Below are 63,002 nucleotides of genomic sequence, written 5' to 3' on the forward strand. Positions count from 1 at the left end.
GGCTTCATTCCTGGTTGGAGAGTGGTTTAAGACATTAAACTAGCAGTTTAACAACATTTTACAGTAGGTTAGTGGTAGTTCAACTAAATTCAAATTTGGATAGTGCTTTAGTGGTTTATTACTTTTTGTCATTTTGAGGAACTACTGCAAAGAGAGGCGAATGACGAAAAGTTTTGGATGGGTGTGGGAAAAAGATGCCTCAGATATGTGAGTTTTAGGAAAACAATTTAGTCCAATTGTTGTGTTTCCTGCTGTACCGCCAAGGAAACAACAAGTGAAAGTATAGCGTCTTCTCACACAGTTTAAAGAACCAATAAATGGAAAGGTAAGAGCAGCCTTTGTTGTGCCTGAAGTTAATATTGTCAAGAAAGTCAAGAAGAGGTTAGCAGATAATAAAATGAAATGGCAAAATGAATGGGATAAAGAAGTGAGAGGTCAACATGTACAATATCCAAAAGGAAGTGGGAAAAACAAGAAGTTTGCAGAAAAGGGGAATCACTAATTTCGAGGATGAGAATGGGTCACACAGGATTAAATAACATGTTTATTGTAAAGAACCACCCAAATGGGATGTATGATTATTGCCATCAAACAGAAACAGCTGAGCACGTTTTGCTGGGGTATTCTTATTACAGAGAAGAGAGAATAAGGACATTTTTAAGCAAAAAGGTATGCAAATCTTTCAAGATTTTTTAAAGAAATGTTTGGATGATCATTAGGAGACAGGATTTGAGGGCTTTCCTCCCCCTTTGTGAGAATTGAGATGTTTGTTGGTTCATACTCCTGTCCGATTGGTGGCGGTAATGCACCAAAAGTTGTTTGCCAACCGCCGTAAAATTCTAAAGAAGAAGAACGTCAACTATTTGTTTCCGGTTTGTCGTTGTCGATTCTGACCCCCGGCGTGAGGGGAATTGTGCCTCTTTTTTTAAGGACAAATCTTTGGTGTAGTTTCTAAAACGTAAGTTGCCCCCTATTTCTTGGCAGTTTGGACTTGTGTTTTCACTTCTACCATATCCCCCGCTCTTTGTTGTGAGTATGTGTTGCTAACGAAGCCGGCTAAATGTAAGGTCAGTGCTTGCCGAGCCTAGACGCTAGTTAGCATGCTAGGCTAACAAGCTAGTCAAGTGATTTTTGACTTTCCATTGAGCCAGCCATTTTCTAAAGACAGTTGACCCTTGGTAGTTTATTTCAGCCTTGTGCAGCTTTTCGGTTGTTATGTATTGGCCGTGGTTACAGACATGTCGAGGCAAAACAGGGAGCCAGTGAGCCGCGGCGTTTGTTCAAGCTGTCAAATTTTGCTTGATTGCTAACGGTAGCTGCACTGTCAACGAGCTGAAACTGTCCTGGTGATGATGTTGTTTTGCTAGAGGTGTTATCATTTGTCCCATGCTATTATCTCAGCGTGAGTGTAACCAAACAGATCAAATGGGACTGGGAGAGGTCGCTGGCTATCTAGTATATGGACGTCATGCACTTGAATCAAGATTTAAACAATTTAAACTTCCATTTCGTCTTTGAAGCTGAATTAGTGAATGGAATATCGATAATATCCCTTATGGATAAAACGAGGGGTTACTTTTGGGCTCCACAACAGAATATACATTTATTAAATCGTGAATCCCGGCCAGAGACATCACTAACTAAGAGTGTAAGTCAAATAGACGGTCTGTTGTTGGTGCCTGCTCTTTGCATAGCTTCTGATTGCAAAGCAGAAACTGTGTTGATAGTTTATCTCTTCAACACCAAAGCATTGTTCTCTGTGTCCACCCATGCCTTCTCTCTCTGTCTGTTCATCCACTCATGCATCCAGCTCCTACCAGTTACAGACTTTTTACTCCAAATGGGCACACTAATCCCTTAAACAGGATTCCCACGGGCATTGAAAATCCTTGAAAGTCTATAGATTTGAGAAAAGTAAAGTAAGGCCTCAAGATTTTGAAAATGAATGGGATAGCCTTGAAAGTATTGCCTCAGCAAATTGCCTCTCTGTCCTAGGATCAGCACTTCACATCATAAGGAAAACCCTGTGATGGAGATTTGTGTTGATACAGCAGCAGTTTTAAAATGAATGATTTCACCAGGATTTCTTGACAGGATCATGAGTAAAAAATGAGGGCTCTATGATGTATTTTTCTGACCAATGTCATGTCTTACCCCAAAACATGCCAAGTTTTAGTCCTTGAATTTCACCCACAAAGTCATTGAATTTGTTGTCTGAGTGAATGTGGTGTCCTTGTTCAAAGGCTGGTCCCCATGTCCGCGTATGAGTTGTTCACTTCTACAAATCTTGATGCAGTCTAGTGATCTGTAGACGTCGGTTCCTTCTACCCCTAACCTCTGCTCTCCTCTACCCAGGTGCCAGGGTGTCCCCCCCTCCCCATGCGTGGGTCCCTGATGGGCGGCTGGTCTCGCAGTGCGGTACTGGAGCTGTACCGAGCGCTGCTCCGTGCAGGGCGCCACCTTCAGTACACCGACCGCAACTACTACCGCCGTGCCGTGGCCCGCGAGTTCCGCCGCTGCCAGGCCCTGACAGCGCCCGGAGACAAGGAGGACGCGCTGAAGCGGGGCCAGTTCTTCCTCAGCAGCCGACTGGGCGGGCTGATGTAGCGGGTGAAGGGGTTAAAGATCATCTGGAGCAGGACGTAAAGACCGGTATCTCTCAGGTGGGTCTAAGGAAATACTCGGAGTATGTCAACTGCAAATTTCTAGAACTGTCTTGTTCTGTTTGGGTGGATGGTGGTTGATGTAGTTTGGTAGGACAGGGCAAAGCTCAAGGGTCTCTTGTAACAACATGCTGATGAAGAGATTGTGTGTGATGTGTGTGCATTATGGGTGTACTAAAGAGTCCGGTTACCTGAAGTATGTCCTAACCTCTGAGTTCTGTTAAGTAACTGAGCAATTGTCCCCTGTAGAAAAATCTCTTCTTCTCAATTTCCTCTTTCTCAACCTGTCTCCATCCTCTCTTTGTCCATATCCTTCCCTGTCTCACCCTCCCTATTTATCTCCTCTGTCTTCAGAGAAAGGATGGCAGGGGTGAATGGAGATCGTAAGGGGAAGAAGGATGACAATGGCATCGGCACAGCCATTGACTTCATGCTTTCCAATGCCAAGCTCGTGCTTGGGGTGGGAGGAGCGGCCATGCTTGGCATTGCAACACTAGCGGTCAAAAGAGTAAGCGAGAAGAGATTTCTCTTACCTGCATATCTCTGGGTGTATCTTTCCAACGCAACCACAGTCACCATTCTACTGTTAACCAGTACAAGGTAGAAGGTGAAGGTGAAGGTGAACGAGGTGTTACAACAGGCTTGTGCGCACGTTTCTTTGTTGCACAGATGTACGACCGGGCCATAAGTGCTCCCACCAGCCCCACCAAGATGGAGCAGGCGGGGAAGAGGAGCTGGGAGGAGCCTAGCTGGATGGGCTCGTCACCGCGGGTGCTGAACCATGACATGAAGTCCACAGTTAGCAGGTCACTACAGTCTCTGCCCACGTCTTCGCACTCCTTCGAACCAGGTGAGCAGAACAGTTTGCCCTACAATGCAATACAAGCCTGTCTAGTCTTATCCTCAATTGTAATCGCACATTCGCAATTTCATACTGTTTGCCTGCTGTTGTTTTTAACTCTTTGTTTTTTTGTTCTTATGTAAATCTGTTGACAGACAACCTATTTCAAGGATTATTGTTCTTCCTCTACAGTGGGTGTTGACTCTCTTCTAGAGTTGTAGTTAGTCATAGATGTTTCGTTCAGACCCCCAAAATAGTGTTTGATTTCAGGTAGTTGAAACTGTGCACGCGGGTCGTTGTCTTGTTGTTTTGAATCATATTTGAACCTCAAAACATTGTAGAACCCCCTTAAATGAGTGTTTCTAGACTGACCCTCCTCCCCATCTCTTTGCAACCTTAGCCCTTGCCTCCTCTGCAGAAGCCATTAGCTGAAATGGTGGAAGATCACAGGAAGATCACAAAATATGTTTCTAGAAGGATGCAAAGACTGTCCATGTAACACTTGATTAATCTATTTCTCATGTGGCTCCTCTCAACTCTTAATCGCTTCCCTCTCCTCAGACTGTATGCGGCGGGCGGTGGGTCGAGCCGGCCTGGGAGGCAGTGGCGCCACTCAAACAGACCTGCTGCGGGCCCGGATGCGTCTGTCCCTGCAGGAGCACCTGTGGGAGTTCTACCAGGAGAACGTGAACATCCCCGCCGAGGAGCAGGCCACGGCCAGGAGGGCGGCCCTGGACATCTGCGCAGAGCTCAGGATCTTCCTGCACGCCAAACTGCCCGACATGCCGCTCAGAGAGATGTACCTGAGTGGCAGTCTGTACGACGACCTGCAGGTAATGGAAAACGTGGAAACTGGAGCATGGAGTGTTTTGATATCAAACAATTGTGTTTTGGATCGTTGAGTTTAAAACATGAAAACAGTAGATGGAGACTTTAATCCCCCTGTACTGTCAATCAAATGTTCTTTGTCTCCTCCTTTCTCATTTTTCCTCTCCACCTCACTGTCTCACTGTTGGTTTTTTTGTTGTTTCTTTCCTCTGATCCTCCTAGGTGGTGACTGCAGACCACGCCCAGCTGATGGTGCCTATGATCTTGGAGAAGAACCTGTGGTCGTCCATCCCCGGGGAGGACACTATCATGAACGTCCCGGGTTTCTGGCTCGTCCGCCGGGAGAACCTAGAATATTTCCCCCGGAGCAGCAGCTACTGGGACCGCTGCATGGTGGGAGGTTACCTCTCCCCCAAGTCGGTCCTGGAGGTCTTCGATAAGCTCGTGGCCGGTTCTATCAACTGGCCGGCTATAGGGAGCGTCCTCGACTACGTCATCCGTCCGGTGGTCCCCTCGGAAACGCTGACCCTCGAGGTGCAGTACGAGAAGGACCGCAAGCTGTACGTGGACTTCCTGCCGTTGCTCGTGATGGAGGACGGAACCTCGCTGATCGCCAAACCTCATCGGCTCGCCGCGGAGCGCCACGAGAACCTTTGGCGGCAGAGCTTCCGCGTGGCGGAGACGGCGCGGCTCCGGGCCCTGGACCAGGAGGACGGGGGCTGCCGGTGCGCTTGCCTGAAGGTGGCCAAGGCCGTGTGCAAGCTCAACCCCGCCCTCAACCGGCTCAACGCCAGCCAGCTCACCAACGCCATCTTGCTGCTGAGCGAAAAAGAAGGCGACTGGACCCAGGAGGCGCTGGCCGACCGCTTCCTTCAGCTGCTGCGAGGACTAGTTGGACACCTAGAGGCCGGGAGGCTGCCCTGCGCCCTCAGCCCCAAAGTCAATCTGTTCTGCGAGCTGACGGAACAGGAGGTGGATGAGCTTGGTTACACCCTCTACTGTGCGCTCTCAGATCCCGAGGGGCTGCTTAGAACTGCCGTGGCAGAGGAACCGCAACCCTGACAGCCCCCGTCTGAGAACTCATGACGGACAGGTACCCCAGGCTGTGCGTGACCAAACTCCATACTGCAAGAGCAGACAAGTCACCACACAATAGCGTCACTCAAAATGGCCGCCACTGTTGTCGTGGGCAATGGTGACGCAGAGTCATCGCGAGGTTCCTGCGAAAACCACAGCTGCATGGAATCATCTTCTCGTTTCCTGGATCAACAAGCTCTCTTTTTACTTTTCTATTCACACATGTCTGTGAGGAAGTGTAATACACACAGTAGCAGTTGCTTAGTTTCCAGCAGAACAACATCTTTTCATTCTTGAAATGCAAGCCATATGTGCTAGGTCTGATCATCCAAATGCCATTTTAACCTCAGATGAAATTAAAGGTCCATTGCAGCTCTCACAAAAGCCATTGTGTTAATGGAGCAACAGCAGGCATACTGTTCATAGGGCCTATTGCACTGGAATGGATGGATTGAATTCTATGTTGGTTGATATATGAACAGGGAAGGGGATATGGAATTAAAGTTAAGATATATAATGCTAAATTATGCTTGAATGGAATTTGGGATCTATTTTAAATTGAAGGTCCTTGGCAATCTTAGGCTTATTGCTTGGAGCATTTCAGCTGGCCAGACTGATGTCTGATGCAGTATAAGGGTATTGTGGTTATGGTGTTTACCCTATATTGAGATAGGATTGGTTCTTCTGCTGAGTGCTTATCTCTCCCACTGCATCAAGGGGTAGAATGTATTGCCGACTGTGTGTGTATGCCAACCCAAAAGCTAATAAATTGTTGATCAGCCTGAAGGACTCGACATTCTTGAGTTGAAGAGAAAAGTCTAACTCCGTATATGCCCCATTCGTTATCATATTTAATAATAAAAACAATTTTTTTTTTTTTTCAGAAATCTTCATGAAAATAATCACTGTGTTCAAGATTTGTGCTTTACATGTTTCCAGGACAATGGAACAAAAACTGTTAGGCTTACTTGATAAATAAGAGACTGAGGCTGGAAAATTATTATTATTTTTAGAATGTTTGCAGCTTGCATGAGTCATCTACCTAACCTAGAAAAATAAACAGGTGAATATACACTGGAGTTGTATGCAAAGTTGATGTCTGTTGCTATATTTTTTTTCATAGAATTATGGTTGGTGTGAACTGAAAATGCGTCCTTGTGATTGTTTGGGTGTTAAGCTGCAAAATCAGTCCAATACACAATACAGAGCTGCTCTTTGTTCACTGTTAGGAAAAACAAATTCCCTCTCCAGTCTCACATGTGTTGGTTTGGCATGCAGGTCTGATATGGTTTCAGAGAGCTACTTTATTTTGCAGTGCAGTGTTCTGTAGCTTTGCAACAAAGTTGGTGATCGCCATGGTCTACTGGCGTATGGCTGTTACTGGTGATCAGACATGATAAAACCAGTCATGTGCCGTCTTGGCATGAGGTAGCAGAAACAATAGAATGTTTTGTTGTCCAAAATATAAGATGAATTCCAATTCAGATCCTCTATTTTAGCTGCTAAACCAATGTTTTTTTAACCATATTCCTGACTACCTTCATATCTACTGTTCTATAAATGGGTTTGCTTACAGTCACATGGGGTGGGTCAGGATCTCTGTAACAAGAGAGGATCTTTGGCTGGAGGAAAAGTAAACATTATGTCTCAGCTACTTTCCCCCCTGCATTATTTATCAGAAATCCATTACCATCACACTGTTGTAAACATGGCAGGTGCTCCTCTGGGGGAGTTGGTTTGATGTTTTGATTTGTCAGTTGGCTCAATAGTGTCAGTATTAACTCAGCAATCAGCTTCTGGCCTGATTTCAGTTAGCTTGTAGCCTGATAGCTCTGTAGTGTTTGTGTGTGTGTACGCACCTGTACACGTTTTTAAAGCAAGTCCATGGTCAACTCTCATTGAGTTAGAGGTGCTAATCTGGTCCAGTCTGTCTTGGTAGGGAGCCAGACAGGGATTAGAGCCGTACCAGGTTATGCCACGCAGGCCAGAAGGGTACTGTGGGTCAGTACTGGCGCTATACATGGATTATACTGTACTAATACATGTCAGGTCTCAATTCATAGATTAGGGTACTGATCTCTTGTTTTAGGTCATGATCTGATTGAGGGAGATCTGATCAGTGGTCCTCAATTATCTCCATAACAGCAGCTTTGATAGCAGTGGTTCAGCACTGCTACTCTGTGAGGCTTGATAAAATAGTGACCCATATCCCAGTTTAGCTGGACACGGTCAGATTGAGTTCAGATGTCTGGCTTCATCTATCCACATTCACAGTCATGTCAGTTCACTGTCGTTGCATTCCAAGTGACAGTAGGTGGAGTAGATTCAGCAGTAGCTGCCAGACTGTCGAGAGCCTAGAGTTCATCACCGCTCGGTGCAGATTTATTACTCAATAAATGCTTTCCAAAATAATCACTTGGTTCCTTTTTGGTGTCACATAATAGCCTTAGAACAGGGAAGTGTAGAGATATGGAGGTTGTTGTTGTTTTTTTATTATTTTGTTTTCCACTTCACTGTGTGTGTGTACAATATGCAGGGTTTTGGGTTGTCCATGGTTCAGTTGTGCAGTTAAAAAATAATCAGCATCCAAAAAATATGGAGAAACAGGTTAGTTATTTTTGTATTTATTGTACATTTGTAACCAAAAAAAGAACAGAGTATTTATGTTTGCAGCGACTCAATACGACATGTAAAATACCACTTGGTGTGCTTGGTTAAGTGCTTTGTTCTGGATGTACTGATACTAAGTATTGATGTATCTCAGCTCAATCTGCAGTGGGTCTTAATAGAGCTAGAGGTTGTTTCTGTGCATATTAAGTGTCTTCCTTTGCTTGCAGACCTGGCTTATGCTACAAATTATCCTGTGCTGTAGTGAAGGGAGGGTCACTGTGCCACTTTGTAATAAGTCCATTATTCTAAAGACAAAAAAAAGCCCAAAGTAGATCACTACCTCTACCTTGTGGAGTTCAGCCTAGCCATGTGCTTACTTGCATGCTGTGTATGTGCTTTTTTTTTTTTAATTATTTTTTTAGATCGTATGTTGATTTTTTTTTTTTTTAGTTCAGCTCTGGAACTGAATGGTACACACAGCACTTTGTATACTCCAATAAATGTTACAGCTGACATTCTCTATGGTCATCTCTTCCGATTTCTCATGAATACACCCAAGAAAAATACATAGATGTCATTAGGGAACAGTTTAAGAGAGCTGAATGAACAATATATGATTCATTCATGCTACAAAACAGAAGAAATATCATTAAGTAAGAAAAAAAAAAAATCTTCAGTCACTTCAGAAAACACCACACTGTTTGACAATCAAAGGTTTATTTAATGTACTCTTAAATTTTATTCCATTGTCCATCAGAGTCTAGTTAATTAAATTCACGCTGGCATGTTAAAAAAAAAATCAACCTGAGATAACTTCAGTGTCCAAAAGCAGCTGTAGTGACAGGATGTTTTGAAATCTGGTTATTGTTACAAACTGGAAGTGTGGTTCTGTTGCCAGGAATGCAAGTGAAATATCACAATCAAAATGGAATAAAAAAAAAAAAAAAAAAGCAAAGTAAAAACTTCTAAATTACTCAAAACCTAAAATTAAATAGCACAAATACATCAAAAATGCAACGATTTTATTCAATACTACCACTGTAATGTGAAAGCTCAAAATCAAAAAGCAGCTAAAGAGACAAGCGCAAGGAACTGAGTGAAGTTGTCCCTTTAAAATTTGTTCTTTGGTGAAATGTATCTATATTCTATTCAGTCTGTGAGAATGTGCATCCAAGTAGCTTTCCTTCCCTGCTTCCACATTGGAAACCAATTACCCATGTAAGAGTGCGCACCCAATTATCACGTGTCATTTTGAGACATGCTGTTAGGCAGCAACTAGGCCTTACAGCACTCCAAAGAAAATGTGCATCAAGAAATGCTTTTTGACTGCAGGAAATACAATGACGCAAGGCTGCAAGTTGAATTTAGCTTTGCTTTCAGCTCATATTGCCACATGAGAAGGGAAGCAACTTTGTATGAATGAAATGTTTAGTAACTCAACGCTTCCGTCTTTACTTGGCGGGGGCAAACCCCACGCGATCAGCGTCCCTGTCGAACACGGTGTAGTACCTCCCGATGAACACGTCTCCCAGGATCCACAGGGGGCCGGCGGGAGGAGGTATATCCATGGCCATGAAGCCTGACAGACAGATTGATACGCCCATCTGAGACTCCTGCAGGAGAGGAGGAGGAATGGGGTTAAATCTAACAGTCAGGCTTCAGTTTCAGCAAAAGCAAATACTTTCAGCCTTGCAAAGACACTGGAAATCAACTACTTGGTCTGTACATCAGGATATAATAAATCATACAATTCATAGTTTGTGAAAAATGTGGGATCCAAGGACCTTCATTTGTACATGCGATAATCCTTAAGCAAAAATCCACCCTAAATAACACTTTATACACTGTTGAAAAAACAGCTATTGGCTATTTTTTTGATAGTGTATTTTTATTATTGGTGTTAAGTGAAAAATCGCTTGCAGTTACTATGCTATCACCATCATTAGTGCTCTCTCCACCTACATTGAATACAAGTTCTGGCATGTTGGGAAATGTAGGAAATCACTAACTGAAGCAGGTTGAGGGAAAGTGGGTACACCAAAATGTAAATTACAACACATCACAAAATAATGCATTGAACATCACAAATTGATGATACCCAACAGTGCAAGAGAATCAAGGGTGGATTTTTCCTTTAATGCTCTGCAATGAGCAAATTAAAGTGAATGTCATCTGCCTGAAAGCTCTATTTTCTTGACCCCAAGTGTATCTACCTTCATGACATAGTCCTCTCCAGTCAGGTTAAACATCTTCCCTCCTATGTTGAAGGAGACAACGGGGAGAGTTGGAATCTTCTTGCAGTCGATCATGTACTAGGAAGGAGAAAGGAATAAAGCTGAAATTATCTCTCAAAGACAAAACCAAACTGTATATTGTTATTCTGCGTTACATTTACTACAACAGTAGTTGGGCAGCTGTTGAAGATGGTGCAATATTAGAGTAAGTCTATGCATAACATAAGCCATTTAGAGGATGCTTTTATCCAAAACGCTTAACATTACAATGACCATAAAAGTTGTCATAAGTCACATCTACAACACAGACAGATTGAAGCATCACCTCCATATCTTCTCCTTAAGAAGAAGCAACTCTCAAGTGGCTTTGACAGATCTCTAGTGATTTGCTACTCTACAGTTGCGGCGTGCATCAGCGTGACTCTACCTCTCCCATGAGCAGCGGCAGAGCTCCGATGGCTTTGTGCAGCGCTCGGATTTCCTCCACTGGACCTGTGATGAGGGACGTTCCCGTGTCAACAATCGCCTGGCAACCGGCTTTGCACAGAGTCAGCTGGTTGCCCACCTCAACTCTGAGGAGGAAGGGAGAGAGAGAGAGAAATAGAAGAGGCATCGGTTAATTTCCATCACAGGGCAATGTGGCAGGCAGGTGGCTAATGCTAAGAGAGATGCATCTTATGTTGAGTTCATACTGCAAGCAACTTGGCTGATGAGTCTTTGTAGTGCATCTACTGTATGTAGTGCTCTGGTGCAGCTACAAAGTTTCAAACAGGAAAATCATGTATTTATTTGCTTAATCACAAATGAAGAGAAAGAGCTCAATAACATTATTTTTTACACTTTATCTTCCATTTCGCACTTGCCAAACTGAACTATTGTTCATGAAACTAAATCGCAAGTCTAACTGTGGACAACCTCTCTCAGCCAACAAGCTTGTTGACTGTCCACACATCAGCCAAGCCTAGTCGTTCAGCTCAGCTCCATAGGGAATAAATGGACTTTCAGTGATTTGTTAATCGTGTTGCTCATAGTGTGAACACATGGTTAGAGTCATACTACAGTTGGGCAATAGGACAAATACATCAGGGATCGGTGATGAACTGAATCTATTGGCAGCATAAATTCCCTTGTCGGTTTTACTTACCTTGATCTTTGGTCATTTAAAAAAGTAGCCTAGTGCACAAAAGGACAAATTTATGCTCAAGTTGATGTAAAATGTATTTAGAGGCAGCTCATACGGTAGCCTAAACACAGGCGTCATTTCACACAGCCTTCCTCAGGGTGTGCTGGTTTTGACCCTGCTTGTGATTCCCCATTTTAGTGTCTTGTGCTATTGCAGATCGGAAAGGCACCATATGACCCAATATGTTTTTTTGACTGTGTGCTGATACTTCAGGTTTTCTCGACTGCAAGTAGGCTACTTATCCTAAATGTAAAATTCCTCTTTTTGCGCATTTAAAAGCTTCATTTCAATTGGAACCCTATACATACATATTTAATAAGCCACTTCCTATGGAAATAACCCGGAATAAAATAGATAGTTCTCACATCCATACCAAAAAAAAAAAGAATTCCCCATGACAAAAAGAATGAACTGAAAAGGACGTCATTAAGCCAGACTGCACTGTTCCACTTCCTCATAAGAGTGGAGCCGCACAAGATTCTGTCTCACCCGTTCATCTTAATCTGCCAGTAGGCCTTGCGCGTGACATTGACGTAGTGCAGGTCTCCGGTGTAGTACTGGGTGTCGGTCCCACCCAACACGAGCTCTCCTCCTACCGCTGCCTTTGGGTCTCTGAAAGACAGGAGAGAGAAGGACGGATGGAGAGAAGCATAATTCACTGTGCAAAAGAAAACTGAACTGACAAAGAATAGTGCCAACTCATGTCACAGCTGAGAAAACGGTTAAACCAAAGTTCAGCATCAAAGACCTCGCGAAGAGGAAGTCAACCATTGCAGATAATCATCCTCGGAACATTTTAGTTTGAGTTGGGTTTCCTTTGGCTAATGCAGTGGTTTGTACAACAACCCTTTAAAAGAACATCAGAGCCTTTTCAAAACCTCTAGGCAACAGAAAGAAAACCGTTCTAACAAATGAAATGTGTAATATAAAGAGGTAAAGATAGAAATCATTCAACATGTTACATAAGTTACTTCAAGTCCAACAGGACAACGTAAAACACTTGGGCTGAAGAATGTAGTGATAGTAAATGGTGCTATTAATAACCATTCAGATTCAGAAGTCAGATGACAGTGGTTCTGTGTACCAGTGAAATAAACAAGGAAGCTAAGGCCAAGTTTGATAACACAAACCCCGAAGTGTTTGTGTGGAGTTTAAACATTCCAAAGACACCACAATTATTCAAAACATTTTCTGTTCTGGATATTATTCAGAGGTCGTGCATAGCCTTGTCATTTTCTTGACTGAATACAGATGCCGACCCTGCCGCGGCGCTGACCCACCTGCTTATGTAGAAAGAGAAGATGTTCTGGGGCAGGAGCTTGGCAGCCATGGCCGTGTCAAACACCGGGGTGACGTTGGCGACAGATATGGTGGGGTAGCCCATGCCCAAGACGCCGTCGAAGCGCGCCACCGCAAACGTGATGCCGGGCTGCTTCACCGCCTCGCCGAACTGCTGGCCGGGGATTGGCAGACCGGCCACCTGCACGCAGACGGGGGAGAAAGAGAGAACGGCAAAGATGAATAGACAATGAGCGTTTCAATGAAAGGTTAAGCACAAAGAAATGGTAGGAATGGCATGATGGTGGACGGTGTTACCCACCGTGATAAAGTAGCTACCAAATGCTGCCTATTTGCCCACCATAAGAGTGGAATGCAGCTGAACAAAGGGCCATGTGAGCGAGCGAATGAGAGTGAGTGAGTGTTTCTCAAACTCACAGAGACAGTGTCCCCACTGATGAAGCCAGACAGACTGCCTCTGCCATACTGGATGGAGAACTTGGTGCCGTTCTGCACATAGGTGCTGGACTTCTTTGAGTTGTAACGATGGTGAAGCCCTGAGCAGGGAAGTTACAGCAGAAGGCAAAGTGAAAATGTGTAGATTTCATGGGCTGAACTGCAAGCTAAACTGCACATTGACAATGCCTGAAAATGCCTATACACTACATATATACAGTTAAGCATTGGTTCCTTGAATGTCTTCCATATCTACAAACTACATGGCATGTGACTGCAGTGTGACAGCAATTACTTCTGGTGACACAGAAAAACTTAACCAGGGTTTGGCTTTTGTCTTGTACACAATATATAATTATTGCCGAGGAGGAGGAGGAGGTAGATAGGATACCTTAAAAAAAAAAAAAAAATCAAGGAAGTAAAAGCACACATTGGCCTTAATTGTACATAAAAGTTTCAGTGACACAAAACTATCCCTCCTTCTTCCTCTTTGTATTTGTCCATTGAACTTCTGTGTTACTAGACTACCAATTACAGTTTAGGAATCATGAAATGACGTGTGTGATGTTTTACTCAGTGATGTCAGTGGGTGTCTTCCAGGAAGGAGCTCTCTCGCACACAAAACACAAATGCTGAATGAGTCAGTTCTCCAAAATGCAAACTCACAGCAGGCGACGTCCAGGAAGGAGCAGTGGATGGAGGGGACCCAGAGGTTGGAGGAGCCGGTGTCAAACAGCACAGTGAAGTCCTGGGGAGGGGTGCCGATGCTGATCATCCCGTAGTACTGGGCCTGAGTCAACAGATTGATGAGCAGAAACCATTATGAGATATGCTACGAAGCCACCAGCAAGACTGCATCTGAATTATTTGATCATATTAAAATATTGTGACTGTGAGCCAACAATAAAACTTAAAGAATAGTTCACCCCAAAATGAAAATAGAGTCAACTACTAACTCTCCCCCATATCAGTCGAAACAGTGTTTTGTAGCCAAACGTTTGGGTCCATAAGTCCGTCCATAAGTATTTACCTCATTATCACCTCAGTATCATTATTATATTTTCCTCTCTGACAATGCTTTGGCTGCTCACCCTATAGCGCTCTGGCTGGAAGAGTCTGCTTCCTACTGTAGGGACTGTTGGCATGTTCAAACCTCCTTGGTTCAAGCACAAAGCGTTGACAGTGAGGACAATTAAGGAGATAATGAGGTAAATATTGGACTTACGGACCCACAGTGCAATCATTTGGCTACAAAACACTTCTGCTGTTTGGAGAAATCTGATGGACATTTTATGGAGCTGTAAACAGATGGCCCTGTTAACTTGAGATGGGACTACAGGGGCTAACTGGCTCTGTGTTTGCTCCTACAAACTTCAATGGCGTTTCAACTGACATGGGGGCGAGTAGAGACAATGCATGATGATCAGCAGGTACACCTACATCCATAAAGTTGGTCAGTCTCTCGACAGGCACTTTTGGAGATGTTATGGGGGAGGGAGCTGTGTCTGGTGCGCCGCTGGTCTTAGCAAAGGCCCGCAGCTGCTCCAGAGTCATCCCATTGTCGCTCATCAGGCGGCGTGCACTCCTCGTCTTGTGAAGGGGAACTCTGTGGGGGAAACACTGAATGAAGCCTGGAGAAGACTAGAGGCACAGGATAGCGGTCTTGCGGCACAAGCACGCGCTGCAACGGTGTGCAACAAGGCTGGGCGCTGCTTCCTGGTACACAATGTCCGCATCTATTTTCCATATTCAAACTTTCTAACTGTGCAAACCGTCGGGCTGTTTAAACAGAATATAAAGTACACCTGTAGCAACCGTTATTTCGCGGTGAACATATCAGCACATAAAGTGGAAGCACGTGCGGCTAATTATGAATCTTCCAGAGAGTGAAAGGACAAAATTTAAACAGAAGCAAACCTACATTACACACATTAAAGCGCCACAAGTAATGCCCATACCACCAAAACTGCTATATTGTCTGAAATGTAATGTTAGCTAACTCTAAGGTGCACAAAATCAGCTGTCAAACAAAATATATTTACCTTATGATAGCGGCGCTGTGTGTTACTAACAGCGCTGCAATCATATAAAATATCTCCAGTCGTGTCATTTTCTCCTCCTCGTACAGCCAATAATTATATACTGTCGTTTTCGTTCACTTGTTACTTAGTAATGGGCGTGCAGACCGCAGACCACAGACCACTATTTCAAACTGACGCACTAAGCTCCATTACATCCGAGACTGCTCTTCGGCAATTTCCGCATTTACTCGGTTTTCTCCGCTGTGGGGCTCCGTGATTGGAGGAAAAACACGAGCAAGATGCTCTTATTGGTCGAAGAGAGTGACCATCACCTCACGTTATAAACAAGTGCACCAGGTCTCTGAGGGGTCACGAGTTGTAATGGATGACTGCAGAGTGATACGACACATGCTAGCATTGTGCAAATGTTTGGAAACTGAGCTGATAAAGAGTTTTATACAATAGAAAGCAAACTTTAAATATTAGTTTGTTAAACACCTTTCCCCAGAGAATCAATTCTGACACACCCCAGGCACTTAGGATAGCTTTCTTTCACCATAGTGTTTTTCAGTAACCAGGCAGATGCTGTTATATTGTTCACCTTGACCTATAAAGCTGTTCAAAGTTTGCATTGTAATTGCAGAATTGCATGCATTTGGGACGCCTGATGAATGAATATGCAATGTCCCACTGCACATAACCTTGGAAAACAAAAGATTACACAACAATGAGCTGGAATGAGTTTCTCAAGCACTCAGCAGGCTATTATATGACAGTATGAAGATCTAAAATCAAAACCACATTAAGGAAGAATCCATCATGACTCATACAAACCACCATTCAACAAAAGTGTCTCTTCTTGAGAGTGGGGCCGATGATGAGGCGTGAACTGCATCTGAGACAAGATTGCAAAACGGAGGCTCACTTGACCTGTTGAACAGGCTGCAGATGAAATCCCCAAGACAGAGCAAAACAAACAGTCTGACATACAGAAAGACGTACACAAAAAAGACATACACCCTCCATCATCATCAATCAGACAGACACATAGAGTCCAGGAGAAAACCGAAAAGAAAATGTCAAGCTCTTTGTGTCAAGTTCAACATGATGATAAAATTACTTCACTTTACATGAAGGAAACAGTGTCGTGATGGGAAGAATAAATCCAAGGAGGGTGGAGAGGAACATATTTGTATAAAATAGCATATTCTCAATCATTTTAGCTAATGATTTGTTTTGTTATGTGTGTATGGGTGTGTATGGACGTTCACAAATCTGTCTGACTGCTTCCTTGCTCACCTGTTGACGTAAGTTGTGGAGAAAAAAAGGATCCACCCTCACATTTTTGAAGCAGGAAATCCCACACCTGTGTGTCCTCTTAAAGAGTGGATGACACACAGAGAGAGAGAGACAGACACACACACACACACACATCCACCTGGCATCTGTGCTCTAACAGGGACATGTGAACGCATGGGAGAAAAGTTGAGCTGCTTTTCTTAGTGGATCTACAATCAAAAACTGGAATAGTGAAATCGAGAGGATTGATCACAACTGCCTTTGGACTGGAACATGACGGTAAGGCCAAGAATCAGCTCTTTGCATTATGCATAAATAGTCAAATAAACATTTTAGAAGGAGTTAGGCCCTAAGGCTGCATGACTGAATAGAGAAGTCTATATTCACATAGTGTCAGCTTTATCCAATGTGTCCTATGTCCATCAGTCAATTGTAGAAATTCAGAAAAATGTTAGCATGGTACCTCAGATGTGACTTCTATGCATCAACAATTCATTGAACAGAACAATATGACCGCTTTGTCATCATGACATAAACAATAGTAGGTCTATTTTAAATCTGAACTTCTGTACAGTATGCAGTTACACACAATAAAGTTTGGACCTCCACAGGAAAGATCTGCTGCTTAACATCACCTTTTCTTTATCTCTGGAGAAATATAGCTCAATATTGTATTAATTTATGATCAATGATATCTGAATTCTTTCTCCTAAATTCCCCTTAAGGAGCAATAAAAAGATGCACATGAGAATATTCATCTAGAAGTGCTTGAGACAAAAGCATGCTATCTCATTTGTACATTCACATATTGCTGATAGATTTCTGAGATGTTTCTCCTTACTGACCCATTAGAGGAGAACGAGTGCATATGACAGCAGTGAGAAACAGCATGGTGTAGCAGAGTGAGGCAATCCAAGGCTTGTTTCTCAGGGGCAGCGAATGAGAAAACGATAAAGATCTCACACTGGCTTTAAATAAAACTCATTGACGTCTAGGAGAAGTAGATGAGAGGGAGAGGATTATTCAGGGTATTGCTTTCCTCTGAGCCATAACAGTGAAACCTGCAGCCGTGACGTACAGACTTGCACAATCAGAATAGTTGAGAGACAATGGAGGAGTCCAAAGAGAGACGGGCAACTGGCTAAACCAGTGACATGACCATGTGAGCACAGTAGCACATGGCATGCTTAAAATGCTGAAAATGCTGAAAATGTGTTGTCGTGATGGCACTGCGCAAACACTTGTCTATCTACTGTACCTATAAGTTTGTACTGTATGTAAATGGGTGAGACAGGCAGAAACCAGTTGTGATGAGCTGAGTATTATCTGTAAAAGTTATATTCATCACACTGCAGGGGGATTTACTGCTGCTGATTGTGTGTTTCCTGCACCGTTCCTGTCAGGAAGTCTCAAATAGCTTATGTGGGTGTTACTGACATCAACGGATGATTATTATATAAAAGTATGAAGTATAATCTTACATTTAATGATGGGCATTACAATTCCCAGGACGGCATACTGTATAAATTATGTTCTTGTTAATAATGTAACAATGAATGTTTAACATGTCTGTCAACAACTCATCAGAAGAACATGATTAACAATCTTGCTCAGGGAGTGTTGACATGCACGTGTTTACTTCCCTGAAAGATGGCTATCATTTATTGCAGTACATGTGGGGACCCGATTCTGAGCACGGCCAATAGTTTATACATTTAAATATGTTATTCTTTAATTTCACACTGCTCTGGTTTGAAAACAAATAAAACTTTCACAAAAATATGATACAGCAACTTTTGTGTGAGACAAACTGGAACAAGCAGAAATATTATTTGGCTAGGTTTATCCTGTGCAGATGAAAACAAAATTGTTCTCCTTAGACAGATTTTAAAAAGGAGATTACAGGTAAAAGTATGGTTATGACAGCTGATTCGCACTATCAGGATAATTGAAATTTAAATTATGGGTTTTATGGGTGATAATTGATCGGAAAAAGAACGTGTGGGGGTGTGTTTGAGTTGTGGATGGGTAGACATAGATATTTATCAGGAAAAAAACAGCACTCATCTTACGTCTTCTCCACTGTTATTTCGGCAGCATGTCACTCTGGATGTTTTGGTATTATAGCCTCCTTCAGCGTCTGTGATGCTGACATGTAAGAAAAAAGTAAGATGAGTGCCAATTACTCCCGATAGACTTTTTGTTTGAACCAGGCACCAAACACATTCTGGTGAAGTGGGAGATGCCCATGTCATTTTCTAATTACATAGACATAGATCTTTGTCATACTGTAGATGGAATAATGTTGGTATGGGGATGAGAGAAAAGTGGAGGGGGGCCCACAGTGACTTCTTGTGCACAAGGTCCATAATTCCTAGCTACGCCCCTGTATGTGCACATTCAGTAGTTGAAAGGATCACAGAAACTTATTTGTCGATGGGGTTTTCTTGTCATTGAGGAGATTTGTTGATGTTACAAATACCACCACAAACACCTGACTCTCCCTCTGGGTAGATCATAGCTATAACCAGCAAGTTACAGGTTAGATCTCCCTAGTTAACCAGTGTCAAAAGAAGCTAAGCACAACATAATAGGAGAATGACACAAAAGGATCTGTCAAAATAGCAAAAATATCACATCCTGTAGGATACATTACTGTGATTATGGGAATGGTGGTAAAGTGATACATGGGACTTATGGCAACTGATTGACAGTTGACAGTTGATTGTCTGGCTTGGCCCAGAAGTCACTCTTACCCTGATAAGATGCTGATAATAAGTCAGTTTCTGTCATTCCTAGCCCCCACAGGCAGCCAAACCTCCCAGGACAAAATATCTGGTGAAGCCCACCATCACTGGCTCCAATGAACTGCCTTCCCCCTCACCAGAGCCCGCCTACCAAGACCCAGACACATCCAAGGTAAAAAACTGGATGATTAGGATTCTTGCATCTTGCATGACTGTGACGATCTAGAAGAAGTGGGTGGAGGATTTCTGGTTTATCTCCTTGGTCAATCGTTAGGGGAATTCAAGATAGAGTGGTGTAAAAATAGCTCACCATGACACTTATGAACTGACCAAAGACAATGTCATTGTTTTTTGGAAGGTGGTATACAGTTACTATAACAGTTCTCATGCATTATGACAAATGTTGAATAATTTATGCTTCTTTTTCAGCCTGTTCTCATGCGTAGAAGCCAGTCAGAGGCCGAAGTGAAGCCTACACCGCTTCCCAGGACAAAATCACATCCACACACCCTGTGTAACGCTGCCAGTACAGTCCAGCCTACAGAGAACAGTAGCAATGTAATCAATGCAGAGATCAGTCTTAAGCAATTATTTTGCTATTTTGTTTTATTGTTGCTATAACTGTTGCACTTGCCATAATCAGTGTTAAAAACAATTTGAGCTATTTTTTCCTTTTATTTGACAGGGTTTTGCAACTTTGATAATGATATTAACTAGATAAACTTTGTAGTAATTTTTTCATGAATTTTTTTCATCAGAGATCCAAACATAAAGGCTGCCCAACAGACTATAAAACCCCTCGTCCTGTGCGTCCTCCTCCCAGTCCACCGAAGACCAAATGTGTGACCTCCAGCAGACCCACAACAGCAGCTAATGGAAACTATTACTATCTCAGTTTAGATACTGAACCAGCTGTGAAAGTACGTCATCACTGAGTTTCAAGTTTCATTCCAACATGAGATATCCACCATTTGACAAAATCGCTGCCTATTTTTAAAAATGATTGCTGAATGTAAAGCACATTATGTGTTATAATTAAAGTTATGAGTCATTTTACAACTTTTGCTCACAAAACAGTAATGTTTCCAGGGACAGAATGGTGTTTTTGAAATATTGACTCAAGCCTTTCAGGTTGCACAATTTCTCCAAAATGGATTTATAGCATTTTGAAATGAAACCCTCTTCATAGTTTTTCAACTTCTCACAACTTTGTGTGTTGTGATTGAATTAACCAAGAGGAATCTATAGTGGTGGTACCTGGAGAAACTATCCTCTCTTCTTTTTCATGTGTTCTCCAGTCTGTGGCTGTCAGTGGGGAGAGAATACCATCTCCTGCTCTTCCTCCCCGGCCTGAGCGACCCTCCGCCTATTATGACAGAACTCTTCCTGTGGCGGGAGTAAAACCTCAGGTAAGGGTTGATGTATTTCATATTTTCATATTTCATATACACCTTGTACAACAGGACCTGAGACTTAAAGATTTCCCTGAGATCATTAGACATCTGAGACCACCTCAGAGACAGAAGGTGTATTCATTTCTGAGTGGAACTGAAAACTTAATATAGCAATCCTGATCAAATGTGGACTTTTCTTTCACATATCGTTGTTGATAGGGCTCCACTGAGGGGAGTCCTGCATCTAGGAGTCCCTCCCGTCGCTCCATCCAACAACCTCCAGTCTCCAGTCCAGTCAATGAGAGTTACGATGGCATGAGTCCAGGTGTAACGGTAAATCACGAGCTGGAAGTCATGGATTGAGAACACACAGTGGATTTACTAATTTGATTTATTTTCTGTGAAACCCCTATGATTTGATTACGGTTTAGTTTGGAGCTTGGCTTAGCAATCTGTGTCCTTGTAGGTTTATGAATATTAGTAGTATGGAGGAATGTCAAATATGAGTGAATGAATACTACTGCTACTATTGCTACTACAACTACTAGTAATGATAATAATGAACTTAATTTGAGCACTTATTCAAAACCTAATTTACAAAGGACTTCAACAATCAAATAAGATAAAAAAAGATGAGAATAGAGGTTAAAAACAATATAGTAGTAAAAAAAATATCACATGAAAAGATTTAAACACTGATTCTGCTAGCCCAAGCTCCTCAGACAGGTCGTCACCTTTAGTCTAGAGACTTTGGGACGGCCCGGGGGAATAACATGCTCCCCTCCTAATGGTCCCATGTGTGAAAGTGCACAGTAAATAGGTTTCAACTGTGTTCAGCCTCACTGAGCAGCCATCCTGTTTTTCAGGCCTCCGCCCCTCCGCCCCGCCCCCCTCGCCCGGGACCGTCCCCGACACGCACCCTTCCCCGCTCGCCCTCGGGGTTTGAAACCTCGCCCCCACAGGTATGAAAGCCGCTAGGTGAGCTGAGAACTCCCGTAGATAATGAGCCGTGCATGGACGGGTGCCAAAACAGCAACGAAAGACACAGTGCGTGTCATGCTCATGTCATGGAAAAGGAAATACTTAAGACCTCACCTTTGTCTTCTGCATTTAACACATTTCAGTCAAGGTGAAGCACCGATTTGGTCTAGAAAGAGACAAAGGAGTGTTCCGCTCTCTTGCTCTCTTATCATCGTTACTACGTGTTTCCTTGGCGAACTATTTTTACTTATTCAATATTTCAAATATTTTGCTTTGTTGTAATATGTTTTACTATCTTCTGCTCATGTCATTCAACTTCTCTATACCTGACTTTCCAGGGGAATCAGTACTTTGCGGTGTATGAAGACAGAAGGGCCCCTCCTGTTTCCCAAAGATCCCAAAGTTCCCAAAGATCTTCCATTTCCAGCTCCTCTAGCTCCTCCAGCACGCAGTCTCATTATGATACACCTGATGAAGGGCTGAGCAGCAAGGTGAAAAAAAAACTTACATCTTACATCACACAAAATGATCATAATGTTATATATAAAATGGGTTTAGAGGAGAACTCGTAAAAGTCATTGCATTCAAACTCACATGCCTATGATGTTACAGTTTTTTATGTTTGCTTTGACTCTGATTTTCATAGCAGAGTTTCAAAGTGCAAAACTCCTAATGCAAAATTCAATACTCCTACTTTGGGGCTCATGCAAAAGGTTTATCCTGGCACCAGCACATTAGATTTGTTCCTTGTTGAGTTTTAGTCATTGCTGCATTTCAAAATAAAATGGTCTTTATCAATTGATGCTGCCAAACAAAAAATAACTCTGATCAAAACAGAGAATGTAATGGTCATTTTCTATATTTAGATTAGCCAAATTTGAAATTATGTGCAGTAGGCTTTCCCTGTGATATCAAAATCCCATATACTAAATTCTACAAGGCAAAATGAACACAGTGGTGTCCATTATAATGAAAGAAAGACACAAAAAGAAAGACTGAATATGTCCAAAACACAAAAAATATGCAAAATACAATGAAATCCATTCAGTTTACTGTGTTTCTCTGTTCTGCATCGACTTTAATGCAAAGACACCGAACCATTAGATATTTTGAATACAGCAACCTCTGAGGAATAACTATTGCATCTCTAACAAATGCCTTTTCTTTGTGTATAAAAAAGCCCTTCACTGCACCAGCGCGACCGCAACACCCGCCCCCGCCCTCCTTCACCCCCCCACCTCCGCCCGAGAAGATACCGAAGAGACCACCTCTCTCATATCCAAAGCCAGTATACCACACAGACCCGCCCTACATGGAGATAGAGGATCCCGTCTATCTGGAGGTTCTGCCACAGAATAATGACAGGACGGTAAGAGAGGCAGCAAACAAATGCTGCCGTAACATGTTGACTAGTGTATACAATTATCTCATTTAATTATTTGTTTTTGATGTTGTCTCGTTTCAGTTCAGGCCAATACACAGTGTGTACAGATCTGGGTGCAGACATGAGACACCAGGCAGGCCTCCTCTTCCACACCAGTCTACCACAGATGATGCAGAGGTAAAGCCTGAGTTTAGCCTGTCAAAGGGATTGGATTATAGTGTATTGATTGGTTTCACTTTATTCCACTTCCCCCTATATGTGCTACCTAATATACCTGCAAACAAAATGAAATAAGCATCACATCTGTTTTGATTTAGTGTCATGATTAAGTTCGGAGAGCTTTTTTTTTCCATCTCCCTCACTGGACGTCAGTTATTGCACATTTTATTTGAGACAAATTGTAAACCAAATTTTAAGACCCAGCCCACAGCTAAAAAAAAGTAGAATGTGCTATTGAGTCGAAACCATTTTAAATACAGTCTATTCTTTCTCTCCTCAATAGCTTTTCACCGACAAAATAATCTGTTTCTGTTTTCTTCAGGACATCAATACCCTGCTGAGATGGCTGAAAACAGTGAGATGTGAGTATGACCATGTATTTTATAGTATTCCATGTCTTTGAGTTTTGTGCAGTGTTGTGCTTTGTGTTGAACTGTGTTGTGTGGTGCCGTGTGAGGCATTGTACTGAAATACACTGCTGATCCCCCTTCCATGACTACATGTGAAAACAGAGGGTGCATCTTCTCTTCTCTTCTTTTACTGTGGAACTCCATGAAATTGGAAAGGAAAACACACTGAAAAGTTAGCAAGCTAAACAATGAGCGAAGCATCAATCTTTAGTCTAATTTTTCTCTTAGACTTCCTCTATTAACTACTACAAACCACAAATCATCTGACCAAATTTGATGTGAAAAACACACTGCACACTGCAAAAATACACAAAAAATCAGTGTGCTCAGTGAGAAAGAACATTACCAGCCTGTACAGCATCTAACCCATCTCTCTGTTGGCGTTCCTGCAGACTCTGATAACATGGCTCCATCGCTGTATGGCCTGAGGATAGAGGATGAAACCAGGTAAGAACTGGCACCCAGTGAACATACAGAAGAACCATCATAAAAGTGGTTGTAGTAGCTGATGCATGCACTTAACAGAGAACTGGCAATCTGTCATTTCAGAGGCATCAGTTTTGAGTTACAATATACCTATACATCTCTACTTTAGTATATTTGAGAGTGAATAGTGTTTCAGAGTAGATGCAAGATAGATGTATGATGTGGTACATTTATAGTGCCGACCAATGTATATTTACAACATGATCTTTGGCATAACACCTTAAATCTGACATCAACTAAATATACATACAAAATAATTAGTCTCCAGTAGTGATGGGACGATATTCTTATATCACGATACGATTCGCTACACGATATGGGGTTCACGATTCAGTGCAACCACGATGCAATGTAATAAATACAAGTTCAATGAAAATGCAGAATTTTGTTTTTGAGCCACAACTCTAGCAATTGCAGTGGCTTGCTAGAATGTAAACAACAATGTAAAAATGTCATTGCGAAGTGCAAATAATACAATTTGGATGGAGAGCTTGTGAAAGTGTGATGGTCACGCGTCTCATTTGTGATTACTACAGAAGAATAAAATTTCGATGTATCACCCCATCCCTACTCATCCCACATACATAACATATCATGGTGCCACCACAAAGTGGAAGTTAATGTAGGCCTACTAAACTATTGGGAAGCTGATATAGAACAAATTTAGCAGCAAAATGAAATATATAGAGAAATGACTTTTGCTCAACCTGTCCTGTCATTTTTCTCCACGCAGAGAATTCAACCACAGAGCCGTGCTTGTGGAGAAGGCCCTGCGTCTCTTCAACCTCCTCCTGATCAAACGCAACGACGCGCTGCGGAGCCACATCTCCGAGCTCACCGCCATCTCCGACGGCCTGGACAAGCTGCAGAAGAAGACCAAAACCATGGGCATCGCCGGGGGCACCACGGGCGCCGTGGGCGGGGTGGCCGCCGTGGTGGGCATCGCCTTGGCCCCCGTGACCATGGGGGCCTCGCTGATCGCCACGGCCGTCGGCGCCGGTATGGTGGCGTCCGCCGGGGGCATGGGCGCCCACGCGGCTATCGCCAACAAGAAGACCGTGGATAGAAAGAGTGTTGAGAAGATAGTACAGGACTACAAGGTGAGCGTCGTCGACGTGGAGCGCTGTCTGGCGTTCATCCAGTCCGGGATGGATGAGCTCAGGCGGCATGACCTCACCCGGTTACAGAGAGCAGGAGCCCGGCCGGAGGCGCTGAGGATGGCCAAACTGTCACAGTCAGTGTTCAGGGAGGACACCTACAACCCACTGGGGAAATCTGGAGCGCCCGCGGGTGGGATGTCATCCGAGAGACTGCTCCTGGCTTTCGCTAAGGAAATGGATCTGTACTTTTCAGAGAAAGACGGTCAGAGGCTGAAGAAGTCGACTGAGTACAAGTTTTCGAGTAGAGTTCGTCTGCTGGCTGAAGGTCTGCAGGATGAGCTAGATCAATTGAATCATAAGTGGGAAATGTTCAGTTGATTTTAAGACCTGTCTGTGTGTGCGTGTGTATGTGTGTGTGTGTGTGTGTGTGTGTGTGAGAGAGAGAGAGAGAGAGAGTGAGAGAAAGAAGTCAATGTTGTATTATATTATATATTATTATATAATGTGTACATACTTACATGTTTACCAAAGATTTGTATAATAAACTTTTTACAATTTGAAAACATAATGTTTGATTACTCATTAATATTATTACTTTATTATTCAAGACAATGCTATTACCAGTATGAAAAATAAAGCCAAATGAGTGAAAAGCAATCAAATATATAATATACCTTCATTTATTAGTAAAAAAAAAAATTACTACATAATCTCATAATCTCATGTCACGATGATGTAGCAAAACACAGTAGCCATGACGTTTTTGGGCCATGGGCTATGCCCGGAATGCAAACACTGGCGGAGTGATATAAACGTGGGTGACGCGGAAGGATACTCTAGGCCCTCGCCTGAGCTCTATATTAGCACCGCGCCCTTGCCTGCGCCATTTTCCTTCCCAAGGATCAACAAACGAAGTACTAGCATTACGACAGCGCTCTTTTGGGCGAAATGGCAGTGTAAAAGTGTGCCGCGATCCAGCAGCCGCCAACCCAACAGTGCATCCAGCCAGTGCACTGAGCCACTTCTTATTAAGCAAAATGATGTAAGTATATATTTTTTTAATAAAATGTCGTTCATTGACAGCTGTCGAGCCTATAGAAGCCGCGTGCCTCTTACCAGCCGACCACGAGCTTTTCTTGACATTTCTGTAACGTTACATGTATAGACCTTTTTATTTACTGAATCATCATAGTCGAATACGATGGCTGGAGTAAAAAAAAGTATCAACTACAGGAATGACATTTAGAACACGTGACAGCACGAAATGTTACATGTTGCGTTTAGCACCGTATGTCTCGTTACATGGGGTCATTTTCTCGTCATGGACGGCTTTGCAACATTTGTATCGATTTTTAATGTTTTTGTCACGAATGACTTCAATGCCAACGTGGCAGTCAGAAAATGGTTCGTTTCCCCTTTGTGTCAAAATGGCGGCTTTGTGGAGGCGGGATTAGGAACAAAAGTGTGGCTGTTTTGGAGAGGAGACAGAGGGAGGGAGGGGGGGCGGGGGTGTGATCGGACTTCCTCGACCCCGGTTGCTTTGGAAACAGACAATGACGTCAGAGTCATAAGACTCGAAGCGGGGCTAGAACACGTGGTATGGTGCAGGTGCATTGCAGTGATGGGGGCAGTGTTGCTAAAACATGTAAAGACACCTGCTTTTGAGATGAGAATTGTTTCCCCCTCTTAGCTTTTTTCCACAAGGCTTTATTCCACATAACACTTCAATAACATATAGATGACTCCCAGTTATGTCAACAGTTGCAGAAGTCTGTCATCCAAAATCTGTTTGATATATTTGTGAATGTAATATTTTTTTCAACAGTATTGTTAACATTTTTTTTAAATCTTATGTGTTCTTTTCTTTTTCCTCCCTCAGGTCCTTCGTGGAAAACCTCAGCTCTGCTGCAGTCGACAGCATAAAAGAATCCGACGCCTTCCTAGTATCGTCGCGCACCTTATTGGTGACCAACAACAGCCACTATGACCATGATGATGACAAGCTCACAGTTTGGCCTGGAAGACATGGAGGCCCTACTTTGGGGGCCTTCCTCTCCCATGGCTGATGCCATGGGCTCCGTACTTTTCCACCCTGACCAAGAAGAACTACACGGACGAGGAGGAACCTCCGGTTCGGAGGGGGGCGCGTCTCCTACATTGTCCTTCTCCTCCTCATCGCCGTCTTCTTCGTCTTCTCCTCCTCCCTTCTACTCCCCTCCTCCCTCACCGCCGGCCCTGCTGCTCCAAGGGGACAAAGCAGGAAGTGAGTCGGACATGCTCTCCTTCCCCTGGTTGGCCCACCCTGACCAGCTGGGGCGCACCCAAACAGTTGCAGGTGTCGGCAAAGGTGATGACTGATGTTCCGCACTAATAATCACAAAGCAAACTTGACATTCAGACATTCAGAAACGCAGTTCCCTGTCACTGCCATATTTAAAGATGTATTTCTTCTTTACACAGCAGTAAAAACACCATCCCTTCATTAAAATATTGTACCTTATTTACTCCTACAGAGGTTGCGTTTGGCGACATGGACTGGATGACTGAGAGGGTGGACCTGAGCGAGTTTGACCTGGACTCTCTGATCGGCTCCTGCAGTCCTGATGAGGAGTCGCCCAGCTATCCAGAAGACCTCCTGGCCTCCCTGGACTGCCCCATGGAGCTCGACTGTCTCCCCCTCCCCTCTCTCCCAACTCCCGCACTCCCGAGTCTTCCTGCTCCTTCTCTTCCAGCTGTATCCACCCCTTCCCCTTCCACCGCCTCTGTAGATCTTTCTCTCATCCCAACCGTTGAGCCAGTGCCCCACATAGACAGGCATGAAGTCCCCTCCCCTCCCCCGTGTGTCCCGGAGCCCCAAGAGGAGCTGGAGATTAAGTCTGAGCCCGTGTCCCCGGCCCCTTCCTCCCCCTCGGTCGATTCTCCCCCCTCTCCCGCGTACACCCTCGACCTGGGCAGCGAGGTGGATGTGTCAGAGTGTGTGTCAGAGTGTGTGTCCGAGTGTGAGGTGAAGCCAGTGGTAGCTACTGTGGTGCCCCAGGTCCCCAGGATCGTCCTCTCCCTCTCCCCCACCCGCATCGTCCTCCTCCTGGCCCCCAAAGACGAAGTCGGGGTCACCACCACCACCGTAACGACCACACCAAAGATCGTCCACTCCTCCCCTCCTCCCGCCTCCGCTCCGTCGCGGTCCCCGAGAAGCAGACCCTACCCCGACCCCGCATCCAGACCCGGCCCATCCTCTCCCAGCACCTCCGGTGTCAAAGTCAAGTCCCCCAGGGGTGCGGCAGCAGGAGGGAGCGAAAGGGCGACTCCGAAGGCTCCGAGGGATAAGAAGCAAAAGAAGATGGAGCAGAACAAGACGGCCGCCACGCGTTACCGGCAGAAGAAGAGGGCCGAGCAGGATGCGCTCAGCTCGGAGTACGGCGAGCTGGAGAGGAGGAACATAGAGCTGACCGAGAAGGCCGAGTCCATGGCCAGGGAGATCCAGTACCTCAAAGAGCTCATGGAGGAGGTCCGCGTGACCAGGATGAAGAAAGGCCTCGGCGCCGACCTCTAGTGGTCGGGCCAGAGAATGAAAAGGTAGACAGGGTAGACGAGGCGTTCGTGTGGTTTTCCGAAAGTGGAACGATTGAGAAAGTGGGCTCAAACGGTGTTTAGTTCACCCAAATAAATATTGGATTCAGTGTGTATTCTAATACCACAATGCAAGTCCTAGAGATGCCCAAAATCCAGTGAAACTGATGTTTGACTTTACCTGAATTATCTCTCCTTTTTTTAAATAGATATCAACTGTATGGGTATTAAATATTTAATATTTTGTCTACTTGTTTAGTGTAGTTCTACTATATGATGACCTAAAGTATTTTCCATTCAGTATATGAACTTGTGTGTTATTCCATTAAATATGTTGCTGTCAATTCTTAAGACCGTGGACCTCGGGAACTTTGTAGATTTTGACATCGTATTTATGTGTATTTAGTATAATCTCTGAGCATTCTTATCTGAAATCTATTAATAAAGAGTCTTAAACTCACCCAGTGTTTATTGTGTTATTCTCATTAGCATGTTGAGAGGCAAGTCAAGGTCATAAGCCTTTTGCTCTGGACAATTGGATTCTACTTGGTGGGTCAAATTGCTCATCACTTATGTGGTAGTGTGGGCATAAACTTAAAAATAGAGGGTCAAATTTATTAGCATTATTTAATACAGTATATACACTGAGCAGGCATGTGAGGTCATGAATGCCTGTTAACAAATGAACTGCATATATAGAGAATGAAAGTGGCTACTAGACAAGCCACAGATCTACCATGTGGCATTTCTTAGTCTTAATACTATTGCCATGATCAGCAGAGACCACATTGGCAGTAAAGTGTATAGGTGTATCTTCCAAAATGTGTTATGAACAGTTAACACATTACACAAGTAACAGTTACACCACAAGGACAAATGATGCAATACCAGTGTGACTAAAAGCAATTGCAGTTCTATCGTGCTCTGCAGGAAAGACTTAATGCAGTGTCATTTGTGACAAGAAGAAACCCTAAGATCAGTGTTGTCATGTTTGTGTAAGGGGAAAGTCCAAGTTTAGAAATGTTAAGCATGTTTTATTTATTTCACTAAATCATAGTGGGAGTCCCCCTTGTTCCTCCCTCACTTTGCCCCCTTGGAGCTTATAGACTAGGGTAAAATTTGAGTTGAGACAAAATGAACAGAACATTTGAATTTGGTCCAATGGTATACTGCAGTACAGAGGATTTCTACGTATGTGTTGTGTCCAAATCAGGATTTTGCTGGTCTACGCAGATGAGAGTCAAGTCAATTTGACCCAAGTCAGGCATTCAATCGTGGCTAGTTGTGGGTTTGAAACACCAGTTAAGTACAAATACACTGTTTTCAGCCTGTTCAGAATGCCACCTCGTCCCACAGAGAGAATAGCCCTTTGTCCCCAGCCCTGTAATGCAGCACAATGAGCCAGTGGAACCTAATGTTCGTCTGTGTGGAGCCTCTTTTAGAGTGCAAACTAGGTGAAGATAATGGAGCCGGCCTGACCAGCGGTGTGCTGCGGATACACGAGTATTAGATCAAGTGACTGTCATGTGAAATCACAGACGCCATTTCCTGGCTCAAGTGGATCCATTTTGGGACGTGAATAGAGTTTCTCTGCTGTTCGTTTCATCCCGACGGTTGCCGAACTGAAGTTGTAAGAAAGAATTGTGTGTGTGTGTGTGTTTTAGTGTGTGAGAGAGAATAGGAGAGCAAAAGAGAAAGAAGAGAGAGTGCTGACCCAGGCATGGCTTGAATAATAACAATGTCAACAGCAACTATGTGCATTCAACCTACAATTGGCCCTATAGGTGCACACAGTAATTGGTCCAGGCTTTGGTCCAGATAGCTTAGGGAAAATCTATAGTTGGAGGTGCGCCAAACCCAGGATGGTGCAGAGGCACTTAAAATGGGAAAAACATTGCCTCCTGAAAACAATTATCTACCCCTCTGTGGACCACTCCATCTGAAAGTGACCCTGATTTCGCAAGACCAATGTTCGATTTCAGATGGCCTAGAACATCATATTCTGCACTTCAAAACGTATTAAAAATGCAAATAACACCCCCGTTGGTTTATATTATGCTCTGTGAAGCGAGGCAGTGTCACATGTCCCTAAATTGCTAATGTGATGCGAGTGCCATCCAAAACATCCGACCCTGTCATATCAACACCGGGCCCTTGAGACCATGGGATTCAGGCTATCACAAGCTGTGGCTTCTGTGCAGGGTGACATTTTTGAGATGCTAAATAGGTGAAAAAAGAGGTCACTTAGCATGTAGAGAATGTTCTAAATTCTCAATTTACCGTTAAAAAACCTTAGAGAGATGCGTTACATATGGAAATGAACACTGTGAATGCAAAAACTAAAATACACAATCTTTTCACCTCCTATCAGTGATATAGTATTAGATAAGACAGGCAAACTACTACCACCAATATAAATAAACAATTGCATTTTCAGGAAACTATTATATTTAAGATTTATATAAGTTTAAAAAAGTGGGTAAACTCTATTTCACAAATAGAAAGATGAGCAAATTAAGTTTATGTGGGTTTACCTTCCACTATATCACTGCCCTCTATGTGTTGTATATGTGTGATGGGTAGAGATGTAGAATCAACACTATTACTGTCGTTTAGGAACAATATTTTCAAGAAAGCCCACAATGCACCTTCTTTTTAAGAAATAGAATCTTAAGTTAATAGTTACCTGACTTGACCAGTCATCCTAGATTAACACTGCCCTATAGAGGCAGACAGCTGTAATTATTTTTCATGTTTTAAAGGTCAAAGGTCATGACTAGCATTTAGATTTCAAAGCAACACAAATTATACCCATGAATGCTACTTAACGATTCACAGTTCAGTTATGTACCAACAATAGTCTTTTGGCAGGACAGGAGAAGCTTGTGAAGTTCAAGGCACTCACAGTGGGTGTCGAATTAAAAAGCCTTTATTTCACTGGGGCCCAGGCATAAAGTCCTTCTTAATGCCTTAGCCATAATGAAATAAAGCCTTTTTTTTCTCTTCTTATTCTATCCCTGCACCCCACATGAGAGCCTTGGATTTAATTAATTTTTTTTGAATACTCTGACCCTTCCCAAAGAGCACCAGTGGAGGTAATACCAAATACCCAAGAAGCATTCCTTCATATTTTTATTTATTTATTTTTTTTAATCATTTTCCTCACTACCCACTCAGTTACTGCTGTTAGGTTTTCAGAGCAGAAAACATCTCCAGGGTTGCAAACTAAAAGCTTAAAGTAATGGTGCAGTGCCACCTAGTGATGATGCGGCACAATTTCTTCTTCTATAGGCACCAGTAGAAGTCCCAGGGGTGCAGGGGGGTGTGGCTGCACCTGGGCCTGCAACGGTAGGGGGGGGGCCCATCACAGACCTCTAATACAAAATGGGCCCCCTGGCATTCAGATGTAGTTTGTAAAGCATCTATACTATCTTGCAATCTCAAGCTGTTTCTGTTTTTTTTTTATCATTGTATCAATACAATTTCAATCCTCAACCTGTATTTCTTTATTTCATTGGATAAATTCAATTTATTAATGAATGTACAACACTTTAGATCGCCTCTGCCTAATTTCCCATCATTCTTGCTGCTACATCATGGTGAAAACAACAAAGTATGATTCTTTACTAAAACTAAGATTAAGTGTCAGACAGTATTCTCTCATGAGGACTTGGTACACTATCTCTTGTCACTCAGTGTGTGTTAGCTTGAAAGAAAATAACGTTAAGATGTGTCATCACAAAAGTGGTGCCCAAAAAATGAAAACAAACAAACAAACAAACAAAAAAAAGGTTGGGGTACAGGGGGGTTCTTGGGTAGGGGGGCCCATAGCAAATTCTTGCATCCGGGCCCCTTGCAAACTTCTTACGCCCCTGTCTATAGGTATTCTATTAAACTAGTCTGAATGACACTGTGGTCTTTCTCAGCCTACTGACATCATCCAGGGTTGTACTGCAGTCTGTCAATGAGAACAACTAAATGTCAGACACACACAAAAAAAGCCAGTAGGATGAAAGCCAAAAATAGACAACAATATATCCATATCTTTTATTGTAGCTGTCCGAGGATGAACAAAGTTGTTTTCACTAATGATGCAATCACCATTTAGGACCACACAGGAAGTAACGTCACTTTGGCTACAGTAAACTGGCGAAACTTACACAGTGCAAAATGCTTCCATAATACAATGTAACATATTTTACACTGTAAATATACATGGCTTATACAATGTATTCACAGGTGGAGCGGAACTTTAAGTCGAACTCAAGACTCCGGATGAACGCTTGAAACATCCTCATACCGAGTTGTGAAGTCATGCTTGTTATACTAAGTGCTGCGGTAGCCTACGTCACTAGATGGAGCACAGAGTCAGGAGAGAAGCGGTGGAAGCAGTGTCAGGGTTTCTTCTATGGGCTACATCTATTGTATAAAATGTGTGTTTTGCTCTTCTATTAGCGCATGGCAGTGCTATTGGTCACAGATAGTATATACGGTTCTATACTATCGTGCCAATCTGAACAGTACTAGGCATGAATTTTCTTTTTTCACTTTTTTCCTTTCTTTTTTTTTGCAGTAATAAAGGTAGAGGGATGTGATGATGTCATACCAGAAATTCAAGAAGTGAGGTTGCCAACAACTCTATAGGCACTCGTTTATCTTAGGTGCATGCGCTCTGTCTCAACATGCCTCTGGGAGTTGAAGATATCTTTTTTTTTTTTGTTTGTTTTTTGTCAAAACATCACGATTGAGGATGTCAGGAGCTGATCTCACGATGGTGTAGAAAAAGTGAACAGGTAGTAAAAGCCCTCTTTGAGCTCGGACGATTCATGAGGTTACGTCTTGTTTCTGTAGCATGCGACAGCTCGATGTAGCCTACGGGATGCTGCCCCGCCGCGGGGCCGTACTCCCCGTCCCACTCGCTGATGCTGAGGCACATTGCTGAATCTACCTTACTGATAACTGCACTGGATGCATGACAACAGAACAGAACGGAGCAGAGCCAGCCCAAGCCGGGTTAGACGGTGGTTTGAGGGATCTGGACTGCACATGGTTTAAATGCAGGCTTTTCCTTACTGATTTTAGAGCACTTCTTGGACATGGATGATGCGCCAGACCTGGGCTGAATTACTATAATTACCCCTTCAAATGGATTCAATTAATTTTATGGGCTGGATTGATTATATCTGGCACAATGGAACCCATTGGTTCACACGGAAAGTGCAAACACTGACCGTCATTGGTTTAAGCAAACTAAAGCAAAATCTCACAGTAAGTTCAATTTCAATTAATATGTGACTCACGTCTGCAGTTTCACACTAATCAGCGTTTCTGTAAATGTGTCAGAATTAGCCCCGAAGGGCTCTATTTCACCCAGAATCACTGAGCAGGGGCTAATCGAATGCTAATGAAGAGAAAACTCATTTTAATATCACTCATGTAGAAGATCATAATGTTACCGCATGTTTGACGTCTGATGGTGTACTTTTATGACAAACAACTGAAGGTTGTCCTCACTTGTACATTGGTGTGTAAGCATTCCAGTATGCGTCATCATCTTTTGTTACATTGTAAATGTTTTGGTTGGGTGAATGTACAGCATGTCGGCTGTTATTTTTCAATGGGTCGCTTTCACTCAAGCCATTTCCTTTTGTCCCCTATTGATTCAAACTGAACGTGAGCTAGAAAATAAACATTGAGAAGAGATGTGACCTAGAAGGAGAAGACAATCTTGTTAAATCCAGACAAAATTCGTGGTACAACACATACACAGTGACGTTCCTCTCTGACTTGTCCAGTCTTTCACACAGCCGATGTCCCAAACCTGCCGAGTCATAACGCCAAATCTGACTGATCATGATAATATCGGCGTCTTCTGGCATTTCCTTTCTAGGCTATAACTTCAAGTGAACGCAGAAAGAGACACGATGCATCATGCCACCGCAGGCCGCATCGAGTCAACTGCGCTTTCAGCTTGTAATACAAAGCACATCGGCTTCTCAGTGCGGTCTGAACCTAGAATTACAATGACTCTAATGTCTCTTCACTCTGATGCTGCGGTGTTGAGGCAGCGTCTCTTTCGCAGCAGTCGATGTCTCTGCCACGGGCCGAGGATCGAGCTCTGGTCCCTGGGAGCAGAACCCAAACATTTCTCCTTCCACCAACAGAAGTCTGAGGAGAACATTTAGTCTTAGATGAGGTTATCCATTGCACTAGCCTGTACTTTCAGTCCCAAGTCAAGCTTCGCTCGGTGATCGGTGAGTTCGGTCTTTCCAATTCAAACGTGCAGCTATTCATCACAGGACTCCCGTTCCAAACCCGCTGTCTTTATCTCAGTGTTCCCTAAAACTCTTCAGAGCCTGGAGAGGGATATCTAGATGAGGTTTAAGTTATGTGAGGTGATGTTTGAGCCTATTGAAGCCTCGGGGCGAGGTTAAAAAGCGGGATTCCACTTTCACTTCACTGCCACCGTGTCACTGGAGCTGGCATCCTCTACAATCATCCTCGGGTTCGGTGTTGTCGGAAGATTGAGAGCTCTCCTCGCTCACTGTCGAATACAACACAATCAAATTAGGCCTGGGCTGAACCGTGCCATTATATGCAATGCTGATAAAGAGACGTATGGGTATGGCTGACTGAAGCAAATCAATAAGTAGAGAGCTTGATGTGGTGTGTGGTCGCGTGTACATGCGTTAGAGTGTGTGTGTGTCAACTACAATGCAAAAAAAAAAATCTTTTAAAAGAGATTTTGAACACTACTCGGCTTTACAAAATGCAAGATATGTCAAATTTAAAGAATAAAGGCTGAGACTTACGCCACTCGCTCTGTATGGGGAGGAAGGCCTCGTCACCGTTCTCCCTGATCATCTCCTCGATCTTGTCCAGCAGGTCGGAGATGCTCCTGTCCTTGCCGGGGGTCTTACTGTCCAGGACGTGGTAATAGTTCCCGCAGTACTCCAGCAGCCGGTGCAGCTCCCGGCCGCCTCTCAGGATGTGCTCCTCGATGGGCGTGCGGCCCAGCCAGTCGCCGCAGCTGAACAGCACCATGGTGTGGAGGCACGCGTTGTCGCCGAACAGGGTCTCGATGTGGGCCAGGAGGGTTCGCCTCTTCCTGGCCGTGAGGGACGAGACGACGGGCAGGACCAGCAGCAGCGTGTGGGGTCCCGGCCGGAGGAGGGCGGCGCCGCGCTGCGACTCCTGCCGGATGCGCTTCGGGGTCCGCCTCACCGAGAACCAGTCCCACCCCGGGGTGTCCACTATGGTGACCCGGCGGCCCGACACCAGCGCCTGCCGCCTCAGGCACAGCTCCGTCTCCTGGCCCGACTCGAAGTCCCGGCGGCCCAGGATGGAGTTCCCCACCGAGCTCTTTCCCACGCCCTTCCAGCCCAGCAAGAGCACCCTCAACTCTGAGAGCAGGGGAGAGAGTGAGAGAGACAGAGAGAGAGAGAGAGAGAGAGAGAGCAAAACAAAGGAACAGGGCGAGTGAGAAAGAAGGAGAGAGAGAGAGAGAGAGAGAGAGAGAGAGAGAGAGAGAGAGAGAGAGAGAGAAATAGAAATAGAAAGAGAAACAGAGAGAAAGACAACAATCATTAACTAGTAATGAGTAAGCTATTTCCTGGAACAGTACTTCTGAAAACAGTCATGTTTTCCCAAGAGCAGTGTAGAACAGATGTGCACCAATCTCTCTCTCTCTCTCTCTCTCTCTCTCCCTCTCTCTCTCTCTCACACACACAAATACACACACAGAGTACTCCCTCTCACCTCTGGGAGGGCCTCCTATCATCTGCTCCCTCTGTCTGGCGTGCTCCTCCATCCTCATCCTCTCCTCCTCCAGAGCTCTCCTGGCCTGCTCCTCTTCCAGTAGAATCAACTCATTCACCTCAAAGTACCAGCCTGGGTAAAAATAACAATAAATTATTCATTACATGAAATAATAATAGACATTGTAGAAGTGACGCAATGCATGCCATTTAGTATATTTCTAGCCCAAAAGATGGAAAGCATATTATTGTTTATTATGTCACCACATTACAAAACGCTTTGCATGCCAAAGCAAAGAAGAAAATGTGGTAAAAGCAAAGACTGAAGATATGAAATCATAAACTATGAAATCCAGTCAAACCTTGGTTGTCAGTGATCATTTCCTCCACCTTTTCCATCAGCTCGGGGACCTGTGTGTTGTCCTCCCCATCCTTCCGATTGTTATCAAAGGCATGGTACCTGGAGGCAGGGGAGAAAAAGCAATGATCAAAGCAATTCAGGTGCATTACTCATCTGAGCAAGCCTTGGTTTACACAGGAAAAAAAACCAAAAACAAAACATGACAGGTTTTTAACTTGATGTGAACCAGATTTGATGCTTGATTTGATGTAGAAGTCACCCTGTTTACATGCCTACTGAACTGTTGCTGCACGGTTGCTCCGCCCACAAGAGGAATTACTTGTGATTCTTTTTGTCGCACAGGACTAATAAAGACTAGATGCAGGTGTGTGGGAGGACAGAGAGAGAGAAAGAGAGAGAGAGCGAGAGAGGAGTTTCACACTGTAAGACTGTCAGAGATACCCAATAGATGGAACAAAACAGTTATAGATAAGTTTGTAGTGTTGAGGATGTTTCCTCTGCTGCAGTGTTTTGTATCACTGTGTGTGAATGTAGCAATGCATACTACTCAACTGTCAGATTATACCCAGAGAGAGAGAGAGAGAGAGAGAGAGAGAGAGAGAGAGAGAGAGAGAGAGAGAGAGAGAGAGAGAGAGAGAGAGAGAGAGAGAGAGACACTGTACCTGCTCCCGCATCTCTCCACCAGCCACTGCAGGGCCTCTCCAGTGTTGGCTATGTGCTCCTCGATGAAGGTCCCTTTCGGCAGCTTGTCCACCCCGGTGAAGAGCACCATGGAGTACCTCCAGGTCCCCCCGCCCAGCGCCCCCAGCTGCTCCTCCGCCGCCCTCCGCTGGGTGTCGGCGAAGGGCTGCGTGACCGACACCACCAGCAGGATGGCGTGGGGCCCCGGCGGGCACAGGATGGCCCCCATGCACGGCCCCTCGCTGTCCAGGCTCGGCGGCGGCTGCGTCGGGGCGTCCGACTCGGCGCCCGCGTTGCCGTTGTCGTCGTCGGCCTCGGCGTCGTCCTCCGGGTCGCCGGGGATGGCCCACTGCGGGGTGTCCACCACCGTGACGCGCCGGCCGTAGATCTCCGTCTGGCCCACGTTGCTGTGGGTGGTCTCCGTCCCCGCCTCGAACACCTCCTCCCCCAGGATGGTGTTGGCGGTGGAGGTCTTGCCGGACTGCGGCCCCCCCAGGAGCAGCAGTCGGCGCTCGGGCGGGTGGCGGCCCCCGGGGTCCCCTGTTCGGGAAAACCGTGAGTGTGAATCGGAACAGTATCTTGAGGTTTAAATTCCTTCTTAATGGATGGGTTTGGTGGTTTTGTTTTGTTTGTGGTTTCTCAGATGGCCTTAATACATTAAGCCTTGCTTTCCAGCTTTCTGGATGCATCCATTTAACGCGGATGAATCACGGCATTGATTCAATTTACTTTATTAAATCAGGATAATCTGGCTGCCTAGTGTACAGCAGTTGGTACTGAGTGGGACATTTTTAACCCCTATTCTTCTAAAGGCTTTGGGGGAGAGGTACTAACTTGTCCCCAAAAGGCTTTTTTTGGAGATGAAAATGGCATATATTTGAAACTGTCAACTTTTGCATTCTTTCTACTGCAAAATATCTCCTTACGTCCTGCATGTACACTCTCCCTCCTTCATTTCTGTCCTCACTCTTTACTTTCTCTCTTCCCTTGCACCCTATTTCCTTATCTCAGCTCCTCGCCTCCTAATACCGTCCCTCTTTTCTTCACCTTCTCGTTCGTTCCTCCGCTTATCCCCCCTCCCTTGCACCCTCTCAGCTCTCTGTCCCTCTGTCCCTTAGCCCCTGCCCTTTCTTTTCCGTCCCATCCCTCCCCGCTTGCACTTTGGGGGAAAAAAAAAAACTGGGTCAGAGAGGAGGAACCTTGGACGCCTTCCAGAGGAGATGGCGTGAAGACAAAATATGATGTGCTCTGAGTACAAATCGAAGGGAAATAATACGTTTTAGCGGGACGGCACAACGGCAGGATATGTAACGTGAGAAGATGGCACGGGGACAGATGCTGGCTCTGCGAGGACGACGAGAGGGGAGAGAGGAGAGAGAATAAGGGGAGAAGGATGAAGTTTATTCATTCACCCCCAGTGACTCACTGCTGCTGCGACTTTCCATGTGAGCTGCTAAACACAGGAAGTGGACTCATGCAACAGTTCGCCCGTATCGTGCGTGTCCGACATGAAATGGCTCGCACGAGTTTTGCGCCAGACGTGCGGAGGGAGCGAGCGGCGAGGTCTTGCGGTGAGGATGATAAAAAAAAAAAAAACCCCCACTTACCAGTCTCAGAGGCAGAGGACACAGCAGCCATCTTGTGCGTGGAACCTCTGGCTTCTTCCTCCTCGGCCCCCCTCCTCCTTCTCCTTCTCGCCTCCACGGTGCCGTCCTCGGTCTGCTTCCCCTCTTCAGAAAACGGGCTGCGGGGCGATGGGTCCCGAGCGATCTGCGGCGGGCTGGCGGCTCGAATGCTCCGTCTTGTCTCGCTCCCTCGCTCTCACCCTCATTCTACTGCAGTACATAACCCACTCTATCTTCAGTTCCCAGTGTCTGCCCGCTCTGTCTCCCTCTCTCTCTCTCTCCCTCTCTCTCTCTCTTTGTATGTACCTCCTCTGCCACTCAACCTCTCCCCCTCTTTTTTCTATCCCCTTATCTTCAACCCCCCCCCCTCCTCCTCACACACACACACACACACACACCACCACCACCACTACAGCTCTTTTCTGTCCTTTTTTCTTTCTCTATCTTCTCTCCCCTTCTCGTCTTCCAGCACCCCCCCCCTCCTTTGTCTCTCGTCTTTATTTATCTGTCCGAGCGGAGAGGAAAGATTGTGCAATGCAGGAGACGGGAAGTCAATACCACCCCTGCAGCAGCAGCAGCAGCAGCACCAGCAGCTCCGGGAAGGTGTCTCGTCATTTTGAGGCAAAACAGAGGGAGTCGTTCCTCCCACTCGCCCCTATCGCACAGCACTGTGGCACTGTAGCATGCAGACTGCAGAGGACAGATAGAAAGATGGATAGACAGAGAGAGAGAGAGAGGGGGGGGGGGGGGGGAGAGAGAGAGAGAGTGAGCACCCTGTTCCCTGTTTACAGCTGGAAGTATTCCCCAGCTGCTGCATCATGCACACACACACACACACACACACACACCATCTCTCTTTCTCTCTCACACACACCTATTTATGATACTGCAGACATGGGAATATTATGAAGGAGGGAGGGGAGGAGACCCTACATGTATTAGCCTACTGCATTTCTAAATATTGAAATAACACATGCAGCTGTAGGTTACATAACACGTAGTAAACGTAGTACATATTACTGAATTCAACGCACTATCACCTTTATATGAATGATTTCTGACGGCTGTATTATGGTCATGTTATATGTTGCATACAAACGATACAAAGCCCTCTGAATGCCACAGCTCACACACGGCTCAGTGACAGGTCGGTTAACGATGTGTGCTAAAAGCTACATACACACACACGGATCCAGCGGGCGTCACGTGGGACTTGGAAAAAAAAACACTTGCTGGCGGCAGCTGGAAGAAGGGGAATAACTGTATTCATATATGTTACACGGTTTGTTGACGTAGTTTCCTACACTGCACGGGTTTTACGCGCTTTAGCGTCGAGGCTGCTACGCACAAAGACCTGAAGAGCGATGTAAACAACATGCTATTTCGTAGCAACAGAAATATAACGACCTTCTGCCGTATCCCGCTTTCATTATCGTGCTTAGACCTCACGCCGTACGCCGACTCTAGGTGTCGTAACTGCCCTGTCCTGTCCATGTGAGCTTGCGAGGAGAGAAGGCGGCGCGGCTTCTTTAGCAGCTAGTGTGTGTGTGTGTGGGTGTGTGAAGGTGCAGAGCAGCAGACCCTACTGTTTCCTAGAGTCGACCACCACAGCTTACAGACATGGAGGGAGCTGACGAGTTCATGAAGTACCGTTCCCCGCTGGTGTCCAGATATGCCAGCAAGGAAATGGCCTACAACTTCAGTGACAGGAAGAAATTCACAACATGGAGAAAGCTGTGGATCTGCCTGGCCAAAGCTGAGAAGGTTTGACACATTGTAGCTGGGTAGCAACTCAAGCTAGTTAGCCTGTGCCCTTGCCGTTATTGTATTTACATATACACGCGCTTTGTTATGCTTCACAAGTCCTGAGAAGTAAAGATTGCGACCTTGAGAGAGCCCTATCAAGTTGCCTCTAAATATAGTTTTAAAGGAGGACCCAGGCTTTCTGCATGAGCATGGCAACACAGCTCATATTAGTTGTCAGATGCTGCAACACTAGACATAGAGTTGTAGTCTAAGCTATGATAAATTGCACTGCAGTTAGACAGTGATATCTTTCACCAGTGCCCCCTTTTAGAATGGAGATGTAAGGCCTGTGCTATGGTGTCAAAAGATGTATAATGTTAGGTCTAGTCAATCACCTCGAGGTGCCTTTACCTTTTTTCAGCCAGGAACCTAATTCAACCCAGTGAAAACACAGTAGCACTCTTGTCCTGTGGACCCCAAAACAAACAGACAGGTGGCCCCTTTAGAGTCCCCCAACCCTTGATAGAAGAATACACCGGACCAAGCCTAGGTTTAGCAGCTGCCGATGGTTTCAACAGGCAAAACACTAACATCAGCCGAAGAGAACACAGGCAGATTGCTGTAATCTTGTAATCTAGAACTCCCAGCCCCCTCTGCAGGCTTTCTCCATTGATTTCAGTGTTTCATTCACTATTAGAAGAGATAGACACTACAAGGGATTGTGCCACAGCCCAGGCTGTAGGTCAGGACAGTAGAAAGGTCTCCTGAAAATGGGATTTTTATCCAAAGGGACTATGTTTCAGTCCTTTGGCATTGGCCGGTAGGCATCACAAGTGAAACAATTTGTTAGCCAGCGAATCGTCCATTTCTCTGTGTGATTCCCACACTTCTCATATTAAAGAGGGGATGAAGCTGGGGTTAATTGACATCAGACCCTCTCTCACATGCAACACCTCATGTGACCTGTTACACACACTGATTAGCACAAAGAGTTCATCCTTGTACTTTTTCAGCACGTTAACACGTTCTTTAGGGAGTTAGCTTAGCTACAGTGTCTCTGTGGAGATTTAAGTGTGTTGCTGCCTCTGCCAAGGGAGAGTTTGTGTGTTTAAAATAGCATGGAGTGAATGTCACAGTAATAGGAAACTGCCCCCTGAGACTTTGTTACTCTACTCGGCTATTTTGCTGTTTGTTCCTATGGATGCACAATTAAGTTGCTGTCGTCCTATATAGCCTTTGAAGCGCTTTTGCACAAAAATATCTCCCATAATAATTTTTTATTGTGTTGTGTCTTCACTGTGCGTAGGCCGGCCTGTATCCTGCCCTGTAACTGTGTTCTCAGGGTCCGGGCCAAATTTCTCAACTAACTTATTCTGCAGTCCCATCACATGACTGCAATATCGCAATAGAAGACTCTTGAATCTAATCAGGATGTCTAGCTTCTTCTCACGAGGCGAACACATGTCAGACAAGATTGTGGAGAAGACAGAATGGATAACTAATGGAATGTCATCATCAGCGGGCCTTCTGTCGATCTTCTTAGGCCATCAAAGCGTGATATGTAGCTGTTTTTATCTTTTAAGAAAACCACTCTTACAGGGCTAAACTCATACTGCCAATAAATTAAACTGTAGCTTTCTCTCTCTCTCTCTCTCTCTCCCTCTTTCTTACTCCCCTCCTCAGGCTCTGGGTCTGCCCATCACCGACGCCCAGATCTCGGAGATGGAGAGCCACGCGGAGGACATTGACTTCGCCATGGCGGCCGAGGAGGAGCGCAAGCTGAGGCACGACGTCATGGCTCACGTCCACACCTTCGCACACTGCTGCCCCACCGCCGCTCCCATCATCCACCTGGGCGCCACCTCTTGCTACGTGGGAGACAATACCGTAATGATGATTCACTACATGGACCCTATTGTAGATTGTATGACATCATGGGTTATGTTAATGATAGTATCTTAGTTTTCAATTCACAAGACGAAATAGAAGCCATAGCCAGTCTTATTTTCTTACTTTCCCTTGATTCTAGAGCAGTATGTGTTGTTGACCTATATTGTTTTAGAGCACTGCGCTTTTCTTTAAAATTTTTCATGTGTTATAATTTGTTGTTTCTGTTTGTTCTTCCTCAGGATCTGATTATGCTGCGTGATGGATTTGACGTGCTGTTGCCTAAGGTGAGGCTCAGCTGTTTGCTAGAAACATGCACACACATCCAGTTGTGCATATGTGAAGTCAGTGGAAAAAGAAGCATAGCTGCCCAGTTTTTTTCAGTTATCCTCAGCTGTTTAGTGACAACAGTGTAGAAATAATCAAATCAACTCAGTTCATTTTTAAAGTGCTTTTTGCAGTGGTTTGGCATAAAGCGCATTGCAGTATAAAAATACACCTTAAAAACAAACCAATCATAAGCTTAAGATGTTAGGTGTGTGTGTGTGCACACGCTGGTGTACATACAACAGATCTATGGCTGTGGGGCCAAAGAACGACACAAAGCTAGCAAGATGATCTGAGAGCAGAGAGAGGGAATAATGTCATCATCTGCCTCTGAGTTTGAACATCTAAATGTTCACAGACTGAACCCACACCACCGTGCCATTTTAGGTCTGTTATATAATCATCCGGTGATCACACCCTCTCTCTTATTCCCACAGCTGGCCAGAGTGATTGACAGACTGGCAAACTTTGCAGAGAAAAACGCTGATCTCCCCACGCTTGGCTTCACACACTACCAGTGAGTGTGAATAGAGCAGCACCTCTCTGAGTTGTCTTATTGTATGGTCCTCATATTCCTCATATTTGTGCTTTAAGTGAAGAACATGCAGTGGCTATCAAAAGTCTACAAACAACACACTGTATTTCCCCATCTACTTCTCTCCCTCTCCCTCTCCCTCTCCCTCTAGGCCAGCCCAGTTGACCACAGTAGGGAAGCGGGCCTGCCTGTGGCTGCAGGACCTGGCGATGGACATGAGGAACCTTCAGCGAGCTCGCGATGACCTGCGTTTCCGCGGGGTCAAGGGGACCACTGGCACACAGGCCAGCTTCCTGCAGCTCTTCCAGGGGGACCATGACAAGGTGCACGCAGCAGACGATGACCCGGATGATGGTTTATTCATTTACCAGGGCACGGAGATGCTTTGTGATGGATTCAGTGTTGTAAACCTTTTTTCGTGTTCCGTCCTTTTTCTCCACCAGGTGGAAGAGCTCGACAGGATGGTGACGGAGATGGCTGGCTTCAAAAAGTGAGTTCTGTACTAGAAAGAAAGAGTTTGACTCCTGCCTCCATAATCCATCTCAGTTGTTAGCCATGTGTCTTAATGATATCCCATCCTACCCAGAGCCTACCTGGTGACAGGGCAGACGTACAGTCGTAAGGTGGACATCGACTCTCTGTCCACCCTGGCCAGTTTGGGAGCTACTGTCCACAAGGTGAGCTGCTGCAGAGCCTGGACATGGGTGGAGAGATGGTTCCATCTAGTGGTGTGTAGTGGAAGTGGGGGGGAAGTCTTCCGTAAAGTGCTGTGTTGAAGCCTGTACGGAAGACTGCAATAAGGGCCCCTAAACTTTGGAACAACTTACCTGAGGAATTATGACTATCTTCTTTTAAGACGCAACAATGAATTTTTATACATTTCCTTTTAACTACCAACATGATTTTATAGTTTTTGCCTGTGATCCAATATGGGCTTTCTCTTTTTGTTGTTGCTTTTTTCCTGTTATGAATGCATTTGCTGTGTTTCTTTTTTTGCTGCTGTTTTATTGTTTGTAAAGTTTATTATTATTATTATTAAATGGCCTTTCACATTTAAATCAGGTGAGATCCAATTTGTTAGATATGTACCAGTGTGATTAAACAGGAATATGCAAATAAAGCCCAATAATAACTTTCCTACAAGAAGAACTAATTAACTGCCACGCTTACCTAAAGGTTCTCTTGATTGTCTTGTCTTTCTGTAAAAGTTTTGTGAATGCTAACAGTACATCAGTAGATCATTGCATTGCCTGGTTGAAGCACATTCTCTGTGATCCCTCTCTGTCTGTAGATCTGTACGGACATCCGCCTGCTGGCCAACCTGAAGGAGATCGAGGAGCCCTTTGAGAAAGAGCAGATCGGTATATTAACTCATTCATTTCCTTCAGAAATTAGATTGGACCGTATTCAGGAAAAAGAAAATTCAAACATGCTAAAGGAGAACTGGTTAAATTGACCTATTATATAATTCACTAGAGTTTTGGACGATAAGAATGAGTTATTTCATCATGAGTTTCACTGTCCTGAATTTGTGGTTGTCATCCTACCTACAGTATAGACAGTTATGGAATTAATCTAATATGGGGTTAATCTGGACTAACTTTACAGGGCAATGCAGCTAAAGAATTCAAATGTGTTTAACGCTACACATGTCGGCATCAAGTGCTTTTTCCCAAAACTAGCACATGTAAGTGTTCATGTGTCTTTAACCCCCCTCTCCCTCCCCTCCAGGTTCCAGTGCCATGCCCTACAAGAGGAACCCCATGCGCGCAGAGCGTTGCTGCAGCTTGGCCCGTCATCTGGTGGCTCTGCTGGCCGACCCGCTGCAGACGGCCTCGGTCCAGTGGCTGGAGAGAACACTGGATGACAGCGCCAACAGGTCACACGCCGCAGACACACACACACGTACACACACCGGTAGAGCGTGTTGGTGCACCCAAAGCGCGCTCTTCGGCAAGCTCATTTCTCCCCCTCTCTCTCATCCGCAGGAGGATCTCCCTGCCCGAGTCCTTCCTGACGGCTGACATCATCCTCAGCACCCTGCAGAACATCACAGAGGGACTGGTGGTCTACCCCAAAGTGATCGAGAGACACATCCGCCACGAGCTGCCCTTCATGGCCACAGAGAACATCATCATGGCCATGGTGAAGGCTGGAGGGAACAGACAGGTACAGGGAGTTATCAGTATGAGGAGCCACTATGTAAGGGATAATGTCCAGCGAGACGCTTATTATTACATGACTACTTATACTCATGACATTGACATTCATTCAGAGGCATTCATTAATTAACGCAAAATACTGATTTAAAACATTTTATTACAAGCTAAAGGCATTGCCAATCAGCAATCAAAAGTTATGTGCTCTCTGAATGCATTAAAAGTGACATTGGAAAAATCCTCCATGTTTCTAACCTTGGTTTGTCGAGTGTTTTCTCCGCAGTAACCAGTGAGTAAAGTCTTTTTGGCACCAGGTGTCACTTGTTAATTTGATTAGAAATTAACAAACTCAACCAGACTTCTTGACTGCGGAGTGATATGATTAGATGTGAAACGGCTGTCTGTTATGTGAAACAAAGCTCTGTAATTCACAAATAACAGACCTCAGAATTCATTCGTTCGGCCAATCAGAATTGAGTATTTAACAAAGCCATGTAATATGTGATAATACAAGTCTGTGCTTTTCTGATGATATTCCTAACATTAACAACTATTTCAAAAGGCTATTATATAGGCTACATAATCAGTCATATACACACACTCTTTCTATATACCTTTCTACACACACTCCCATCTCTCCACTCTGCCTCTCCATCAGGACTGCCATGAGAAGATCCGTGTGCTGTCCCAGCAGGCGGCAGCTGTGGTCAAGCAGGAGGGTGGAGATAACGACCTGCTGGCCAGGGTCCAGGCTGACCCCTACTTCACCCCCATCCTGGGACAGCTGGACGCCCTCCTGGACCCCAAAACCTTCATTGGCCGCGCTCCCCAGCAGGTACAACATGGGCCGACCCCCGTTCTCGCTCTCATTGTAGCCGGTTCCCAGCTGTTGGGGGGGGGGGGGGAGACCCAAAACATCCAGAACATCATTGAGAAGCCAATTTCAGGCAAACGGGGGGGATTTGAGGCTTGTACACACAGACTAACAGATAGACACAGACTGATGATGTATAATGTATATTGTTATTTTAATGTGAGTAGTGGAGGTCATCTCAGTCCAAGAATGGGTTCCTTCACCTTAAGAGGCTAAACTGTTTTCATTTCTCTAATTATTGTTGCACTTGCACTTCCTTTTTGAAAACAACTGTAGGTCAAACCCTTCATCTGTTCCTTCCCTTCCCCTTTTTTTTCCTAACTGTGGTCTATTTCTCTTTTGCTTTCTCCTTTCTCTCTCTTCTTCCCTAATATTCTGCCTCTCCTCCTCTCCTCAAGGTGGCCAGGTTCCTGTCTGAGGAGGTACACCCTCTTCTGGAGCCCTACAAGGCTAAGATGGACGTCAAGATTGAGCTTGAGCTCTGAGACACACACACACACACACACACACACACACACACACACACACACATGCACACACACACATTGACATACACACAAGGAGAGTCTTCATCATGGTGTGTGGCTGTGGTGAACGTTGTACCCCAATAAAGAACAGTCACTGTAATGAATTTGGGTTCATCATGGCTTTTATTTCTACCTGCTGGATGTATGTGTAAAATAAGTGTATTTAATATGTTTTGATACTCAAGTCATACAGAAATGCATTCTTTTACTGAAATAGAGTCAATAACACATCCAAAATATGATTCATAATATTGTGGTAATTAAAAATCTTAATGTTCCCATCCCTTTGGCTGACAGGAACCAAAGGTCGTATGAGCCTTTGTTTTTTTATGACATAACTAGTCATTATGTAAAGCTGATAATAAAGTGTGTAGAGGAACCATTAATCCATCTGTTTATTACTTTACATTTATGATTAATCCAGCAGTCATCCCTACACACAAAGGCTTCACTATGGTGGCTTTAACTCAGGTTACATATAAGGTTACAGGTTGTAACTGTTATGTCTTGTGAAATTCAAGTCCCTGTTTCTAAATGTGGATGCACGTGAGAGAGTTTCTATTTAGAGACGTATTGTGCTCAGTTTACGGGAAGACAAACCGTAGGTGTGGTAGAGAGGACACCCACGGTCTGAAAACGATTGGGAGGACCTTGCGCAAGAGGCTGTAGATCCAAAAAGTCCCCAGCTCAAAGTCCAGCCCAGCCCTCTAAATAGAAATTGTAGCGTTACCGTAACTTCCAGTGTAGCAGTGCACTTTAAAAATCCAAGTGAAGAGAATGAGCTGAGCTTTTTTGCTCCACTGTTTATCTGTGTTCAGTACAATCTTAATACCTCTTCAAACCCTATTAGTCATGAGAAAAATAGTGGAATTATCATCATTGTGCCTCCTTTTCCTCTCCTGACACATTTTCCTGCTCCTTTCTTACTTTATGAACCACACAACATACACACCACATACACATAACCATCAGGGATCATATTTCTGATTATGCTGTACTGGTTACACAGAATGACACAGCTGATTTATCACTCCATGTAATAAATATGCAATGTAAGGACAAAGTGCAATATGCTTATGATCAGAGCATAGTCTGCTCGTGTCATTATGGTAATGTAGAGTGAATAGGGAAAGCGGCACTTAGAATAAGTTAGGATAGTAAAACTTCAACATCTTGAGGCAGCTGTACCTCTGTCCTACCAGCCTTTTGTCAGAACTGAGTGAGTACATGTCTCCTTAACTTTGCTATTCTTTCTCCATTTAACACTCTTTTTTTCTCTCTCTCTCCCTCACTCTCATACACACACTCACACACTGTTCTTCTGAAGTTATTTGTTGCGCCATCCTTTCATTACGCTTCTGAACCAATTTGAAGAGCAAGAAGGTTGGATGTCATTCCTCTTCTCTTCTCAGCTCCTCTTCCCCCTCTCTTTTTCCTTGTTGTCTTCTTCCTCTGCCGCTTACCTGAAGACTATATTATACCTATCTATGTGTTTTGAGGGACAGGTGGGTTTTATCCTAGGCAGGCATACAGCGGGTATCACTGTAGTGAGTTTTTACCTGTCTCTCCCCAGGTGAACTATTGCACTACTACTGTACCACTGTAACATGTGGCTGTGGGCATTGCTTCCTGTCTGCCTGTCTATCTTTGGCACTGCGGGCATTTGGACTGTGTGAGTACATAACCTCCTTCATTCCCAAAGTGTCAACCTAATAATGTACGATAATCTTGCTGTGCCATATAATGGCAGTAATGTTTATATGAAATATCCTCATGCGTGCGGCATGAAACAGAAACTTCCTCTGGTAGTTCAGTTCTCTGGAAATCTGTTGGCTTGGTCCCAGAGGAAGTGATCCTCCTGCTTAAGATTTTTTTCTGCCTTTGAAAGCCCCAGTAAGCTGCCAATGAAGCTCCAGCTATATTGAGGGCATGTTTGTGACCATGACTCATGATGATTTGTAGCCATTTTTTCGGGAAAAGAATGAGTGTTGTTCTTAGCAAGATATAACACTGCGGTCCAATCACCGCTCATGTTCTGTGTTCCATTTTAAAAGGGCCGTCCTTTTTGAATATTAAGGCAAACCTTCTGACGTTTCCCATAGGCCTAGGTGATCTAGAGTGGGTTTGTCCCTCTGCGCCGCCCCTTTAAAACACAAAAATGCCTCAGTAGGTGACATTAAAGCTTAAAAGTCCTCTCCAGACTGATTTACTATTTAGGTTATGCTTCAGACGGCATGAAATCCCTCTGGCAATGTTGGTATAATTTTGAAGTGGCACTGGGGCATCAAGAGAAAAAGGGAAAGACCAATTTCTCCCTCTAGGGTTGCAGGGCTTTGTATCAAAAAAGACATGACTTTATTTGATGAAATACATCGCACATACAGTAGGATACCCTTTATTACCCCGAAGGTACACTACAGAAGACAGAATGCACATGACATCTCACAGTGAGCAATGCATGAAACAACATTCACACGTTCATACTCCCATTCAACCACAATACTAACAAGTCTTTTTCTCCCTATTAGGTTTGGTATAGCTGTATCAAATGGGTCGGTCAACCTAACAGAAGGCGTGCCTTATATCAGGTTGGTGTTAGTTCCTTCTGCATGAGGTTAATGCTGCCATGGGAGATGATACAGTGTGAACAACTGAAAATTCACACTGAGTGCAGGACAGCAAATGCAGAACTGGCAAATTGCAGTAGAGAGTTTCAACACAAATTACAATAGAGAGTTTCAACACAAATTTTTCTCTGTTTACTTTCCTTAATGATTCCACACAAAACAAAATTTGTGCGGATAGAACTGCAAAATACTAGCAAGCTGATTTTCTTTTAAACGTCTTTGTCATTGCAGAAATTTGAATAATGATGATGGTCTATTTTCTCTCTCCCTACAGCAAATGTGGCACTTACAACCCACAGAGCTGCCTCTTCTCCCAGGTCTGCAACATCTGTTCTGTTTTAGGTAATGACAAGTAGATTGATGCCATTCCATCCTGTCTAAACCTTTTAGGCAATCCTTAGCCATGAAACCTCTGCTCAGCATATGTTCTGTCTTAGTGAGGCTGTATTCAATTTTGTTGTTTTTGACGTGTTGGACTTGTCTTGGTCTTGTGCCTGATTTGATGATGATGTCTGGTCCTAGAAATATAAAACATGTGCAGTGATTCTATTGAAGTTTGGTTTATTTTCTCCCCAGCACGTGAAACAATTTAGGGGATTTCACTTGTAGAAACCTGTGTGTGTAATGGTCCTCAAACTTCTATGCGTTGATCGGTCAATTGCAAGATTTGCAGATAGATCTACATCTCTGTTCATGCTGAAGGAACTCCTTAATCATTATTTTTGCATTTGGAAAGATTTTATTTTATTGCTCTTTTGGTCTTAGTCTTGAATAGGACTCAATTGGCTCTGGTGTTGGTCTTGACTTGCTCTCGAATCGCCCTTTGGACCAGGTCTTCAGTCAAGATCCTTTTCATCTAACTTCTTTACTATTCCGTCCATCTGCTCTCTGTCTTCCGGACGTTCTCTCTCTATGTGTCTGTCTCTGTCTATATATTCCTCCCTCCCTCCCTTCTCCTCTCCTCTCCTCTCCTCAGCGTTGTGGATTGTAGTGATCCGCTTCCAGCAGGTCCGGGACTACGGTAGCCATGGAAAGGCCAACATCGCCAGCATCGTTTTGGGGTTCATGTCCTCCATAGGAATCTCTATCCTTGGCAACTTCCAGGTAACTCCTGACAGTCTCTACCTCCACTTTTTCACGCTCCTGCTATATTTTTACCTGTATTTTTACCACCCAGTAATACTCCCCCTCCTCACTAACCTTCTCCCTCCACCTTCACCCCCTTAGCAATCAGTCGTAAAGACAGTTCACCTTTTGGGAGCATTCCTGACTTTCTTCGTTGGCCTGGCCTACTTCTGGGTACAGCTGTTTCTAACCTATCGGGCCGAGCCGTCCCAGGACAGACGCTGGGTGGGGCCTGCCAGGGCCATCTGCTGCACCCTCTGTACCATCCTGGTCATCATCAGTATCCTTCTATCTCTGCATTTTGTTAACATATGTGTCATAACCCAAAAATGGGTCGCGGGCCTTTTTTGGGTCAATCGTCACACATGAATGAACTGAACTGGCCACCTGCTATTGGTCGGTCTTAGGTGCCAGGTGATGTCACCTTCTATAGAGTACAACAGGTGGTGACATCACCCGGCACCAGGCACAAGATCAGCCAATAGCAGATGGCCAGTTCAGTACCCTACTTTTCACCATTAGATGTCAGGCTTCACACAGATTTGGGTTTGGGGTTTAGCTACTCTTTAATGCGAGTTATGAGTTGTATGGGTATGATTTTATGCTTGTCAACTGAGAATGTCGTTCTTTTATTCAAAAGCAGTTGTGAAGAAAAATAATAGGTGACTATCAATTCAAAGAATGCAATACGTATGTCCTTGTGGAGAACGATCTTCCCAAGTTGTCTTGGAGAGAACAAACTTCTCAAGAACGTAAGCGCAAAGAAGCATCCTTTCTTTGAGATGGACTGTGCACGCAATTAATTAAAAGGCACAGCTGTTCACTATATAAACCATCGAGTGCTGTGCTGATTGGATATGATGCGTCGTTCCTGCGATCAATCTTCAAGCTTCCCATTCGTTCTCATTGGCTAAGTCACCATCCAATGCATTCTCAGTTGGCAAGTACACTTCCTGGATCTTTGTCCATCCTCCATCCTTGCGTTCTTTTGTTTTGGAATTGGACTTCAGCCATTATATATTGCACTAAATACATTTTGGAGGACACAAGAATGCATACTGAGAAAGCCTCAATATATTACCAACTCCTAGTGCCCTCCAACACCTTTGGAGGGAACTGTACATAGCCTTAGATGTCTATAGAACCGTCAAATTCTCTGCTATCATAACCATAAACCAGAAGAGGAAACTAGGCCTGCAGACAGAGAGGTGTGAGAGGAAGTGACTAATAATAAAAACAAGCATCTACATCTCATGGGTCATCTACATCAAGTACAAGACATACTATACAATACATACAAGTGCAAACACAGAACGTCTCTAACTACAGAGATGTACATTTCTTCAGCATTGTGCTCCTTGACTCCTCTTCAGTGACCGTCCTCCACAAGACACACCAGCGGTCTTGGGCAGCCGTGTGTGAATGGACCTTGGTCATGCTGTTCTTCTGCCTGTTCGGCCTCTTCGCCGCAGAGTTCAGACATATCGACTGCCACCACCTCACGGTGCAGAAACAGGCTCTTGGCAAGGACCAGAACCCCGCCCCGTTCGAAACGAACGGTCATGTGGCGTCTGTGCGCATGTGACCTACCACAGACTTAGAAACACGCAGGTACAGTGGTTGAAGACTGTATTCTTGAGAACCGCTACCTGCAATGAACTACCTAACGTGAAACCAAGACCAAAGACCCGACATAGGATTCCGTCAAGAATTTACATAGACTTACAATGAAGTGTAGGTACAATGCCTTTCATTTAGGTGGGATGTAGATTTTGCCGCCCATGTACCGTTGGCTTAGAGTGTAAATGATGCCGGTGCTACACCTTTGCTACATGTTCACTTCACTTTGATAGTTATCTCCGCAGTAACATCTGTAAACAAACGCCTGCCTTGGAAAAACAGATTAACACCAGGCTCAACAACAGAATTGTGAAATAGACTAAAAATGTTTGACCTCGCTTGCCAAGGCTCTAGGGAAAGTTTGCATGGTCTAAGTTGTAATTTTGTGTGTGTGTGTGTGTGTGTGTGTGTGTTTAATGTGTTTTATGAGAGGGTTTTATAAGTTTCGTCATGCACATGCTGTTTTACGCTGTGGTTTCTTTTGTCCAATGCAAAACAACAGATCCCTCAAGTGGACAAAAGTGAAAAATGCAAAAAAAGAAAAAGAGCACAGCTGCTGGCCTCCATGTGCTGGATTTTCCCCACAGTTACTTTCATATTACATGCATTAGCTTAGGTAATATTGTGATCATATTAAGACATTGAAAAATAAACAAAAATAAAAAAAACAGTTGTTTAAACAAGGCAGGCATGCAGACATTACTGGGTAGATTATTTTCAAAGTGGGATACCCTCTAGCGTAAAAGCATGAGCATATGTCAAGTGTACACAGCACACACACACACACACACACAGGTATCTGGTATCACTATTTATTTTATTTTTCTGTTTGCCATACTTTAAAGATGCCAAATTGACAGACCTGATATACAGTATGTATATATGAAACTTTTGAGAAATTTTATATTAAAACCATTTCTGTACAATTACACTCCTGCTTTCTCTCAAGTGTATATAAGACTTCCTTCCTTTACATTTTGTGTTGTCTTCTTCCCTAAAGAGGTGCTTTGATTGCCATTCCATGGGCAATACAGTGACATTTTGCTGCTTTGTATGTATGGAAAATATGTAATTTGTAATAGTTTTCCATTACTTCAATGAAATATTCAAATGAACTACAACTGTAATGTAATAAATAAGATTGACAAGACAAAATGCTTTACTACATAATTCATAAAAGTAAAAAACAAAGATGGTATGGTTATACTTTATCTTAAGTCTTAAGGTCTTCTTTGCAAGATTTCTTATGTCACTCCATATAATTTTGACAGCCTTAAACTTACTTGATGAAACTTGAAACTTTGCTGTCATGCCTCACACAGCAGTAAGTACAGACTAACACATGGTGGCACCATTCAACCACCATTCAGTCTGCACAGAAGATTGAATTCTATTAAAAAAATCCCCTTTAATTGTGTGATTCTGAATTATGTGTTCCCACTTCAAGTTATTTATATAAATCATTCAAGCATAAATTAGATGTGTTGCTGCCCGTTTGGATACAGTTCCAAATAAATCCTCCCCTATCCCTCTCTCACATTCATGTATTCAATATCTTTCTATGAGCCTGTGGTTAGCGTATAGACTGTGAATGCCAGGAAAAGTCTGGTCTTTGTCTTTCTCTGTCTCCCTCTCGCTCTCCACCTGTCAGCTGGCCGATACAATGGAGGAGAGGGAGAAAAGGAGGATGGAGGATTGAAGGGAGGGTTGCGTCAGCGGGAGAAAAAAAAAAAAAAAATTCCCCATGATGTCATGAGAACTGCTTCCTAAATTTACATTTACCTGTTGCATAGATGTCATATAGCTTGACTTTTTCCAAGATGTTTGAATCTAGAAAGAAGGTTTTCAGAGAAGAGACTAAACTTCAAATCATTTCCTCATCTACAACTCTATGGATTCTCATGCTTAGCTTCACCATTATTATAAAATCCTCTCTGAATGGACAGATATCCATCACATCTGCAGGTACAAAAATGACCAGCAGGGGCAGTGTAGAGCCACACTGGCTGATAATCACTCCACTGATGGGAAAATGCAGTGCTGGTGCCATGCCAGAGAGCTTTTGGAAGATGCTCCTAGTTTAGACAGAGGTTCTACATTCAGGACAATTTGTTAGGGGTATTTTGAGACAGGCCAAATAATGGAGCTCCCATAGCCACGCCGATAATGGGAGAGGTCCTACTCTTGGCTCCGACACTCAAACAGTTCCCCCCATCCAAGTTCTGTGTTTGTTTAAACATATTGTCTTGGGGTCTGCTGGCACCGCCTTTGATACCGCTTTGTGATCAAATTTTCGTTTTTGTTTATATCTGTTTTTTACTGGTGTCATTAAAAATGGCTCGGGCCACGCGGGGATTGAGATGGGAATACTGGGCCCCCGGTGTCCCCGCGACGTCCCGGCAGCATTCTTTCACACACTGCATGCTGGGTGATCACCGGAGGGGGGCTTTGACGAGCGGGGCGAGGGGATCAGACGGACAGCTTGGAATTCGATGGGAATTTGTGCAGCGCTGTTAGCTAGCAGTGTTCTGCTGCAGACAGCGTGCGTATTGTCTCGTCCCAACAATGCCGTCTTGGGTCTCCTAAAAAACTCCTTCGCTGCAGCTGATTGGGAGACATGAACTTGAGGTCTCGCTCTGTTTACCTGATGTGATGATGAGTCATAAGCTGAGATGCAGAAATACATGGGCAGAGTAGGAGTTGGCTGTTTTGAATATTTAAAAAGGAGCACCTGGTCTGTCCCGCCTTGCAAATGATGTCAATGATTTCTTTTATTTATATGTTTTATTATTATCCTTACTGACCTATTTTACCTTTCTTTCTTTCTTTCTTTCTTTCTGTCCTTTTTTCTTCCTTCCTTCCTTCCTTCCTTCCTTCCTTTCTAATGTCATTTTACCTGACAAATGATGTATTTTTTGTGTTTTGCGTGAAGCACATTGAATTTGCCTTGTGTATGAAATGTTTATTTATTTATTGGTTTATTTTTCAGGGACAATGCACATATAATCAACAGTCAAACTGTAAATGAGCCAGAGTTAGCCAGAAAGGCTAGTTTTCATCTGCTGTCCCTGGCCAGATGTTTAAAAAGCAGCCTAAAATTTCAAATAAGATAGAATTAAAATGCAATTAAAATGTTACAGAGATAAAGAACTAAGTAAGTGACACAAGAGAGACAATAAAACAAGAAAGGACAGATTAGCAGACAATGGCATGTAGACAAAACAAATGCACATATAAGCATAGCGTACATAAGACACCAAAGCAGAGCGGACACAATAACATAGACTATAGCATGCGTCGGACAGAACAAAGACACCGACAGTAAAAGCACATATATGACACTAGAGCACATAGCGTACACATCAGCACGGACAATAGCATGAACTGAACAAGACAAATGCACATAATAGAGGCAAGACAAGCAAGCAGGACAAGACAATTGGCAAGATGTCGACAGAAGCATCAGTTGCAGTACTAATGTATACATGTTTGGCTATTAATAAACCATAATTTCAGCTGCCCTGTGAAGGAACGGTAAGTCTAAGTTCTCTAATATGCGCTGGTACTGAATTCCATTCCTGCGACGCCTTAACTGAGAATGCAGAGTGGCTAAAGGCACTTTTTCTAATGGGTACAACACAGTCTCCTCGAGTTGAACCTCTGGTTGCCCGGTTGGTATTTGACCTCTGTGTGATGAATGTTTGAAGCGGAGGGGGGAGCAGTGTTATGCAAGATTTTAAAGACAAGGCAAGGATTTGCATACTTAATTAGATTATCCCAACTCAAAAGTTTAAACTTTCTTAAAATGAGGCAGTGGTGGTAGGTGTTTGACTTCCGCTCCAAAACCTTGAGAGATTGTTTGTACAATGTTTCAAGAGGCTGAAGTGTTGTTTTATTAGCTTGTGCCCAACTTGTCAAGCAGTATGTGAGGTGTGAGATTATCATTGCATGCATATATAACTTGGCTGCGTCAGTGGTCATTGAATTTCTGATGAATCTGAAGTTAGAGAAGTTAAACTTAACCCTATGACATGCTTTCTTCACACGGGGTTTGAAAGATAACTGTGAGTCAATCAGGATGCCCAGATATTTAAACTCAGAGACAACTTGTAGTTTTTCTCCTGATAGCATTATGTCTGGTTCGAAAGCGGTACATGGCTTTTTTGAGAAGAACATGCTAACAGTTTTAGTTATACTGAGTTGAAGGCATGATCGCTTTAGCCAAGCTGTGATGTGGCCCAGTGCATTAGTGAGTTTTTGCTGCAGCCTGTTGTTTGTGCTATATAAATAAAGTTTGCCTTGCCTTAACACTTGTGGGCCTACTGAAGCATCTGACACCTCAAGTCAAGCACGACTCAAGCGGGTTTAAAACGTGCAAATCGTTGAAGTGATACCTTGGCTGGGTCTGCTGGAATGACACAATGTTCCCCAATTACACAACATCTAGCGCCGGAGGAATTTGGAGGGAAAAGCTCCGGCGCCAAACGACCCCTCAACCCCGCTGTTTTCATTAGCGAGCATAAAAGGCTGCTGATAAAGTAATAAAAACTCATAAAACCCGCCAAAAGCGACGTGCAAAGACCGGGAGCCCCCCTCCTTGATGGAAATGTCACAAAAAGGTCTGGATCCTCTATGAGGTTTACGCAAACGCCCGCCTTGTTGCTTTTGACTTTGATTCAAGAGGGAGGCCGCGCTTTCTAGGCCCCCGCGTAATCTCTCCTAACACCTGCTCACGCTCCAGTCTCTCTCTTATCCCCTCAACAGCTCTAGACCGGGGGACAATAGGACTGCTCTCCTATCATGCGGTGGTCCGCTATCAGACCTTAACGGAGCGCTAGACCTTCGGCCCTCCTCGGGCTTCGTTATCTCCGCCGACCCAAATCCTGTCCGAGGCCTCGTCTGAAAAAGGCCACGAGAAGAGACAGACACTGGAGAGAGAGAGGGAGAGAGAGAGAGAGAGAGAGAGAGAGAGAGAAGGGATTGTCCAGACGCGAGAGAAGTTAGATCGAGAGACAGATAGAGACGGGCTGACGGGTCGAGAGAAAGATGGACGTAGCGATAGAGACAGAGAGAGATAGAGAGAGAGAGAGAGAGAGAGAGAGGGAGAGAGTGGGCACCGGCAGCCGTGATCTCACCCTCCTCTCCTTCTCCGTTGGCAGCGGCTTCCAGAAAGCTGCCCTTTCGCTGAAAAATGCCAAGCGCACCGCATTCCACCGCCACACAAAGGGCCCTCCCTCGTCTCAGCTGCGCAGGCACAATCAGACAAGGGATAATTATATAATTAGGCCCCGGCTGGTGCGGACGCGGGCCCCTCAGATGGTGTGTTGGTGTGCCGTATATTTATGTTATCGGACAATGAAGAGAGCCTGGCCTTATCAGAGTGTGTGTGTTGTGTGTGTGGGGGGCTACAGCTGTGGCACTTGGGAACAGATTGTCATGTCGGAGAATAACGGGTTGATAGAGCGACTCTCTGTGTCTCTCTCGCGCGATCAGGGCCTGTATTGTGGCCGTGTGTGTGTGTGTGTGTGTGTGCGTGTGTGTGTGTTGGGATCCTGTGCTATGTGGGGAGGTGGGGACTTTTTGGGCTCAGGCGCTCAGACAATATGAGCCGACAGGAGGCGGGAGAAATAGATGAGAACTTCAATCAAGACGAGAGAGAAGAGGGAATTGATAGGAAAGAGAGAGAGAGAGGGAGAGAGAGAGAGAGAAAGAGAGAGAGAGAGAGAGAACGCACAGAAATACAGGGACATCGACCCAAAGCAGACGCACAGTTGGCAAAATTGGCCCGTGCCACCATGCTGCAGATGCACCTACAGATTAGGGAGCACACTGAGACACAGTATATAGCACTCATTCCCATACGTGCACACACACACACACACACACACACACATACATACGTTTGAATGACGGTTAGAATGCACAGCCGGACAGATAAGAGCACCTCTGCCCCTCTCGTCCGGGCGTGATCCGCGCTCCCAGACGAGAATCGAGCCAGTGTCCCTCTCGGGTTTTTGGCCGCCGCCCAACAATCTCCCCTCGCACCGTGGCCTTGGCTCGGGTGTGTCTCCGCTCGCACGGGACAGCACAGAATAGACTATTGTTGGGACGCACAAGACAGAAAGCCAAGGGGGGGGGGGGTGGAGGGGTGGACTGGAGATGTGGCGGAGGGGGGGGGGGGGGGGAAATTAGCTGGTAGTGAGCGAAGCACATGGACAATGAAGTGTGGCTCCCCTCCCACTTGTGTGCAGCAGTGGTACTCAAAGTAAAAGTAGCAATAATGGAAAAACACTCCATTGGAAGTAAAAGTTATGCATTCAAAAGTATACGTAAGTGAAAGTATAGAAGTGTTAGCAGTGAAATGTACTGAAGTATCAAAAGTAAAAGTACTCATTCTTTCAGAGTGTTAAATTATTGAAACATTAACCTGTAAGAAGTATTTTAATGTTGTCGGTCTAACTGCTCCATATACTGTTGGGGAGTTTAAACTCTAACAATGCAACATATTTTATGAGCTCATCATATGTTTTGCATGTTAAACCTTATTCTGCAAAGTAACCAGTAACTCCAGCTGTCAGATAAATGCAGTGGAGTAAAAAGTACAATACTTTCACTGAGTAAAAGTATAAAGTCTCACAAAATGGAAATACTCAAGTTAAGTGCCAGTACCTCAAAATTGTATTTAAGTACAGTACTTGTAAATATACTAAGTCACAGGTATGCACATACAGTTACATGGACATGCATGTTCGTGCATGTGCACTCAGACACGCAGACACTCAGTCACACACACACACACACGCACGCACACACACACACACACACACACGTTTTCTTCATCCTGTGCTTACTATCAACCTCCTTGTTCCTCTCCTTCTCTCTACCCTCTGACAGATCAAATAGTAGGCCTACTTCCATAAATTTAATGTTTGCTTTGGAACCAACATGGAGTGCCTACGAGTGCCAGAACATTCAGATGATTACACAATAGTATTTGGAAATCATTTTACTATACACCTCTGGGTTTGACAAACCGCACAGCACCATCTGAACTGTCTTGATGTGGTACAGAGCTGCAACTGCCGTTTAATTCAGGTCGGCTGTCTTAACTGCAGAGATCTTATTCAAAAAGAGAAGCGTCCCACAGCACTATCCAGAACCCAATGAAGGCCAAATCATTCCCTGGATATATAAAAAAGCAGAGGAATGTGTATCCCACGTCCATCTTTTCTCATAAAATGCACTCTCTCTCTCTCTCTCTCTCTCTCTCTCTCTCTCTCTCTCTCTCTCTCACACACAAACCCCTCCCTCCTCTCATTCTCATGAATTCCCCATTTCTTTGCTCTCCTTGGTGAGGCTTTGTTGTGACAAAGATACAAACAGAGGCTAAATTCCAATCATGCTGACTAAATAACAGAAACATCTACCAACATATGAATCTCAAGTGCCTAATAAGGAGTAAGGCATGGAGTAAACTTAAACTGTGTGCAGTGGGACACTGGACCATTTTTCAAGAAGGAAAGTCTCCAGTTCCTTGAGGGATGAAAGAGGCTTCATACTTTGCACCCCAAAACTTCCCATAAAGGTTCCAGTCTGGTGTTCAACAAACCACTCTTTAATTTGTTTAACAGTGTGTATGGGGACATTATCATATTATGAGATGGCTGTCATACTATTACTGATCCACCACCATGTTTAACAGTTGGCAACAGACACTGTGGGTTGCAAGCATCTATTGGCTTTTCCCAACTGTAAACCCATCCAGATGTAGGGAAATAGGTGAAAGACGACTCATCAGCTCATATTAGTTTTGTACTTTGATAACTGCTTTTTTTTTTCAACTATCAAACTCCATTGCATTTGTGCTTTAAATATCTTGACATCTAGGTTTGGGCCAGTTATCAGTGAGAATATCAGTGGGAATAAGAAAAATACATCACTAAACAAGAAAATCGGCCTAGAAATACAAGGTCCAAGTGTTTTAGGGTGGATTTGTCCTTTAAAGCTGACACAAACTGCAAATTGGCATTCAACTTAATGTGACTCACCTTTGTAATTATCATTTAGATTTAGTTACTTTAGTTAAGTCCTTTTTCATGTGCTGTTTCCATTATTTTGTCCCTATATGCTGCATGAACACAATCCCACACATGCATAACTGTACCGATGTACACACACGTGCATCCTCCCTCACACACACACACACACAGTGGTGGAAGAAGTAGGCTCAGATCTTTTACTCAAGTAAAAGTAGAAATACCACAGTATAAAAATACTCTGTTACAAGTAAAAGTCCTGCATTCAAAATGTTACTTAAGTAAAAGTACAAAAGTATTAGCATCAAAATGTACTTAAAGCAACAACAGTAAAAGTACTCATTATGCAGAATGGCCCATTTCAGAATAATACTGTATATATTATTATATTATTATACATTAATGTGTAAGCATCACTTTAATGTTGCAGCTGGAAAAGGTGGGACTGATTTCCACTACTTTATATACTGCTGGGTAGCTTACAGTAATCTAAAATATTACATCACAATTTATTAGTTGATTATATTTTGTATTAATAATCTGAATCTGCAAAGTAACTAGTGACTTAAGTTATCAAATAAAGGTAGTGGAGTAAAAACTACAATATTTCCCTCTGAAATGTAGTGGAGTGGAAGTATAAAGTAGCATAAAATGGTAATACTCAAGTAAAGTACAAGTACCTCAAAATTGTACTTAAGTACAGTATTTGAGTAAATGTACTTAGTTGCTTTCCACCTCTGCGCACACACACACACACACACACACACTGAGGCAGCCACTTCATCTGATGTGAGAACGTTGAAGAGACACTAGAGAGAGAGAGCCTCTTTAGCTCCCATTTATTCCATAACCAGGAGCCAATGTTTGCTTAAAACATCAGCAAACAGTCATTAGCGTGTTTGAGGCTCCGATCGTCTGTCTCATAGGTGGGATAACACGGGGGGGGGGGGGGGGGGGGGGGGGGGGGGGGGGGGGGGGGGGGGGGGGGGCACACAGATCTTCAAGGAACGCAGCAGCGGCAGCAAAACAGCGAGGACCCCCTTCATTTACAGATTCTCATCAAAGCTGCAGGAATGCGTTCACATGTAACCCGCTGTTGCACAACTATATTTGGGCTTCAGAAGTTTGGAGACGGTGAGAACGCGCCGTCTCTGCAGAAAACGGGCTGTCATTACCAAAAGCTCTCTCTGTTTTTAATCATTCTGTTTTTAGATGCTGGAACTCTTTCTTAAGCTTTGTCTCTCCCCAGAGGTTTGCATTGCTTTGGAGCTTTGGTAAATATTTTCCAGAGAAGACAAGAAAAAACAAAAAAAAACAAAAAACGCAGTAATTGGGCAGAGGTCAGGCTTATTGGCACAGAACTTGAATAAAACTAGTTTTCCATGGCAGCCCGTGTTAATTCGGCTGGTACCGCTAAAATGCCGATTATAGAATTGAAGATTTGTGTTCACTGTTAGCGTTAATGATGACTGATGGAATATGAAATGAGTAAATCGACAAATGAGTCACTTTTTGTGTGGCATTGAGCTGAGCCACCCTCTGAAATCACTGGCCTTTTTCTCCAATTGTCCAAATGCCCACTCACCATGCCAGTTTTCACAATGCCAGACTTGCACACACACACACACACACACACACACACACAACCTCACATGTGACCTAATCGATGAATCAGCATCCAGGTCAGAGAGCGGGCTGATAGGTCCTCGTGAAAAGTCACTCTCTAATTGTCCACTTGCCCACTCTCCACGCTAACCTTTACATGACGCCAGCACCATTCTCTCCTTCTCTCCAATGCTCTGACCTTTTTGTCACGTTGGAAGCCTCCGGAGTGGGGAGCGGGTATCGCTGGTGGGTCATAATGGAGAAAACACGCGGGGATTATGTAAGGGCCGTGACATTTTCGGGGCGGGCTGTGACCTGCTCGGCTTTGATCGTCGCGCAGACGTTCGCTCAGTGGAAGCCATAAGGATCGGCGCCACTGGTGGGCTGAATTGATGTCTTGATGCAGCAGAGTTACAGTGGAGAGGGTGCCATGAAACATCAAAGATGGTCCTACTTTGTGCCACACAATAGTCCATGTGTCTAATATGTCAAATCGGCAATGTGGCATTATTCAAGCCCGATGAAAGCAGCTGTGGGCACGAACGCTGGCTATCCTTTTTCACCATGTAGCCATAAAGCATGCAGGAAGCATGATGTTCGTAACGCTCTTGCTTGAGCTGCAGATGTGTATTCCTCTCCATTAACTTATTTTGGGTTTGCAATAGAGATTTGGGGTGTATAATGAGAAGTTATAAGAAGCCTATGGAGATTTTCTAGAATAATTTGCAT

The 63,002-nt window shown here is 44.2% G+C and overlaps 8 protein-coding genes across 13 annotated transcripts; 6 read left to right on the forward strand and 2 right to left on the reverse strand.

Moving 5' to 3' along the window:
• The first annotated feature begins 878 nt into the window (after positions 1-878).
• LOC139666764 (mitochondrial ribosome and complex I assembly factor AltMIEF1-like) lies at positions 879-2,607 on the forward strand. Its single transcript, XM_071546085.1, has 2 exons — positions 879-958; positions 2,356-2,607. The coding sequence occupies exon 2, from the start codon at positions 2,380-2,382 to the stop codon at positions 2,605-2,607; it is 228 nt and encodes a 75-aa protein (XP_071402186.1). The 5' UTR covers positions 879-958; positions 2,356-2,379.
• A 417-nt stretch (positions 2,608-3,024) lies between these two features.
• On the forward strand, positions 3,025-6,511 carry mief1 (mitochondrial elongation factor 1). The gene is made up of 4 exons (XM_071546064.1): positions 3,025-3,171; positions 3,333-3,513; positions 4,066-4,337; positions 4,555-6,511. Exons 1-4 carry the CDS (start codon positions 3,025-3,027, stop codon positions 5,392-5,394), a joined length of 1,440 nt encoding a protein of 479 aa, XP_071402165.1. The 3' UTR covers positions 5,395-6,511.
• A 9-nt stretch (positions 6,512-6,520) lies between these two features.
• Positions 6,521-15,396, reverse strand: napsa (napsin A aspartic peptidase). Its single transcript, XM_071546074.1, has 9 exons — positions 15,213-15,396; positions 14,611-14,776; positions 13,837-13,960; positions 13,153-13,271; positions 12,717-12,916; positions 11,926-12,048; positions 10,681-10,825; positions 10,233-10,331; positions 6,521-9,632 (listed from the first exon to the last, which is right to left on the reverse strand). Exons 1-9 carry the CDS (start codon positions 15,278-15,280, stop codon positions 9,471-9,473), a joined length of 1,206 nt encoding a protein of 401 aa, XP_071402175.1. The 5' UTR covers positions 15,281-15,396; the 3' UTR covers positions 6,521-9,470.
• Positions 15,397-16,577: 1,181 nt separating this feature from the next.
• On the forward strand, positions 16,578-25,758 carry LOC139666906 (WAS/WASL-interacting protein family member 1-like). 4 transcript variants are annotated; one of them, XM_071546248.1, is made up of 13 exons: positions 16,578-16,769; positions 19,290-19,409; positions 19,667-19,808; positions 19,994-20,157; positions 20,536-20,646; positions 20,851-20,964; positions 21,498-21,593; positions 21,951-22,103; positions 22,793-22,981; positions 23,078-23,173; positions 23,538-23,577; positions 24,018-24,072; positions 24,845-25,758. In XM_071546248.1, exons 1-13 carry the CDS (start codon positions 16,764-16,766, stop codon positions 25,587-25,589), a joined length of 2,031 nt encoding a protein of 676 aa, XP_071402349.1. In that variant the 5' UTR covers positions 16,578-16,763; the 3' UTR covers positions 25,590-25,758. The 4 variants fall into 4 exon arrangements, with proteins under 4 accessions (XP_071402349.1, XP_071402357.1, XP_071402366.1 ...); XM_071546256.1 differs by having other exon boundaries at positions 19,667-19,795; positions 19,996-20,157; XM_071546265.1 differs by lacking the exon at positions 21,498-21,593.
• Positions 25,759-26,088: 330 nt separating this feature from the next.
• Positions 26,089-29,241, forward strand: atf4b (activating transcription factor 4b). The gene is made up of 3 exons (XM_071546203.1): positions 26,089-26,253; positions 27,091-27,558; positions 27,725-29,241. The coding sequence occupies exons 2-3, from the start codon at positions 27,195-27,197 to the stop codon at positions 28,762-28,764; spliced, it is 1,404 nt and encodes a 467-aa protein (XP_071402304.1). The 5' UTR covers positions 26,089-26,253; positions 27,091-27,194; the 3' UTR covers positions 28,765-29,241.
• Positions 29,242-32,822: 3,581 nt separating this feature from the next.
• LOC139666971 (GTPase IMAP family member 8) lies at positions 32,823-39,506 on the reverse strand. The gene is made up of 6 exons (XM_071546336.1): positions 39,188-39,506; positions 37,562-38,120; positions 36,901-36,998; positions 36,540-36,671; positions 35,594-36,184; positions 32,823-35,325 (listed from the first exon to the last, which is right to left on the reverse strand). Exons 1-6 carry the CDS (start codon positions 39,216-39,218, stop codon positions 35,252-35,254), a joined length of 1,485 nt encoding a protein of 494 aa, XP_071402437.1. The 5' UTR covers positions 39,219-39,506; the 3' UTR covers positions 32,823-35,251.
• A 946-nt stretch (positions 39,507-40,452) lies between these two features.
• Positions 40,453-47,350, forward strand: adsl (adenylosuccinate lyase). 3 transcript variants are annotated; one of them, XM_071546214.1, is made up of 12 exons: positions 40,454-40,969; positions 42,635-42,838; positions 43,081-43,125; positions 43,603-43,682; positions 43,852-44,023; positions 44,144-44,190; positions 44,287-44,377; positions 44,992-45,061; positions 45,432-45,579; positions 45,689-45,869; positions 46,518-46,694; positions 47,132-47,350. In XM_071546214.1, the coding sequence occupies exons 1-12, from the start codon at positions 40,826-40,828 to the stop codon at positions 47,216-47,218; spliced, it is 1,446 nt and encodes a 481-aa protein (XP_071402315.1). In that variant the 5' UTR covers positions 40,454-40,825; the 3' UTR covers positions 47,219-47,350. The 3 variants fall into 3 exon arrangements, with proteins under 3 accessions (XP_071402330.1, XP_071402322.1, XP_071402315.1); XM_071546229.1 differs by lacking the exon at positions 46,518-46,694 and having other exon boundaries at positions 40,453-40,969; XM_071546221.1 differs by lacking the exon at positions 43,081-43,125 and having other exon boundaries at positions 40,453-40,969.
• A 1,489-nt stretch (positions 47,351-48,839) lies between these two features.
• Positions 48,840-53,695, forward strand: tmem150b (transmembrane protein 150B). The gene is made up of 6 exons (XM_071546401.1): positions 48,840-48,932; positions 49,789-49,848; positions 50,162-50,229; positions 50,864-50,991; positions 51,115-51,292; positions 52,386-53,695. The coding sequence occupies exons 1-6, from the start codon at positions 48,868-48,870 to the stop codon at positions 52,595-52,597; spliced, it is 711 nt and encodes a 236-aa protein (XP_071402502.1). The 5' UTR covers positions 48,840-48,867; the 3' UTR covers positions 52,598-53,695.
• The last annotated feature ends 9,307 nt before the right edge of the window (positions 53,696-63,002 follow it).

This window comes from Centroberyx affinis, unplaced genomic scaffold, assembly GCF_046629955.1.
Source record: "Centroberyx affinis isolate AG114_WGS23_722 - 3 ecotype Tasmania unplaced genomic scaffold, CSIRO-AGI_Caff_v1 ptg000262l_1, whole genome shotgun sequence".
NCBI classification, from domain to species: domain Eukaryota; kingdom Metazoa; phylum Chordata; class Actinopteri; order Beryciformes; family Berycidae; genus Centroberyx; species Centroberyx affinis.

Bases quoted from the DNA above. Each gene is read 5' to 3' on its own strand.
- mief1 (XM_071546064.1), top strand. From the start codon at position 3,025: ATGGCAGGGGTGAATGGAGATCGTAAGGGGAAGAAGGATGACAATGGC. The intron at 3,172-3,332 runs GTAAGCGAGAAG...TTTGTTGCACAG, and splicing joins CAACACTAGCGGTCAAAAGA to ATGTACGACCGGGCCATAAG. The intron at 4,338-4,554 runs GTAATGGAAAAC...TGATCCTCCTAG, and splicing joins GTCTGTACGACGACCTGCAG to GTGGTGACTGCAGACCACGC.
- atf4b (XM_071546203.1), top strand. From the start codon at position 27,195: ATGACCATGATGATGACAAGCTCACAGTTTGGCCTGGAAGACATGGAG. The intron at 27,559-27,724 runs GTGATGACTGAT...TTACTCCTACAG, and splicing joins AGTTGCAGGTGTCGGCAAAG to AGGTTGCGTTTGGCGACATG.
- napsa (XM_071546074.1), bottom strand. From the start codon at position 15,280: ATGACACGACTGGAGATATTTTATATGATTGCAGCGCTGTTAGTAACA. The intron at 13,961-14,610 runs GTAGGTGTACCT...CTGTTGACTCAG, and splicing joins GACTGACCAACTTTATGGAT to GCCCAGTACTACGGGATGAT. The intron at 13,272-13,836 runs GTGAGTTTGCAT...TTCCCTGCTCAG, and splicing joins CTTCCTGGACGTCGCCTGCT to GGCTTCACCATCGTTACAAC.
- LOC139666906 (XM_071546248.1), top strand. The intron at 22,982-23,077 runs GTAAGAGAGGCA...GTCTCGTTTCAG, and splicing joins CACAGAATAATGACAGGACG to TTCAGGCCAATACACAGTGT. The intron at 24,073-24,844 runs GTAAGAACTGGC...TTCTCCACGCAG, and splicing joins AGGATAGAGGATGAAACCAG to AGAATTCAACCACAGAGCCG.
- LOC139666764 (XM_071546085.1), top strand. From the start codon at position 2,380: ATGCGTGGGTCCCTGATGGGCGGCTGGTCTCGCAGTGCGGTACTGGAG.
- LOC139666971 (XM_071546336.1), bottom strand. From the start codon at position 39,218: ATGGCTGCTGTGTCCTCTGCCTCTGAGACTG. The intron at 36,185-36,539 runs GTGAGAGGGAGT...CCCTGCTCTCAG, and splicing joins GATAGGAGGCCCTCCCAGAG to AGTTGAGGGTGCTCTTGCTG. The intron at 35,326-35,593 runs GTAAGTCTCAGC...TGTATTCGACAG, and splicing joins CCCCATACAGAGCGAGTGGC to TGAGCGAGGAGAGCTCTCAA.
- adsl (XM_071546214.1), top strand. From the start codon at position 40,826: ATGGAGGGAGCTGACGAGTTCATGAAGTACCGTTCCCCGCTGGTGTCC. The intron at 40,970-42,634 runs GTTTGACACATT...TCCCCTCCTCAG, and splicing joins GCCTGGCCAAAGCTGAGAAG to GCTCTGGGTCTGCCCATCAC. The intron at 46,695-47,131 runs GTACAACATGGG...CCTCTCCTCAAG, and splicing joins TTGGCCGCGCTCCCCAGCAG to GTGGCCAGGTTCCTGTCTGA.
- tmem150b (XM_071546401.1), top strand. From the start codon at position 48,868: ATGTGGCTGTGGGCATTGCTTCCTGTCTGCCTGTCTATCTTTGGCACT. The intron at 48,933-49,788 runs GTGAGTACATAA...TCTCCCTATTAG, and splicing joins ACTGCGGGCATTTGGACTGT to GTTTGGTATAGCTGTATCAA. The intron at 50,230-50,863 runs GTAATGACAAGT...TCCTCTCCTCAG, and splicing joins CAACATCTGTTCTGTTTTAG to CGTTGTGGATTGTAGTGATC.